The sequence below is a fragment of the Loxodonta africana genome, chromosome 18, assembly GCF_030014295.1.
Source record: "Loxodonta africana isolate mLoxAfr1 chromosome 18, mLoxAfr1.hap2, whole genome shotgun sequence".
NCBI classification, from domain to species: Eukaryota; Metazoa; Chordata; class Mammalia; order Proboscidea; family Elephantidae; genus Loxodonta; species Loxodonta africana.
In genome coordinates, this window is record NC_087359.1 from 35,269,329 (window position 1) to 35,341,417 (window position 72,089).

Below are 72,089 nucleotides of genomic sequence, written 5' to 3' on the forward strand. Positions count from 1 at the left end.
ATAAATTCAGCACCTCTCTCCCCAAAATGAAGCCAAAGGCAGCTTCCACGAATCCCTTTTTAATCTGAATCCCCTGCAGACCACACTCCCTATCCAGTTGTTTGGCCTGGGACATAAATTATATGTTGGTTTGATTAGTTCAGTTAGGAAGGCAACTATAGTTCCTTCACTTCTCAAATTCATAGTGACACCTCACTGTCACATCCAGACTTGTACCTGTAACTACCTCTTTCAAGTATCGGAGGGAAGCCCCCGGGTTCACAATGCATAAGGATGAGGTTCATCATTTTAAAAGTGCAAGGACAATGATACATACGTTCCAGACTCAATGCACGTTCCACCACACTAACTCTTCTAAAATGTAGAATTTTAGTCATTTTTTAAAATGCATCACATGTCTACTCTTTATTATAAGTCCCTTATGATGAAGTTTAAATTAATCATCCAACAGGTGGGTCTCCTACATCACTAATTGAGAGTTCACTGTATTTTGGGTTACAATTATTTCTGATTTCTCTCTCCTTCCAGTAACCTAACTTAGCTGTCTCACTCCTTGGCTCCCTGAGTGTTCTTTTGTTTCCCAGAAGGAAATGTATCCTAAGTACCTCTAAAGAGTTCCAAAAGTCTGATCCTTGCCTCTGTTTTCAAGCGTGTTCTACACCCAATAATCTTGTCTTCACTCCACCCTTGCTTCCCTCCTCATCGTTCTTTTTGTTATTTTACGCCCACTCGGAATGCTGCAGCAATGCAAGACACAGATGGCCTCATTCCATCCCCACCCTCTCCTTCCCTAATGACTGACAGTCTGGCTTCTGTGCACTAAACTGTCCAGAAAATTCTTGCTTCCATGTCTCCAAGGATCTTGTGGCCAATACCATGGGCATTTTTTCCAGACCTCATCCTCCCTGATCTCTCTGCAGAATTTGAAACTTGAGAACTAGAAAAACCTCCTTCTGGAAACTCCTATGGGTGAATCATCCATGCAGCAATCCATGCTGCAATTTCCTGAGACTTTTCTAGCCTACCAGATCACTCCTTATTCACTCCCTTTACTGGATACTTTTCCTCTCTACCTAGCTTAACTTTGAGGGTTTCCTCAATTTTTGGTCTTGGCCTTCTCCCCTTTTCTTTTCTCTCCCATAATATTCAGTTGTTCTCAAGGCTTTAACTCTCACCTCAGTATGGATGTTTCCTGGCCTTTAGCTCTCTCCTAAATTATTATATCAATTTCAGTGTTCCCTTTAATTTGAAACTGTTTCGAGCAAATGGTCATGCTACATTATTCAAAAACTATAAAGACTGAGACTATATATATACTTCAGCTAGTGGTTTTGAGAGAATTCGGGTTCCAAAAGACAACAGTACTAATAGGGTCTACTCAAAATCGAAAACAACCAAATTGGAAAGCTACTCTGCTACTCTTGACATCTCTGTAGACTTTGACACCGCCAGCAACTCCCATCCTCTTGGAATTCTCTTCCTTGGTTTTCTCGAAACTTCTGTCTCCTGGTTCTTTTTTCTTTGAGCATTACCTCTCAAGCTCTTTTGCCTCTCCTTAAATGTTACAGTTCCTTGGTCTTTTATTTTTGGTCCTCATCTCTATCCATTCTCCCTGGGAAATCTCACCCAGTCTCATGGCTGCTCTTTGCGAGTAACTTCTAAAACCACACCTCTAGTTACAATTTCTCTCCTAAATTCCAGACCTACATTTACAACTGCCTATGGCAGTTCTATAATGCCTGTAGGGTCAGTATGAGCCAGAACTGACTAGAAGGCAAAGGGTTTGGTTTGGTTTGGGTATGTAATATCTACACCTGGATGTTCACAGGTACCTCAACCCCAATCTTCCCTAACCTGCATTCATTATCTTTCCTACAAAGCCTGCACCATCACATTTAATGGCATTCTCCCAATTACAAAGTTAGAAATTTCCTATAATCCTAGACTCCTCCCTGTCCATTAATCTGTGGCCAATCAACAGTCAAGTGCCACTATTTCTATTGTCTTTGCTTCTCCTTCTTACTACCCCACTGCTACTTTCTTAAAGTTCTCATTGTCTCTTCCCCTGCCCCCAGACTTTTGCAAATCCTTGTATCTCGTGTTCCTGCCTCTATTTCCCTCCTATCTCCTGAACGAGACTTATTTCTCTCCAATGTATCTAGTACACTACCAAAAAAGTTAGCTCTCTAAAATTAAGATCATGTCCATCCTCTGTTATGAAGCCTTCAATGTTCTACTCCCTGACTAAGGGACCAAGTCCGAATTCCTTAGAAAAGTTTAAAGGCCCTTCCCCATTTGGCCCCAAACTAGTTTTTCAGTCTTATTCCTTGGCACTCACTTTCATAAACTATGCTCCAGCCAAACCAAACTTTTCACGTTCCTCAAATATGTCATGTAAATGTTTGTTGTTGCTGTTGTTAGGTGCAGTCGAGTCAGTTCTGAGTCATAGCAACCCTGTGTACAACAGAATGATCATTGCTACGCTTGAGACCATTGTTGCAGCAATTGCGTCAATCCATCTTTTTGGGGAGCATTCCTCTCTTTTGCTGACCCTCTACTTTACCAAGCATGGTGTTCCTTATTCATTGTCCCGCTTTCACATGTAAATGAGGTAATTGAAAATACCTTGGCTTGGGTCAGATGCACCTTAGTCTTCAAGGTGGCATCTTTGCTTTTTTAACACTTTAAAGAGATCTTTTGCAGCAGATTTGCCCAACGCAATGTGTCTTTTGATTTCTTGGCTGCTGCTTCCATGGACGTTGATTGTGGATCCAAGTAAAATGAAATCCTTGACAACTTCAATCTTTTCTCCATTTATCAGTTCATTTGTGGGAATTTTTGTTTTCCTTATGTTGAGGTATAATTCATATTAAAGGCTGTTGTCTTTGATTTTCATCAATAAGTGCTTCAAGTCCTCTTCGTTTTCAGCAAGCAAGGTTGTGTCCTCTGCACATCACAGGTTGTTAATGAGTCTTTCTCCAGTTCTGATGCCATGTTCTTCATAGAGTCCAGCTTCTCAAATTATTTGCTAGCACACAGACTAAGTATCCTGAAAGGATACAACCCTAATACACACCTTTCCTGATTTTAAACTACACAGTATCCCCTTGTCCTATTGGAACGGTTGTCTCTTGACCTATCTACAGGTTCCTCATGAGCATAACTGAGTGTTCTAGAATTCCTATCATTTGAAAAGTTATTCATGATTTGTTATAACCCACACAGTTGAATGCCTTTGGATACTCAATAAAACACAGGTAAACTTCTGGTGTTCTCTGCTTTCAGCCAAGATCCATCTCACATTAGCAACGATATCTCTTATTCCATGTCCTCTTCTAAATCCACCTTGAATTTCTGGCAGTTCCCCATCAATGTACTGCTGCAACAGTTTTCCATTATCTTCAGCAAAATTTTACTTTTGTATCATATTAATGATATTATTAGATAATTTTGACATTCTGTTGGATCACCTTTCTTTGGAAGGGGCATAAATATGGATCTTTTCCAGTCGGTTGGCTAGGTAGCTGTCTTCCAAATTTCTTGGCATAGATGAGTGAGTACCTCCAGTGCTGCAGTCCTTTGTTGAAACATCTCAATTGGTATTCCATCAACTCCTGGAGTCTTGTTTTTTGCCAATGCCTTTAGTGCAGCTTGGACTTCTTCCTTCAATACCATCGGTTCTTGATCATATCTTACCTCCTGAAATGGTTGAATGTCGACCAATTCTTTTTGGTACAATGACACTGTGTATTCCTTTCATCTTCTTTTGATGCTTCTTGCCTCGTTCAATATTTTGCCTATAGAATCCTTCAATACTGCAGTTCGAGGCTTGAATTTTCTCTTCAGTTCTTTAAGCTTGAGAAATGCCAAGTGTGTTCTGTCCTTTTGGTTTTCTACGTCTAGGCCTTTGCAAGTTTCATTATAAAACTTTGTCTTCTCAAGCTGCCCTTTGAAATCTTCTGATCAGCTCTTTGACTTCATCATTTCTTCTATTTGCTTTACCCAGAACCACCCAGTGCCATCGAGTCTACTCGCTTTAGCTGCTCTATATTCAAAAGCAAGTTTCAGAGTCTCTTCTGACATCCATTTTGATCTTTTCTTTCTTTCCTGTTCTTTTAATTACCTTTTCTTTCCCCATGTATGATGTCATTCCACAAGTCATCTGGTCTTTTGTCATTAATGTTCAATGCATTAAATCTATTCTTGAGATGGTCTCTAAACTCAGGTGGGATATACTCTAGGTTGTATTTTGGCTCTTGTGGACTTGTTTTAATTTTCTTCAGCTTCAACTTGAGCTTGCATATGAGCAGTTGATGGTCTGTTGCACAGTTGGCCCCGGCCTTGCTTTGACTGCTGATTTTGAGCTTCTCCATGGTTGCTTTTCACAGATGGAGTCAGTCTGATTCCTGTGTATTCCATCTGGTGAGGTCAATGTGTATGGTTGCCATTTATGTTGTTGAAAAAAATGTATTTGCAATGAATAAATCATTGTTCTTACAAAATTCTATTATGCAATCTCCAGAGTTGTTTCTATCACCAAGGCCGTATTTTCCAACTACAGATCCTTCTTCTTTGTTTCCAACTTTCACATTCCAAGCACCAGTAATTATCAATGCATCTTAATTGCATGTTTGATCAATTCAGACTGCAGAAGTTGGCAAAAATCTTCATTTTCTTCATCTTTGGCATTAGTGGCTGGTGCATAAATTTGAATAATAGTCATATTAACTGGTCTTTCTTGTAGGCATATGGGTATTATCCTATCACCGACAGCATTGTACTTTAGGATAGCTCTCAAAATGTTCTTTTTGACAACGAATGCCACATCATTCCTCTTCATGTTGTCATTCCTGGCATAGTAGACCATCTGATTCAAAATAGCCAGTATCAGTCCATTTCAGCTCACTAATGCCTAGGATATCGATCTGTATGGGTTCCATTTTATTTTTGACAACTTCCAATTTTCCTAGATTCACACTTCGTACATTCCACATTCCAATTTTTAATGGATGTTTGCAGCTGTTTCTTCTCATGTTGAGTCATGTCACATCAGCAATGGAAGGTTCCAAAAGCTTTATTCTATCCACGTCATTAAGGCTGACTCACTTTAAGGAGGCAGCTCTTCCCCAATCATATTTTGAGTGCCTTCCAACGTTTGGGGCTAAACTTCCAGCACTATATCAGACAAGGTTCCACTGAAATTCATAAGGTTTTCACCAGCTAATTTTTTTCAGAGGTAGACTGCCAGGTCCTTCTCCCTAATCTGTCTTAGTGTGGAAGCTCAGCTGAAACCTGTCCACTATGGGTGACCCTGCTGGTTTTTGAAATACCAGTGTCATAGCTTTCACCATCACAGCAACATGCAAGGTACTCACCTGTCAGTCTGTCGTACCATGGTGGCTTGTGTGTTGCACGTTGCTCCATGTATATTTACACCTCCTATACACATGCAAGTCCCTCTAACTAGAATTTTCTTCCCTACCCAAAGAATTCCCATTCATTCCTTAAAACCCTTTCATGATTGCTGGGATATATGTTTGCCCACCCACTTTTTCCATCTCTCAGGTTCATTGGGAAGCTGTTTTGCCACTAATAGCTGCATACTGCTGCAAAGCAGGGCCTTTATAACTGTTTGAAATTTTAAAAAAATGGATGTGTGCTGCAAATTACTGTTTCTACAGGGTGTTGTGTGAGGTGTGTGTATTTTTGGTAGGAAACAGAAATTTTAATTTTTCTTCAAGACACTATATGTCCCTCTGAACTATAGGGGGCACCTGTGGGCAGGATTAGTGGGACAATGTATGACCCTCAGGACTAGAAGGGTAGGGTTGTTGGTGGGGGCAAAAAATAAAAATCCATACTACCTACCAAAAATTCAACAATACTCAATGATTCAGCAATACTTTCATTAATAAAAATGCATGGTTATCAACAAAAAACTCAAAAGCAGAAAAAAATTGGGTCTTGAAAGGGTTAAGAAGCCATTCATTTGTCATTTCCCTAAGTCCTCCAGTGAGTGGTTTCCTTTTCTTGGTGTTTCATGTTCTTTATATAAACCTGCGTTATCAAATTTTTCATCTTATTTTGTAATTATTTGGTCTTGTCCCCTAGCTTTTCTCCCCTAAGATATGCCTTCCTTGAGGACAAGGACTGGATCTTATATATCTTTATATCCTCAGGGCTCAGTAAAATTTCTGAAATACAATACGCATTATATATACATATGTGACCACTATGTGAAAATGGAGACGTGAGAGCCAAGTGATCCTTCCCTACAGAAGGTGAAGGGGGAAAAAATCTCAGAAACAAACAAAAAAAGAGCCCTCTTTATCTATAATTGAGTTTAAAGTCAAGTTGTAGCCATTGAAAGAACACAGAAAATCTTCTCCCCAAAATTTTTACCACCACAGCACCTGAAATTCACTTGTATAAAAGATGCATTTTTAAAATGTAAATAGCTGCAGTAATACCTTTCCACCCCACCCACCTTTATCAGTAAGTTACACCTTAGACTGAATGAGACTGATGAGATTGTTATCACCCTAGTACCTATTTGGGGTCATTCCTACAGCAGGCTGAGAGGTTTCAGGAGGTAAAGAGGAGGAAGCAGGGATATGGAGCACTTCAAGGGAGGACAAGCTAAACTCAGATTAGGGTACCAGGGAGCAACTTCAGAGCACAGGATAGCTGGGGTGGGAGCATGCTGCAGAGAGGAGGAGGTGAGCAAAACAAAGATCCAAATTCAGTGATAGAAACTTTGAAAGGTACAGGTTCCTCTACTCCTCCCCCAGAGACAAACACCCTCTCTCACACCCTCTTAGCAAGAGCAGCCCCAACTCTGACACAGGCTTGGCTCTTCAGAGGAACCGCTCACCTTCCACTGTTACTTACTCTTGTTACCTCTTGTAACCTAACTATTGTTTCCACCCACTGCCCACATTATCCTGCCTTGCATCTAATGAGAAGCCAAGGAAGAGAAGGGTGAACTGGTTTCTATAGTTCCAAAACGTGAGGCTGCCACAGAGGATTAGATCTCATCTTATTCTTCTACCAGATCCCACGTAAGATGTTCCCTTTCCTCCTACCTCACCTGCAGCAGTGAGCAGGCTTTCTGAGAGGAAGATTGGAAGAAACAAGCCCAGAAAGTTTCTGTAGGGCAAACATAACATGTATCTGGGAGCACTTTCCATCCTGTAAAACCTACAGCAATACACCTTAAAGAAAACTGAAGCCGAGGCCTGTCTATGAGGATGTCCCACCACTGTCTCCAAGAACGTAATTCAGTGCCTGCACTTCTAAAGCACTCTTTCTCCTGACTTCCCTATTCTGCCAACAGACCACCACTCTCCTGGTCACTCAGACAACTCTGATAAGTCGGTCTTGTCCACTTCAATATCCAATCAATAATCAAATAATTATTATTATTCTTTCAATTGGCTTTTTCTTTTTATTTCCACAACTGCATAGCCAGGCACTGTAACATTCTCCTCACTGATTTGCTCTCAGTCTCTCCCCAAACAAATTAGAACACCTTCATCAGGCTAATCTTCCCAAAGCAATGCTTTTCTTAAGGCATGGCCTTACTCAAAAGCAATCAGGAGCTCACACTGCTTACCAGTGGTTCTCAATACATTTTTCTTTCTAACGTGGCTCTAGGATACAAACATTCCCGATAATAACAATGTACCTGCTGGGATCCTTGGGAGAAGTGGATTCCGAATCTCAGGGTGGGAGTGTTAAGTTGTGTGTAATCTGAGAAACTTCCAATGTGATAAGTAGAACAATAGAGGCACATACAGAATGCTATAAACCAAAAACCAAGCCGTCGCTGTCCAGTGGATTCACTCAAATTAAGGTAAGTCAAGGAGAGTTTAATAAAAGGACTATTTACAAAGGTGTGGGTATGGTGTAGGGAAGCCACCAAAGGTGGCTATTATCACCCCTGTGCCCAAAAGGACAAAGGAAGGTAACTTGGATAGAGAAGAAATCATACGAAGAAGGCCACGATGAGACGAACCACGACCTTCAATGAAAGACCACAGCCAAGGTGTAGAGCAGGCCAGGGGAATAAATACCCCAAACTCATTCTTCTTCATCCCTCCAATTTCCTGATAGGGTCTTCAGCAGGCAAGCATAATGGAGGTCAGATGGCAAGGTTATCCTCCGGAAACAGAGAACAGGATAGAGAGGGGTGAAAAGTGAATCCGGAGGGACAAACGGCTTTGTACGATCAGCACTCAGTCTACGTTTGTTGAATTAGATTATTACTGCTACATGTATGCAGACAATTAAATTCTAGGCTCTTATCTCATTTTTTTATCTCATTACATTAGTTCTCAAGTAGCTATCTAATGTTCTCATTGACAGGTTTTCTTGACACAGGCAAGTTTAATTATCTTCTTCCTCTCTGTTACTGAAATATATACACTAATGTTGAAAAAAAAAAGTCCTAAATCTAACTTCCCAATAATCCACATCTCCTCTTGAAACCTTGACTAAAGCTGAGACACCCTCTGTCTTCCCAGGCACTTCTCCCCTCATCATTTGAGGGGTTCTTTAACATATGTGCACCTGTCACCCTCTCCATCCTGTGCACTAAGTATAACAAAATTATGTGCCCTTGGGGCCATGGGGGGCCAACATAGAAAATGAAAAACAATTCCCATGATGTAAGCATGGAGCGCTGCAGACTGAGATGGAGATCACAGCATAAGAGAACGCGGTGTCAGAGCTTCTGCTTGTAGGTATTTTGGATTTGGGGCATAGCCTAGGAGTTAAGGAAGGAAGGACAAGTGGCACAGAGAAAGTCTGAAGGAGAGGTGACCTCCTGAAGTTCAGAAAAGGCACCAGGAAGATGAGGGAAACTCTGAGAAGTGGGCACAGGAACAGGAAGGCTTCTGTGTATAGAGTAAGGAGCGAGTGAAAATAAGAAAATCCATGCCTTCTCTTCAGCCTACTCACCCACATGCACTCTAAAAAGATTAAATCACATTTTTTGGTTAAGCCTGGCCTTTTATATGGGAAAATTGTGATTTCAGTAGACTTCTGTCCAAAATAATTTCTCTCCACCTTCTCACCGAAAACTGAAATTCTTATCCCAAGGAGCAACCTTTCATTTCACAATTAAAGAAAAAAACACAAAAGACAAATTCTTGGGTACCTGGAATTCTTTCACACCATGCAATGAGTAAGGCTATATTTCTATTACACACACACACACACACACACACACACACGAAGGTTAAAAAACAAGAAAGCTCATCGTGTCAGATAAAGGGCAGAGATTCCAAACTACTGTGCTCAACTTTCACAAATGCAAGAAATGGTCAGCAATCTGGAGGTCTGAGTTCCACAAATCAGGACTGAAACAGAGAGGCAGGTCACTGAATACAAACAAGTCCTGGGTGTGAAGAATCACCTGGTGAGTATGACTGGGAAGTACCACCAAGTAATGAAGGGAGAGGCTGGAAAAGTGATGAAATCAGCAATCCACTAAAATTCTAGACCTTCTATGAAATGCTCAGTTCTTAAATTGTGTAAACTTACTCAAACCTAGACTATCATGCCAAATTGCACTTGCCATAAAATGATCTACCATTATGACTGATACATCTCTAACCCAGTCAAATTCATTATCCTCAAAACATCCATATCACAAGGTGTTTTGCAGAACAGCTTTGATGATATATTTTAAATATTAGCTAAACAAAGAAGAACATTCTTCAAACCTTCTTACGTTAAAAATTCCATTTTAGTTCATCTGTGAGTACTATACCAGAAATCCACAGTGAAGAATGGCTAAACTCCCAACTTCAGTTTCTTCATTTCAGCAGCTCTTTATTGGACATTTAGAGTGAGCAGGACATTGTGATAGGCAGTGTAAGGAATATAAAAAACCAAACTCGTTGCCATGGAGTTGATTCTGACTTATAGCAACCCTACAGGACAGAGCAGAACTGTCCCATAGGGCTTCTAAGGAGCAGCTGGTGGATTTGAATTGCCTACCTTTTGGTTAGCAGCCATAGCTCTTAACCACTGTGCCACCAGGGCTCCGTTAGGATTACGTTGTTGTTGTTGCTGTCGGTTCCAACTCCTACAGACCCTATAGGACAGAGTAGAACTGCCCCACAGAGTCTCCAAGGAATGTCTGGTGGATCTGAATTGCCTACCTTTTGGTTAGCAGCCGTATCTCTTAACCACTATGCCACTAGCATTTCCATTAGGGATATAGAGCTGAGTAACACATGGGGTCGCTGTGAGTTGGAATCAGCTCAATGGTAACTAACAACAAAACTAAATATGTAGATAACTCCTTCCCACAGGAAGCTTACAGTCCCGTAAGGGTGAAAGTCTCCACTTCACTCGGTGCAAAATCAAGCCTGAACCAGCAAGGGCATTGAGCAATCAAATATATTTTTGAATTGAGTGATGGCTCAATTTTTTTAAATCCTCTGGAAACCATACTCCTTTTAACAGGTCTCTCCCAGTCACTACTAAAAAGAAAAAGGCGGCTTGTAGGCTAAGAAGGCTAGGCATTTGTAGCCCGTTTGACCTGGATAGGAGAAATGGACTCTTATTGAAGTAGGGGGAAAAAAAAACAACCGGCATTCTTGTTATCCTATGACCCCACTATTAAATTTCACCGTTGGGAACAGTTTTTCCTAATCAAGTGTGGTCACATAATACAGAGTTTCTGGGCTTCTACGAACACTTTTATGTGACAGCATAGCAAAGCCCTTAGCAAAGTGTCAAATTCTGAACTGTCATGTGTCTTCCCTTTTTTAAAAGAGTAAATCAACTCTACCCTCCCTTCCTAACAACCAGATAGCATAGAATCTTTTGCTACAACCCCACAACACAGTGTTAAAAAAACACTTGAAGTAGATAATATCCTTTAGTCTTCAAGTTACAGCACAGTTAAATTCAATTGCCAAGTTCAGCACCACTGGAAACTTTATAAATATTAACTTCCATAACTAAGCTGAATTAAGTGATTCTCGATGAAATGTAAGCCCACCCTAAAACAGAGCCCATTATAATAAAAAGGTTGCACCCTCACCGCTCTAATTTACATTTCAGTGAGAGTCTATGAAACCAGTTTAATTAAACATTTGGCAGTGAAAGATAGTGGTTAAGGGCCTGAGATCTAGAGAGAGACAGACCTGGCTTGAATTCTGGTTCGGCCACTGATTTATTAACTATATCACCCTGTGTACAATACTTAACTACTCTAAGTTTCAGGTTGCTCTTCTGTAAAAAGGGACTAGTAATAGTATTTGCCTCATAAGGCTATTACGTGAATAAGATGAAAAAAATGTATATAAAGCCCTTAAACAATGTTTGGGCAGAGTAAACGCTGAATAAACGTTAGTGGTGATAACGGTGAAAGCTCTCGTTGTCACTCTTGCTGCTCTTATGCTTAGAGATATTTAGCGGCTATCAGTGTGGTGGGTTGTTGCAATATGGTTACCCCAATATAGGTATAGGTTGTAGGGTCTTCATCCTTGGATAGTTTTGCTAAAAAAAAAAAAAAAAAAAGAACAAGAATTCTACTATCTCATATTTAGATCGAAGCATTTATATTCCAAATGTCAAGGAAAAAATAACATACAACATCTTACAGTTCTATGTACCCATTTATTTATATCTAGGCTTTAGGACTAGAAAATTCTAATCCTTGCTCCACATTTTAACTAAATCTATCAGTTTAGATGATTTAGATGATGTGAGAGATGCCAAAAAGTTTCAAAGCTTTGGGAGTCCAGAAGTCGAGAAATTCCAGCGCAGCAGAACCCCTTCAGGTCATAGCTCACTGTGTAATTAACTAGGTATACACCATGCGTTCACCATTGTGCTCTCTAAGACGCAGAGTAAAAGTCTAAAAAAATATAATTAATCTCAAAAATGGGTGTTCATTCAGTCTGGAAAAGCATTATAAAAGAATTAGCACTGCAATTATGCAGGGAGGCTAATTGCTGTGATTTGTTATTTTTAATGACTATTCTGAAGCTGAGGACAATCCTGCTTGAGAGTTAAGAACCTCCAGAAATCCAAGCAAGAGGGACCTTTAAGAAGTTAGGGAAAATCTAGACTGGGTATAGACAGTATCTACAAGTCTGATCTCTTTAAAGGCAGGAACTCTCACCTCATTAATCCATTTTCTTTCCAAATTAATGTATTTTTTCATCACAGATGTAATGGTAATAAGGAAAGTTGGTCCAGTCTAAGGGAACAAAATCCCTTATCTTGTTACTTTTCTAAGTTATAGACTGGGAAATACTATTCCAGTCATTTCAACAGAGTTTTAAGAGTTATTCCTGGTGTTAAAGCAAAAGCTCTGAAGTTAGATGATCTGTGTTCAAATTCCATCTGAGTCATTTTATTGAATCATTTTTAAAATTAATTTCTGAGTGACAATAACACCTACCTCATAAATTTGCTGTTAGGATTTGGTGAGACAAAAATGCAGGTAAAGAGCTTAGCACAGGCCCTGGGACTAGTGAAGTCTCAATAAATCTAAGCTTTAATTATCTGAGGACTGGTTTTGTAAATGTTATTTTAATATTTATTTAATGGGCTTAATCTCGTCTTTGGGCATTACCAATCTTTAGCCTTGTGGAAGGAGGTCCCAGAATGGTTACAGTAAATTTGTTTCCTTTGCTGTTGTGGGTTACTTTTAAATGATTCTTTAATTCTATTCCTCCACCATTCCCACCACCACAAAAAAAAAAAAGATTCAGAAAAAGAGCTACTCACCATTTCCTATAAAACTGACAAGTTGATTTTTTTTAAGTATTTAAAAAAATCTCTAAACAATAAAATTAGGAGTTTAATTTAACTTCATAAGATTTTTTTCTTTAAATGTAATCACATGAAATATATTCATGTCCAGGTGGCTTTGAGGTGATCAATTGTGATAAGCAACAACAAATGGCTCTGAAGACTTTTCTTGAATTTATGAATGCGTAGAAAAATAGCTACTGAATTTTTGGCAACGTTCAATTTCAATATCTTAAGACTGGAGTCTATAGAAATTTGTTTGCTTGTTTGGTACTTCATTTTTACTACTTGCATGAACACTAACAAAGGTATTATGTTTCTGCAGATAATTTGTAGTGAGCTATTTTTCATAGAACGAAGTTAACTTAACCAAAAGAAAAAAACCTACAACACGCTAATGAAATTTAAAAGCTAAGGCATGTTGCATTTTAATCCTGGGCTAGCTAACTAGAAAACCAACTAGAATTGTCAATGTTCCTAACGCAAAAAAAAAGTTCCACTTTTAGAATATAACAACAGATATATTTTAGCAGTTTACTAGTATCAAGAGCATCTCAACAGATCCAAGACCAAAGGAGGGGAACTTTGATGAAAAAGAAAAAGTGAAGACCTAATTTTTTAATATACCTACGTGTGTGTGTTTGTGTGTGTGTGTATAAATTGTATATATCCTAAGATATGTCTTTATTTTCAGATATCTTAAAATTCCTTGGCAGAATATTGGATTTCTTAGCATTTCTTAAATATTCTCAAATCTAGTAGTTCTACGATTCGTTTTAAAGCAACTAGCCTTTATTTAAAATATTAACTTGCACTATTGCCAAAACATATGGGACAAGAATTTAGAAAGCACAATAAAGACAAAGAAAAGAAAGCAGAAAAAGCCAGTGAGGCAATATAAAGCCATTCTGAGAGCAATGAGCATCTACTAGGTACAACAAAAGAATGTAAGGTACCCTCTCTTCTCTAAAGGAACTTAAAAATATTATCTCATTGGGAACAATAAGAAGGCCAGTATATTACATTATAAAATACTAGGTTGTATGGTGAAAGTCTCAAAAAGGAGATGGCATTTAAGCCAGAGCTTGGAGTTGAGGTAGAATTGTTTTAATGAGCAACAAGGTGGAAGAAGGGCATTCCAAGCCAAGAGCAACAAACAAACAATGATCTTGAGACAGCAATAAAGCATAGTGTCTTGGCCAAGAGTAAGAAGACAGAGTAAGGAAATGCTAACACATTTTCATTGGGTCATGGATGCATTATTATCCATATTTTACAGGGTAGTAACTTAGACACAGAAAGGCTGAGTGTCTTGCCCAAGGCTACACAATTACTTTATGAGGATAAAACAGCACTCCTTCTACTCCACCGCTCTTACTTACCATAGGGAGCATGAGGTTGAACAGAGTAAGGCAAGGCTATTGAAAACATTTAATCTATCCACAAGAGAAATCCATTGTAAGTACTTGTATATGTTGATAAAGTGATGACAATGCTGTTTCAAGAAAATTACTATTGCAGCAGTTCATGAATTCAATCTAAGTGACCCAGTGCTGAGCCAAGAAAGCCACTGCAGACGCTAGTGAAGCAATCCACCGGAGAGATGGTGAAAGGCCAGGTTGGGATGGCTGCAGTGGGACCAGACAGAAACAAACACATCAAAGACAAAGTGACAAAATGGGTTACTTGGTGTATGTAGGGGACAAAGAAAAGAATTAAGTTAAACATGAAAACATTTATCATTCCAAAAAAGGAGATGGTACATTTATCACAAAGTTATCAGACTGAATACCCACCCCTACCTCCACTAGCCATTTTCCAACTTCTAATCCTCTCCTTTTATTCATTCATGTTTTTCTGGCCTACTATGACTCTAAGAAAACAGAGCTCACAGTAATACTGACAACAAAAATATTTATTAAGCACTATTCTGCACATGCCAGGCACTTTTCTAAATGCTTTATGTTTATTAACTCACTCAACCACCACTACAACTCGATACGGTAAGCAAATTATTACTTCTATTTTAGAGATTCTCCCACGTGTCTGTCAGTTCGTCATACTGTGGAGGCTTGTGTGCTGCTGTGATGCTGGACACTATGCCACCGGTATTCAGATACCATGAGGGTCACACATGATGGACAGGTTTCAGCTGAGCTTCCAAACTAAGACTAGGAAGAAGGGCCTGGCAGTCTACTTCTAGAAAAAAATGCCCAGTGAAAACCTTATGAATAGCAGCAGAACATTGATATAGTTGCCAGAAGATGAGCCCCTCAGGTTAGAAGGCACTCCAAATGTGGCTGGGAAAGAGATGAGATGAAGAAATTGAGTCTGAGTCACACAGTAAGTAGTGGAACCATGATTAAAATCCAAGCAGTCTGACTCCAGAGCCCACCTAACAACTCTGATACACTCTACTCTAAAGCTTTCAGGGAGTTCCCATACTTTCATGGCTTCCATCAGAGTGCTGTCCCAGAAGTCACAGAAAAACTGTACATAATGGAAGTGTCTTCAGATTTTAGATACCTGAGTTTTAGAAGTTTGTCAATGAGAATACATAGCCTTATCAATGTCTTAAAGAACAAAAAAAAAAAAAAAAAAAACTGCTATTGAGTCAATTCCAACTCATAGCAAACTCATAGGGTCCCCATGAGTCTTAAAATACAGTATTATATTAATTACTCAGACATCCGAAATGAGAGTACCAAATCCACCAAGCAGCTGCACAATTTTGCTTTACTTTGACTCTATGGACAGCAATCACAAATGCACATTCAGCAACTGGCACAAAGTCACAGAACATTTGGTAGAAAATGCCTGACTCCCAAACTTTGTGATAAACAATAGAAATTTCTCAACATTGAGGTCACCAAACTTGTCCTCTTGAGACATAACTTACACTACCAGATTCGTCCTTCTGCAAATACCTAAATCATTTATTATATATCAATTACTCAATCAAAGAAAGAAACTTACAATTAGAATTTTCAGCTAGAAACTCAAAAGAAGATTTTACTTAAAGCAAAATAATAGAAAAGATCCATATCCCAACTGTGAGACAAGTCAAGCTGATAACAAAGCTGAACAAATGTTTCAAGAGTCCCATACAAATTAACCACATGAGAATACCACCTATACCCATCCTAACCATAACTCAATATCCAGAAATAATTAAATAAGAAATTGTTAAACTGGATAAAAGCATGAAAATAAAACACCAGTAGCAAAGGCATCAATTCCAGTATCAGTATACATCATGGATTGTTCCACCACTGCTGTACTAAGCCTGTCCTCCGGAAGGATGTCAATGTTTTCTGTCAGACCAATGGCCTTTCTTCAATATCCTTTGTCCTTGACCTCCAGTGACTACCTCACCTTATCTGGGTTCTCCCCTCCTTTGGCATCCATGATCCTCCCTCCCCTCCCCCAGTCCTAGGTGTCCTCCACTGCTCCTTCTGGGTATTACCCTCTAGCTCCACTTCTTCTTTCCAGCTCCTAAAGTGAATATCCTCAAAGTTCAGGCTTAGACCTTCTGCTCATTTCTCTGTAATCTTTTCCCTTAAGGGTCCTAACCACCCCAAGGCCTGTTGCTTTGACCTCTCTTCTGAACTCTAGTCCTACAACCAATTACCAAAAGGCAGTTTTACACAAAGTTCTAGTATCATCTCAAATTCATATGTCTTAAACCAAACTCAACTTCTCCCCAAAACTTGGCTTTACTATTCTTTTGTGTCCTCATGCCACACACACACACCCTCTCTCTCTCTCTCGACTGAGTTAGAACCCGTCTTGTACTCCCTCATCACTCTGTTCAAGCCTCAAAGGTAGCCCAGATTACCCTATAGTATAATCCCTCTCCAACTAGGTCGTAAACTCCTTGAGGAGCAAGAACCGTATTTTAGTCAGCTCCAGATGGAGCCCTGGTGGCTCAGTGGTTAAAGCAATTGCTTGCTAACTGAAAGGTGGGTGTTTCAAAACCATAAGCAGCTCTGCGGGACAAAGATGTGGCAGTCTGCTTCCACAGACATTTACAGCCTTGGAAACCCTACGGGGTCGCTATGAGTTGGGATGGACTCCACAGCAGTGAGTTTGGTTTGGGTTGGGGCTTGGTGTGCCTCCAGGGCTTACCATATTGCAGGTGCTCTATAATACTTGGTGAAGGGATGAATAAACAAATACTGATGATTTGCTCCAGGCAAACTGGTCCACTTAGAATCTCAACCTGCTTTGCATTTTACAGTCCCCACTTCCCAGAGCAGCCCTCTCTCTGCTGCTTCATGTACGGAAAAAGCCTGCCCATCCTTCCCACAACTCAGCTTAAATTTCACCTGCTTCATGAAACTTTTTCAGGTCTCCCCATTCCAACAGGACCTCTTGCTTGTAAGTCTTGCCATGGCAGTTCAGTGTCAGGAAAACAATATCATCTTTGAAGCTGTATTAAAAACCTGGCTCAAGCATAAACTTGCTGTTACCCTAGATAAGTTTCTAAAACTTGCTAAGCCTCAGTTTTTTTCAGCTATAAAATGCGGTCAATAATACCTGTCTTACAGAACTTGGGAGAGGATGAAAAGAGAGTAAACCGCCTGGAACAGGGCAGATGTTCAGGGAATGTTAACTCCTCTTCCCCCAATCAGTAGCGCTTAAATTGACAGTATGGTATGTCTCCTCAGTTAGATATAATAACTGCAAGGTTCCTAAAGGCAGGGTCTGAATCTCATTCATATGTCTATCTTATAAACATCTACTAATGTGCTTTACATAGAGACACAATAAAAAAATTGGGGAATGTGCTTTACATAGAGACACAATAAAAAATTGAGAACAATGAAATTAGAGTTAGAAGGGATTTTGGCAATGAAGCGTAAATGATGCCAAGACCAGAAGTGGCGATCATAAATTTTCATCCCATTTAGTTGTAGAATTATTACATGGCACATCTGTAACTTCACTCATGTCAAAGGTTGCTTTCAACTGGTGACGGTGCAAATAAAGACAAGTCAATTTCTCTAGTACACAAATTAATAAGCAATCTTTGGTAGTAGCATTAACCAAAAACCCAACCCACACCCACTGCCGTCGAGTCACTTCCGACTCATAGCGACCCTGTAGGACAGAGTAGAACTGCCCCGTAGGGTTTCCAAGGAGCACCTGGCGGATTCAAACTGCCGACTTTTTGGTTAGCAGCCTTAGCACTTAACCACTACGCCACCGGGGTTTCCAGTAGCGTTAAAGGTGACTTCAATGTTACCATAGATATTTGAAGGCCCTCTATATTTTTATTTGTTCCCATGCACTTTTATGCCAAGGTTCCCTTTCTCACATACTTTAATACTACTGTAACAGAGACTTCTTCACACCACTTGTTAACTAAGTAAAACCAGATTGAAAGTTTTGTATCTTCCCCCACTGAGAGAGGGAATAAAAGGCTAACGCTGAAGCAAACTGGTAAGATCAAGAGCCCTACATCTGTGATAATCACAGGTAAAATCTATCAAAAGTCTCTTTTTAATTAAAATTTTTTCTTTCTTTCCAAAAAGCTTTTCATTAATATCAAGGCTTCAACTTCCTCTCTGAACTTACTGGGATCTTTTTTTCATTCCTGATTTATCATAGCGTCCCTTTACTCTGTGTTATCTTCATTGAGGATCAATTCCCATGGTTGGATTTTTTTTTTTTCCAACTACTGTCCCACTTGCATGTGCTAACAAGTTGGAGGAGCTGCAATTTGTTGGGTAGTAACTTCAGCTCTGACAGCCAAGTCCTCATTATGCACTCAACCACATTCCCTTTCCCTGCAGAAACTATTTCTGTAGTTTTCATAAACTAGAATGTGCAGCTATAAATTTAATGTGAAAAAGCAATTAATAATGGAAGAGCATGTGCCGAATATACTATCCTTTCAACATTTTCATGATTCTAAGTTCTTTTTGGTTTGTTTTTTCCCAGGCAAATTCACTGTTACACAGAGCAGAGATTATATGACTAGATGTTGGCAGAGCAGGATAAGAGCCAAAAGCCAGGTTTCTAATCCCAGTTCAACCACTTATTACACATCTTTAGGCAAAATCATAGCCTCTTTCATCTTCAACTTCCTCTTCTATAAACTAGAGATAATGATGACCACCCCCACCTCAGCAGGTTGTTTCAGAGATTCAAAATCATCACATCACAAAAGGTATTATATAACTATACAAAGTGTGTGAATACGGATATAGATATATATATTTTTTGAATAACAGCAATGTCCTAGTCTATAATACAGAAAAGTATTTTATATCATATATTCAAGTTTCAATTAAGTGCTTTAAAAATTTAAATTAAATGCTTAAAATAGCCCATCTGTTTTACCAAATTCTGTGCTCAGTATCTCCAAGGAAATTACCTTTTCTATTGAGAAACAGAATCTGGCCTGGGGACATACAGGCACGGTTTAGGTAGTAATTTTTGGAGCAAACAGCATTCCTTGGTCTGGATTTATATGTTCCCAGGCATATCTTTTACTGGCAATCGTATCTAAAGTCTCCCCTTTTAGTCAATCAGAACTTGGTATAAATAAAGTACTGGAGGTTAGTTCTTCATATCTCACGCCAAGAACTTCTGCATTACGATCTTCACAAATGGCTTTACAAAGTCCCAAAAACTCTAGAATCGTTTCGGGATTGTAGATTTTTTTTAATGTTAAAAATGATGGCATCACTAAATCACAAGATTCCTCCATCATTTCTTCCTCCCAATCTCCTAGGCAAAACATCAATATACTTCGATTTTCCAAAGAAATTAAAAGATTCCCTAACATGTACACACATTTCCTAAATTATGCTTTTATGGCTTAAACTAACTTTTTATATGTTGCACCTTTTGAACACTAATTAAACTGTTTAGAGTATTTTTTATTTTCTTTTAGGATGCTTAGCGTTTTCTACAAAATCCTTATCATACCGTGATTTTGGCACTTTATGCTATTTCCTGCTCCAATCCATTAAAACCATTTGAAGCATGAATTTGAAAAATCTTATTTTAGCTGTAATTTTATAGCTAAAATTTTTTATTGAAATTTTCAAACATTCTAAGCAAACCAAAGTAGTGCTGAGAAAAATGGATTTTAACAGTTGCTCAATGTTCAAGAGGTAAAAAGCACAACGAAAGACATGCTCATCTGAACTCCACCCATTTTCAATTTCAACATAGCAAATCTCTGGTTTGTTCCTAGGGCAAATTCAAAACTGGACGTATTGGGATTGGTTATTAATGAAGATAATTTATGCAACCATAAGCCAAAGATGCTAAGTTGACAAAAAGAAAACCACACCAGTAAGCAAACCCTAATACACCTGGGACACACCTTCTCAGTATATAAGGGCCTGTCACTGTCCTTGGATAGCAGCACTTCCTGAGCTAAACTCAACAGCATCGCCATGTCTGTTCAATACAGCTCAAGCAAGCAGTACTCTTCCTCCCGCTGTGGAGGAAGAAGTGGTGGTGGAGGAGGGTCATCCATCAAAATTTCGAGCAGCAAAGGCTCCATTGGTGGAGGATTTGTCCCAGGGGGGTTCAGCTGTGGCTCTTTTAGCCGGGGGAGCTCTAGTGGGGTGTGCTTTGGGGGTTCATCAGGTGGCTATGGAGGAATAGGAGGAGGTTTGGGTGGAGGTAGCTTTGGTGGAAGCATCTTCAGTGGGGGCTATGGAGGAGGCAGCTTTGGAGGGGGCTATGGAGGAGGTGGCTTTGGAGGAGGAAGCTTTGGTGGGGGCAGCTTTGGAGGATTTGGTGGTGGATTTGGAGAGGGCGGCCTTCTCTCTGGAAATGAAAAGCTAACCATGCAGAATCTGAACGACCGCCTGGCTTCCTACCTGGACAAAGTCCGGGCACTGGAAGAATCAAACTATGAGCTAGAGGGCAAAATCAAAGAGTGGTATGAAAAGCATGGTAATGTAGGCCAGCGAGAGCCTCGTGACTACAGCAAATACTTCCAAATCATCGAAGAACTTAAAAATCAGGTAGGGGGCATTTTTAAACCCAACTTTACGCCTATTCACTAGTCATGTAATTCAGACAGATGAATCTTAAATTAAGCAGAATATGGCTGTTCACTGTGTTTTTCCTATGTTATTTTCTTGCTTCCAAAAATAATCTAGCCTTATCAAAAATGAATTGTGCGGGTATGGCCATGGAAATCTAACATGTGTTGTTTGTCTTATAAAATGGTAGATTACTGTAGATTACTGAAAATGTTTTAGGTTTAACAGGTGCATAATGAGTCCACAGTTAAAGTATACAGATCATTTAGAAATGTAGGAACTGAAAGGATTATTATGAGTCAGAATGAGACATTATTCAGATCGGTAAGTACACTTACTGTGTACCAGTTTGGACTATACTTACTAAAGTATAACAAATCAAACCAAAGACAGGTGTCAGTTAAGTGTTTGCCAAAATACAATGGAAATAACATAGTATAACAAAGGGAGACACAATGGCAGGAGTACATTTATATAATTCCAGTTAGTTATCAGAAAGGGATGACATAGAAATAGAAGGTATAGGAACTTGAAGAGAACAAATGGTTCAAAGTTGAGCGTGTGGGTGAGCTTGTAATATTTTACATTTAAAATAAAACTTTCTCAAAGAATTTATAAAAGAACAATATAAAAACACAGTGAATCTATGGCATTATAAAAGTATTTCTGTATCTGATCTCCTTTTAAATAACTGTGCCTTTCCCTCCAGATCATCAATCTAACAACTGACAATGCCAATATTCTGATCCAGATTGACAATGCCAGGCTGGCAGCTGATGACTTCAGGCTGAAGTAAGCTAACTTAATATGGCACAATATTGTCACAATAGATACATCAGTTGTTTTTCATAATGGCTTTGGATGCCCCACAACATCATTTATATCTTACTGAATTCATTCAAAGTTAAATATTATTGTAATTGCCTGAGAAATTTTCAATTTCAATACTACTTGTTTCACAATATTAAAGAAAATGTATTTAAAGAAACTGCTAAGCTACTTTGCATTAATCCACTAATATTTCTATGTGAATTAGTGTATGATAAATGTTGCCATGATGGAAAATCAACTCTATATTAACTTCTACACAGTCTCTGCCAAGATACACTTTCCTCCATAAATTATACCTACTACTTGTATCTTCTTGTTTCAGGTATGAGAACGAGGTAGCCCTACGCCAGAGCGTGGAGGCCGACATCAATGGCCTGCGCAGGGTGTTGGATGAGCTGACCCTGGCCAGGGCTGACCTGGAGATGCAGATTGAGAGCCTGACTGAAGAGGTGGCCTACCTGAAGAAGAACCATGAACAGGTGATGCAAAAGTTAAACTTCCTCTAGCCAAAAAAGGGCTCATTGTGGTCACCACGAAATCATTAAATCTTTCCTGTCCCTTGAACAGGAAATGAGAGACCTCCAGAATGTATCCACTGGTGACGTGAATGTGGAAATGAATGCTGCCCCAGGTGTTGATCTGACTGAACTTCTGAATAACATGAGAAGCCAATACGAACAACTTGCTGAGCAAAACCGCAGAGACGCTGAAGCCTGGTTTAATGAAAAGGTAAAGTTAATCTTCCTTCAGAGTGAAGCCCAAGGAGGTTTTGTTATCACTTCAGAATTTTCTCATCTTTCTCCCTTTTTTTTTTTTTTAACCCTCCAGAGCAAGGAACTGACTATAGAAATCGACACTAACATTGAACAAATATCCAGCTATCAAACTGAGATTACCGAATTGAGACGCACTGTTCAAGCTTTGGAGATAGAACTACAGTCCCAACTAGCCCTGGTATGTCAATAATTCTTTCTTGAAATGACCTTAACTTTATTACACAAACTGCCATGCTAACATAACAATAGCAACAGTAAGACATATAACACAATAGAAAAATGCAGTTAGGCTAAGAAAGTAGAAATGAAACTGGAGTCGTTTGTTGGGGGGAGGGAGAAGCTTAGAAGGAGTATTGACATTGACCTGAAAGTGCTGAGATGGAAATGCTGTCATTCCACATAAAACACAAATTCTATTCATTTTCTTTATTCGCCCGTTTATTGTTAAATTCAGCTTCACTGTACTCAATTAAACAATGAGACCACTAAGTCACAATATGTTCTCTTCTCAGAAACAATCCCTGGAAGCTTCCTTGGCAGAAACAGAAGGCCGCTACTGTGTGCAGCTCTCACAGATTCAAGCCCAGATTAGCGCTCTGGAGGAACAACTGCAGCAGATTCGAGCTGAAATCGAGTGCCAGAATGCTGAGTACCAACAACTCCTGGATATTAAGATCCGACTGGAGAATGAAATTCAAACCTACCGCAGCCTCCTAGAAGGAGAGGGAAGGTAAATTGTGGGGTGGGGCGGGGGGGAATCCCAAACTGTGCTTTTACCTAAAATCCCAGATAGCAAGTTTTCTCCAAAATCCAGGGAGAACTGGAGTACCAAAAAAGGTGTCCGCAATCACAGTGGTAAATTCTCCGGCTTTGGAGATGTGTAAATAGAACCGTTTATAAGGATGGATTTAATACACATACTTGGCAGGGTTGTTTTTTCTACCACATGCTTTATTTTCTAAAGTAACGGTCATCGGTCCACGGTCGGCCAACGTTTAACTGAACATAACCCTCCTCTCCCGGCAGCACCGGCGTTATCTACTACGGCGGCGGGCGCGGCGGCGGAAGTTCCGGCGGTGGCTACGGCGGAAGTTCCGGCGGCGGTGGCGGCTACACCGGCGGCAGCTCTAGCGGCGGCGGCCAGGGAGGCAGTTCCGGCGGCGTCCAGACCGGAAGTATCAGCTACAAGGTTTCCTCCAGCTCCTCCACGTCTGTTGGAGAGTCCTCATCAAAAGGAGCAAGGTCAGCAGAACCCAGCTGGGGTAATCAGAATCAGTTTTAAATTTCTGCGGTGATTCTGGTGCTTTTTCAGTTGTAGAACTGTTTTAAAAATACAGACGTTTTAGAGAGGGTTTTCAGTTGCTTTTTTTTTTTTTTTAATTACTGGCACCGACCTTGAAGAAAGAATGGCAAAGTTTAAAAGCTATGCCTTAAGCGTTGTTTTTTTTTTTTAAGCAGCGCAAAAAGTTGCATTTTCTTCCTTTTTAATTTAATGTAGGGTTTTTTTTTAAGTATTGTTAAATTAGCAAAGACTCCTGCAAATTGTTTAAATTCCAATTTCTTTTTCATTATTCACTAACAGATACTAACAAGACCAGAGTAATCAAGACGATTATTGAAGAGGTGGCACCTGATGGTAGAGTTCTTTCGTCTATGGTTGAATCAGAAACCAAGAAACACTATTAAGCCGCATCAAGAGGAAAGAGTCTCCCCTCACAAAGGCCATTATATATAAACGCATGGAAAACAAAATCTCCAAGAAAACACCTCGGTCTTAATGGTCTATGGAAACAGGTTCACTTCTTGAAAGTAAGGTGTCTAAAAGGTGTTTCGTGGATTCTGTATTTCTTCTTTTCACTTTACCAGAAAGTGTTCTTTAATTAAAAGAAAAACTTTCTATTCTCCTTTACTGATGAATTTCAATAAACTTTCTTACTGATGCAAACTATCCAATTTGGTCAGAATTGTCTTTGTTTCACTTAGATAATTTTTTTAACATTAAAATTAGTAAGCTATAGCATCTGAAGATTGATTGATCCAAAAATTCTACAGCCTGAATTACTGTAATTATGATTTCTCTGAAGTAAGTTTTTAAATCTTGTGTGCACACACTGTCAGTAAGATCACTGAATAAAAAGTCTGTGAGTCACCACTCATATTCTTTCTTAAAAACACACAACATGTGGAAAGCTCACAGCTCTCTGGCTTTAAACTATTTAGTTCTTAGAAATTTTGAAATATCCAAAATAAGACCCCCAAAATAAAATTAATTGGAAATTTCACATTTTCTAATTACATGATTTCTCACATTTTTCTGCCCTCGTTTTCTTCCCATTACTATATTGCTTCTTAATTGTTGTGACCTTAAGAGATAACTCCTAATACTTAACAACTCAGTAAAATCATATCGCCCCCATCCGAGTTATTTGGTGTCTATCAAGTAAACTTGAGAAGCACTATGAGGACATGGTGATGCCAATATGACCAAAGAAATACCTCTAGGTCCTTGCCTTTCAGTCCTGCCCAGTGGTTAGTACTAAACACCTGATACAGGATCAGCCCAGTCACACATCCCTCAACCAGGAGTAAAATAACCCAGCCTTACCTTACTTAGTACTTCGCTAGTATACTGGGGCGGGATGGGAGGGGGGTAGAGTTATCTATGTTCCTAAGACCATAGCTGTGTTCCTTGGTGAGATCCTGGTTCACCTGTGTCCACTAAGTAGCGCCTTCTTTGGTATCCTTGCTTGAACCCCAGTTTCCCCCAGCACCAGAGCCCTAATCCCCAGGCCGTTTGTGTGGGACTCCTTCTGCTAGGTAGACCCTATTCTCTGTACCCAAAATTGATGAGCCCTATTTCAGTGGGGGTGCACTTCCCTATATCAAGCATCCATAACCTACCTGGCACCAAATATTACCACTTTTTTCCCGCTTCAGTTCATGTGCTTCCTTATCTGTGGAAATCTACCAGCCACACGTCTTGAACAGACACTTCGTATGCAAATAAGCATATGAAAATATGCTCAACATCATTAGTCTTTAGGAAAACACAAAGTAAAACCACAATAAGATACCACCATACAACTATTATTAGAATGACTAAAAGAATTAAACTGACAATCCTAAATGTTGAAGAAGATACAGAGCAATTGGAACTCTCTACATTGCTGATGGGAACGCAAATTTGTGGTTTCATAGTTTCTCATAAACATAGACTTAATGTATGACCCCGCACTCCTAGGTGTTTACCCAAGAGAGATGAAAACATCCGTCCACGCAAAGACCTGTAAAGGAATGTTTAAAAAAAAAAAAAATTAGAGCAGCTTTATTCATTATCACCAAGCCTGGGAACAACCCAAATGCCCATCAACTGTGAGTGATACAGCCATACGGTGAAATACTTCTCAGCAATAAACAAATACACAACATGATTGAATTTCATGTTGTGTATTTCAAGCAGGATTGAATTTCACGTTGTGTATTTCAAGCATTATGCCAAGTGAAAGAAGCCAGATCCAAATGGCTGTATACTGAATCTTATTTTTATGAAATTGTACAAAAGTTTAAATTACAGGACTAGAAAACAGATCAGTGTTGGGGCAAGGGTATGCAGTTGGTGGGGACAGAATACGTCTACAATGGGACATGAGAACTTTTTTGGAATGATGGGAATATTCTGTATTTTGTTTCTGGTGGTACTCATACAACTGAATTTGTATAAAATTTTATTTTATGTATATTATACCTCAACAGGGAGCCCTAGTGGCACAGTGGTTACAGCGTTCAGCTGCTAACCAAAAGGTCAAAGTTCGAACCCACCAGCCACTCCATGGAAGAAAGATGTTGCAGTCTACTTCAGTAAAGATTTACAGCCTTGGGGCAGTTGTACTCTGTCTTACAGGATCACTATGAGTCGAAATTGACTCAACAGCAATGGGTTTGGTTTTGGTTTTTTTATACCTCAACAAATCTGACTTTAAAAAAGAAAAGTGAAAATCAAAAACAGTGACCGACTATTTAGCTTTATATTTTTCTAGTGCGTTGTTGTTGTTGTTGTTGTTAGGTGCCATGGAGTCAGTTCCAACTCATAGAAACCTTATGTGGGACAGAATGAAACACTGCCCGGTTCTGCACCATCCCCATAATCGTTGCTATGCTTGAGCCCATCGTTGCAGTCATTGTGTCAATCCATCTCATTGAAGGTCTTCCTCTTTTTCACTGACCTTCTACCAAGCACAATGCCCTTCTCCAGGGACAGGTCCCTCCTCATAACATGCCCAAAGTACATGAGATGAAGTCTTGCTATCCTCCCTCTAAGGAGCATTCTGGCTGTACTTCTTCCAAGACAGATTTGTTCGTTCTTCTGGCAGCCCACAGTATAGTCACTATTCATTGCCAACACCATAATTCAAAGCTTCAATTCTTCTTCAGTCTTCCTTATTCATTACCCAGCTTTCACATGCATATGAGGCAATTGAAAATACCATGGCTTGGGTCAGGAGCACCTTAGTCCTCAAAGTGACATCTTTGCTTTTAATGCTTTAAAGAGGTCTTTTGCAGCAGATTTTTACAATGCAATACATTTGTTTAATTTCTTGACTGCTGCTTCCATGGGCATTGATAGTGTACTAGATGTGGAATTTTCAGTTTCAAAAAATAAAGCTTGTACTCTGGGGATTGTAGAGCATGAAAATCCCTTTACAACAAAGAATATAGCACATGTAAATAGTTTCCTTGTAATGGATATTTTAATGAATACATTTCAGAAAATACATTCTTAATCTATAGAACCTGGAGATGAATTAAACTGAACCATAGTCTGTCTATAATCACAGAAATTTATACTTGCATAGCTTCTTATTATAAAGAAAAGACAGAAATGTCATAACACACAATCTTTAAAATTTCTCCTCCTGGCTCTCCTGGAATTTTGTTTTGGTAGTTCGTTTGCGAATGTTGATGAGTAATGTTTGAAGGAAGGACTGGGTTGCTTGTCGTGGGAAGAGATAAAAGGAGTTGGTAGGTAGTTGCTACTTGACTGATATCAAGCCAAAAGAAATATAAAGACTTCAGAGTAATTTCTCCTCTCACTTCAGTGTATTCTTCTAAGGCTTCCTGTGTTAAGATCTTTCTCCGGCTTGTCTCACTCAGAAAATAATGAAATAAAACTCTCACTACCACCCATCACTCATTCCTTTTCACCCACTTCTCCCCAAGCCCATCTATCATCATTCTGCTTTTCTAATAACTGGAATTACTATAAATTATCTTCATGCTTAGTGAAGACCATAGCTCACAGTAAGCAGTAAAATATTTATTGGTTGATCATTCAATCAACAGCGTTAGGCACTGTGCCAGGCAATAGGATAAAATACAGAATGAAACACAATCCCTCAAAACGCCTATAAGTAGTAGAAACAGACAACGGAGTGGAAACGACTAGATCGAAGTAGCCCAGGTTGCTATGGGAGCTTTTAAATGCAACGACACTCCCTAAACAACTGAAGTTATTCCCTAGTAACCTGTGCTTTCGGAATTATCTAAGGAGTAGTTACATACACATTCAAATTAAACTTGTTATCATTTCATATTTCTTTCATTTACCCCGTCAGTCAAGTTTATTTCCTTCCTCAAAAGTTGGAGAAAAGGCCAAACTGTCACATCTTGGAAGGGACACCTTGCTTTACAGTGTTTGTGGAAAATATGTTAGGGTGGCATGAAATAAATTAATCACAATGGATTTCCACTCTGTCCTTAGGGTAAAAGCCATTTAGACAGTTACAAGATTCAAATGTTCGTAAAATATCAGAATTTTAAAAATATAAGATACTTAGGCATCAATTTAACAAAAGAGGTACAAAATCTGTACACTAAAAACTAGCAAAACATTGCTGATAACAAATAAAGAAATCTAAATAAATAAAGAGATATACCTTGCTCATGAATTGGATGACTCAGTGTAGTTAAGATGTCAATTTTCTCAAAGTTAATCTACAGCTTTAACACAATCCCAATAACTTTTTTATAGAAATTGACAAGCTGATTCTAAAATTTATATAAAATTGCAAAGGATCTAGAATTACCAAAAGCAATCTTAAAAAACAGAACAAAATCAGAAGCTTTACTTTACCTGATGTCAAGATTTGTCATAAAGTTACAGTGATCAAGACAAGGTAGTATTGGCAACAAGTTAGACACAGAGCAACAGAGTAAAGAGTTCAGAAACAGACCCGCACATAGTTCAGAAACAGACCCGCACATACGAAGTAGACTGATTTTTCAACGAGGTGCCAAAGCAATTGAATGGGGCAAGGAAAATCTTTTCAGCACGTGTTGCTACAACAACTGGATATCATTTTGGGGAAAAAAATCCTAATCTCACATCATGCACAAAAATTAATCCGAAGTATATCACAGGCATAAATATAACATGCAAAACTATAAAACTTACAAAGCAAGCACAGAAGGACATCTTCATGGCCTATACCAAGAAAAAAAACCTGTTGCTGTCGAGTTGGTTCCAACTCGTAGTGACCCTATAGGACAAAGTAGAATTGCCCCACAGGGTTTCCAAGGCTGTAAATCTTCACGGAAGCAGACTGCCACATCTTTCTCCCTCAGAGTGGCTGGTGGGTTCAAATCACTGACCTTTCGGTTAGCAGCTGAGCACTGAACCACTGCACCACCAGGCCTCCTCTTATGGCCTATAAACCAAAAAAAAAAAAAACCATTGCCATTGAGTTAATTCTAACTCTTAACAACCCTATTGGACAGAGTAAAACTGCCCCACAGGGTTTCCAAGGAACAGCTGGTGGATTCAGACTGCCGACCTTTTGGTTAGCAGCCATAGCTCTTAACCACTAACACCACCAGGGTTTCGTGACCTATAGGAGTAGACAAATATCTCTTGTAAATGACACAAAAAATAACACAATAAGTAAAATAATTTTTGACAAAGTAAATGTGGTAGGCAGCTTTTAATATGGCCCCCAAAGATCCCCACCTCCTGGTATTCACTTCCTATAATCTTCTTCTCTTGTGTGTGGGCTGGTCCTAGTGACTTGCTTCAAAAGAACAGAGCATGACAAAAGTGATGAGATGTCACTTCTAGAATTAGGTTACCAATGGCTGCCTTCCATCTTGCTGACACTCTCCCTTTCCTTCTTCCTTACTCTTTCTGATGAAACAAGCTGCCATGTTGTGAGATGCTCTGTGGAGAGGACCCATGTGGCAAGGAACTGAGGGAGGCCTCCAAACAACAGCTCGTAAAGAGCGGAGGCCTCAGTCCAACAACGCAGGAGAAACTGAATCCCACCAACAATCCCCTGAGTGAACTAGGAAGTAGATTCTTCCTAACAGAGCTCTGAGATGACTGAAGCCCTGTGAAAGAACCAGAGCAGGGAACCCAGCATAGCCATGCCAGATTCCTGACCCACAGAAACAGTGAGATAATAAGTTGTTGTTTTAGGCCAATAAATTTTGGGGTAATTTGTTATGACACAATAGATAACAAATACAATAGACTTCATCAAAATAAAAAACTTCTGCTCATCAAATGACACTGTTAAACAAATGAATAGTTAAGCCACAGGCTGGGAGAAAATATTTGCAAAATATATACTTGACAGAAGACTCGCATCCAGAATATAAAAAGAACTCTTAGAATAAGGATAAAAACAATAAAATATTTCAAAAACTCTATTCCATTGTCCACTTCAACCATTAAAATGCCTCAGAAATGCCAGCATTTTGGTAGCCAAACCACATCTACAAGATTTCCTGTTGAATCCAATAAAGAAAAGATAATTTCTCAAACCGTGCATTCCAACTGGAGTTCAGAAAAGACAATCACCATGTACACAGCCCTCCAGTCAACACCTGAGTCCTGAACTCTTCCTAATCATAGCTGTCCTTCTACCCACTATTCGGCATAATAGACAAAACTCCCAATATTGATGTTGTCAACATTAACAAGCCATGACCAATTACCTACGTTCATTAGTAGCACTGGTGAGTTCTCTGCTGCGATGGGCTAATGAATTATTGTTATACAATTATTCACAAATATCTTATTTCATAGTGACATGACATTAAGCTGTGTGATCATTTTTCAATACATTGGCATTATCGTTAATGAATTTGGTAAAGATTCGTCCAACTATCCGCAGTATAAATCACCAGAGTAATCTAAACAAATTTTGAGATCAATTGCCAAACAATTCACTTTAATAAAGGATTGTGCATCTACCATGTGCAGGATGCTAGTAAGTGGCAAGGACTTACCACAGCAAGTCTTCACCTGTTTTATCAAGAAGTGATATGGAAGAATAGTAACACCTTGTATGAGCATAGATCTTTACAATCTTTAATTGATTTACATCTCCATGTGAAAATCATCTCCAGAATGACGCAAGGACATATGTAGGGCTCAGAAAGAGTTAATGACTTGCCCAAGGCCTTACAGATAGCAGGTGGCACAGATAGGTCTTGAATCCAACCAGGCTTTCTAATTCCAGATCTAGAGCCTCTTCCTCTAAAGTAGTGGTTTCTAGACATTTTTTACTGCCGGCTCCTATGGGTAAAAGGTACCCTGGTGGTGCAGTGGTTAAGAGCTTAGGCAGCTAACCAAAAGGTCAGCAGTTTGAATCAATCCATCAGCTGCTCCTTGGAAAACCTGTGGGACAGTTCTGCTCTGTCCTATAGGGTTGCCATGAGTCGGAATCAACTCAACGGCAACAGGTTTTGGTTGGTTTTAGTGGTAAAAATACTTTGAGTGTGCACTCTCAGAATGTGCATAGTTACTTATTTACAGACATTTCATATACATCATTTAAGCACCAACCTCCTTCCCCCAAACAAACAAAAAACCCCGTTGCCATTAAGTCAATTTTGACTCACAGCAACCCAACCCTATACGACAGGGTACAACTGCCTCATAGGGTTTCTAAGGCTATAGTCTTTATGGGAGCAGACTGCCACATCTTTTTCCCGCAGAGCAGCTGGTGGGCTCCAAGCACCGACTTTTGGGTTAGCAACCTAGCACTTAATTACTGCGCCACCAGGGTGCCTTCATTTAAGGACAGAGGACACAAATCCATATTTCAAATAAGCTTCTTGTTAACTTCAAAGTTTATTAGCTGATTTTCTGTGAAACGAAATATGATTATACTGATGATCATATTACATTTTACCTAATAATATGGCTGACAAAAAAATCTTATTAGAAGTGGAAGGGTTTCAGCTCTCTCGTGTTTTATTCATGCATCCTTGCCCTATTCTATTATCTCCCAATTGCTGTTTCTTTGCAGCTGTCTATCCTGGAGGGTTCATGTCATTAAAACCAGCAAATAAAATCTGTAAATACACTTGACTGGACATACGTAAACTTCAGTGTCTCAGTATACTGAAAGCAAGTAACTGAAGATGTCACTTACCTCACTCAGTTCTCACGGTGGCCTACCCACTATTTTCCCAGAGTACCTCTGGAGTTGACTAAGATGAATGACTGACACGAATGAATTCAGAGAACCAGTGTCATTCCTATATTAAGTGTTGAAAAAGCTTAACTTATTTCTTATTTTCTAACATAAAAGTTTTAAATAGAAATTCTGAAGTCTTTTTCCTACAACCCAATGGGTTGTCTTGTACCTCCTAAGGGTCCATACCCTACTTGGACACCAGTGCTTTATAGTACCCAGCTCTTCTCCTACCAATTCTAGGTCAGTAATTCCCAACCTTATCAGACCTAATGCTCTGTATTTTAAAACAAATATTTTTACTCACTCCCTTTACTATCCAGAAATGAAATCCATAGAGAAAATAACTTTTAAACACACAGTTTCCTCACACATCATATATACATATATATATATTTCCTACATATGTATATGTACATACATGTGTGTACACATATGTTTATGTTTATAAATGTAAAAAGACAAACAAAAGGAAAGTTACTTATCATCGAATTGTTTACATTTCAATATGGAAATGTTCAGCTACACGACCATACAAGAAAACATAACCAAGTAGTCAAATGACTGCACCTATATGCAGAATCAACATGAATGCAACAGCCGCAAATGAAGACTAATAAAATATGAGCTTATTGTTGACTAAATACCATGCACAGCAGTGCTGTTAGCAATGGGACTTTTCAAACACCTCTTGATAAAGTTTAGGACAAAATAAAGCGTAGCTTTCTCTTGATTTATACAGTTAGACTCTTGGAAAACCCAATTAAAACCATACAAAAATTACCAGAATTAGTTTCCAGGCTCAGATAATTATAAACAGGTTTTTCACCTTCACAAATATTCCAAAGGAGATTCAAAAGTCATACGAAACACAGGACAACTCGTTGGGCAGGGAATCATGCATTTCAGAACCTCATGCCAGTAATATCTCCTATCATTTTGATGAACAATACACACACACACCCCCACACACACACCTCCAAATGCACCCTAGGGGGCAGTACTGCTTCTACTGAGATTCAGAACTAGGTGCTTGTGTATCACTAATTCCCACAGGAAAAACATTGTCAACATGTGTTCCCCAGGAACCCTTTGGGCAATCCTTTTATAAACTGGACGTAATCCTGGTGAGAAGGGGACCGTGTCTGCCTTACTCATGCCTGTATGCCCAGCCTCTGTCACGGTTTCCAACATACAAATAGCTAAGGCTCAACAGATACATTGGTTAAGCAAATGACCAAAAACTGAGCAACCTAGAAGTGAATGAATGACCTACAAGATCACCAGGTCAAATCCAGTGACTCTAAGGTTAAAAGAATGAGAAAAGGAAAGAGCACTCACACCACTCAGTTCTCCCTTGTGCCAGGCACTTGGCTAGCTCTCCGTCTTCATTATTTCTTTCCTGGTAAATATCAACACTCTGTTACAGGCTGTCCGTGATCTTTGGGAAGGGTGCCCCCACCTAGTAACAGTCACTCATTCTTCAGTAGGTGCATCCCATAACCACAACTCACTCTACGTCTGGTGATTGTAGGGGCATAGGACACTAGATTGTGACTAGTGAGGACACTTCTAAGTGCAAATCTGGGTTGTGCCACTCAAATGCCTTTTGATTCATTCACTGGGGCTACTTGTTCTTCTGTTTCTCAGGGACTAAGAGAGAAGGTAAGGGCTGAATCTGGCAACTCCCTACAGTAAATCGGTAAAAGCTGTAAACACTGTTGCAAAGAGAACCCTCCACGATGATTGTTGTTTTCAGGTGCCCTTGAGTAGATTTAGACTCAAGTGACCCCATGTGACAGAGTAGAACTGCCCCACGGGGTTTTCTAAGCTGTAATCTTTATAGAAGCAGATCAACAGGCCTTTCTCCTGAAGAGCCGCTAGGCAGGCTCGAACTGCCAACCTTTCTGTTAGCAGTCAAGCATTGCGCCACCAGGGCTCCTTCCACCACGATTAGAGCAGAGGAAAGGTGCAGCAGGAGTAGCTGTATCAGAGAGAGGGCGCAGCTACTGAACCACTTCTAAGGCTTGGTGCACAGTTGTGCCCCACCAGGAAAAACTTCTAAGAACAATTATAGGGAGGAGGGGAAGGATTTGGAATCCCTGGGGCTTTAATTGAATGGACCTCATCTTGACTTGATTACATCTACAAAGACTCTATTTCCAAATAAGGTCACATTCATAGGTAGCAGGGTTAGGATTTCAACACATCTTCTTGGAGCACACAGTTCAACCCAAAACAGCTTCCCATTGTGCTTAGGATCAAATTTCAAAATCCCTAACCTAGCCAAATAAGGCTCTTCATGGGCAGCCCCCACCGTTTTCTCTCCCTGCACAGCTGACACCAGCAAACACAGATCTTCTTACAGTCTTTGAAGGCCCCACTGTCTTCCCTCCTCAGGCTCTAGCAATCCCCCACCCCACAGAATGCCCCTCTGCCTGGCAATCACTTTCTCATCTTTCAGGGATCTGCTTAATGTCATTTCCTCAAAAAGATTTCACTCAGTCTAAATTAGGTTCTTCCCATAATCATCCATGTTCCGTCCTTCCTAATATTTAACACACTTTAGAATTTTACAGTTATTTGCTTAAGGCCCACCTCCCACACTAAACAAAAAAAAAAAAAAAAACAATAGGTCCCATAAAAGATGGGAAGGTGTCTATCTTCCTCCCCTCTGCGTTACCAGCTGTCAGCACAGTGCCTAGCTTGCATTAAGTATTTCTTGAATGAACAACAACAAATGAATGATACCTATAGTGATTGCATAGCTACAAAAGTTTTATTATGCTGTTAACTAGAAATTCCAAAATCAATTTTTTAATATATCTGTTATTCATTAAAGGAGTTTTGCATTGTTTGAGTTTTACTTTTCTACCTGATTTTAAGGTAGTTAAATATACCAAAAGAAATGTTGTACTGAGTCAGAAGACCCATCCTGAAACTGACTCACCCAGGTTTGTGCTCTGTGTCTTCAGTTTCCTCATCTTTAAAACAGGCAAAGGAAACCTCTCACTTTCTAACTCCCAGGCTCGTTGTAAGGTTCAGATAAGATAAATAAAGCGCCTTCCAAGTAGATTCAGACTCATGGTGCCCCTATGTGTGTCAGAGTAGAACTGTCATAGGGTCTTCAATGGCTGGTTTTTTTTTCAAAGTTGATCGCCAGATTTTTCTTCCAAGGAGCCTCTGGGCCAACTCAACCTCCAAACTTTCCATTAGCAGCTGAGCGCATTAAACATTTGCACCACCTAGTGGAAGCTATAAAACAGAAACGGAGATTCTAACTCATGGTGACTCTAGGTGTTACAGAACAGAATTTTTGTGTAGGGTTTTCCTGGCTGTAATTTTTACAAAAGCAGTTCTTTCTTCCGTGGAGCTGCTGGGTGGGTTCAATCCGCCAACCTTTAGGTTAGCATCAGATTACAAACCGCTCGTGAGATCCAGGCCCCTAGGAAGATGTAAAAAAAAGCATCATATAAATGTAAGAAAACCTCTTCTTCGTGTTCATCTTGATTTGGGACTTGAGAAAATGTTGCGGTTGCTTCTAAGCACAGGTCTAATAGCTTCCAGCTGAGGGCGCGCAAGTGTCAGACTGAAGTAGAGGACCAGCCCAAGCATGGGAGTGGTGCGACAATGTTCATTTGAAGACAAACGCTGCCACCTGGTGGAAGTGGAAGGTCAGGGGCAAGTGTGGTTAACAACATGGGATCATGAGGGGTGATGACAGGTGCCCGCTGAAGAGAGGAGAATCAACTTTTTTAAATGTATGTTTTTAAAACAAATAACTTGTTTTCTTTTATGTTGTAAAATCTTCTCTTGGAAATAATATTTTTACATATGCAGGATTTAGGCACGTTACACCAATTACCTACTTATCTAACTAGTTACAGTTAATCAGACTCTGAAGACATTTGTAATTCTTTATATATTTTAATATTCTAATTTTTAATATTTAAATATTCCAGATAAAATTAATTTTACAATGCACACAGCATGTTAAGATTACTGATGGGACTCTATAATGTAGATACTTGTATTAGCATGTGTCCTTCAGAGTCATTATTTACATCTAAAGTATGCTCACGGTGCCAGAATCTCAAGGCCATCTTGAACATGCTTGTTTACTCTGAGGAAATTGCTTAACGTTTCTGGGTCTCAGTCACCTCATCTGCCAAACAAAAGGACTGAATTAGGTGGCATCTAAAAAGGTCCTGCAACTTCACCCAGAGAATGCATTTAATTGCCATCCAATGACAGCCATGTTACCAACTAGCCAGGCTTCAGGCTGCTGCCACCAATGCAGTCCTAGAAGGCACCCCTGACTGTGCTGGTGGCAAAACAACTTTATATCTGTCTTCCCCACAGAACCTAAAACGGAGGCCCTCCTATGCTACCATCTTCACCCCCACCCTTCTTGGCTACCACCTCAAAGGGATGCTTCTCAGGTCACTTTCCTTGGCCTTTCCTCCTTTCCTTTCAGTTCCGTCTCCTCCCACATACACCTCTATTTATAACAACAACAATAATAATGGCTGCCATTTATTGCATGCTTTCTGTTTGAGGCACTGTTCTGGTCACGTATTTTTCCCAATTCCGTGTACTTTTTCTAAACATTCACACCTATTCTTCATCTTCATCTGGGACGTTCCACCGGCACCTCAAACCCAGTTGGTCCAAAATTGAACTCAGAACCTTCCCACAGACATTCTTCCACGTGTATTCCCTATTTCAGCTAATCAGTCTTATCATGGTTACCTCAGTGTCTGAAATCAATTACCTAAGTTGCTATTGGTGTTAGAAGTTGGTTCCTGACTCATAGCAACTCTGTGTACAACAGAACAAAACACTGCCTGATCCTGTGCCATCCTCACAACTGTTGCTATACATGAGCCCATTGTTATAGCCACTGTGTCAGTCCATCTCATTGAGGTTCATCCACCTTATCGCTGACTCTCTATTCTACCACGCCTGATGTCCTTCTCCGGGGACTGGTCCCTTCTGATAACATACACAAAGTATATGAGATAAAGTCTCACCATCTTCACTTCTAAAGAGCATTCTGGCTGTACTTCTTCCAAGATAGATTTGTTCATTCTTCTGTCAGTCCATGGTATAGTCAATATTCTTCGCCAACACCATAATTCAAAGGCATCAGTTCTCCAGTCTTCCTGATTCATTGTTCAGCTTTCACATGCATATGAGGTGATTGAAAAATACCCTGGCTTGAATCAGGTGCACCTTAGTCCTCAAAGTGATATCTTTGCTTTTTAACACTTTTTAAAGATGTCTTTTGCAGCAGACTTGCCTAGTGCAATGCACCTTTTGGTTTCTTGGCTACTGCATTGGTTGTGGATCTAAGTAAAATGAAATCCTTGACAACTTCAGTATTTTCTCCATTTATCATGATATTGCTTATTGGTCCATTTGTGAGTATTTTTGTTTTCTTTATGTTGAGGTGTAATCCATACTGAAGGCTGTGGTCCTTGATCTTCATTAGTAAGTGCTTCAAGTCCTCTTCACTTTCAGCAAGCAAGGTTGTGTCATTTGCATAACAAAGGTCATTAATGAGTCTTCCACCAGTCCTGATGCCCAGTTCTTCTTCATATCGTCCAGCTTCTCAGATTGTTTGCTCAGCGTACACATTGAATAGGTATGTTGAAAGGATACAACCCTGACACACAACTTTCCTGATTTTAAACCATGCAGTATCCCTTTGTTCTGTTCGAGCAACTGCCTCTCAGTCTATGTACAAGTTCCACACGAGCACAATTTAGTGTTCTGGAATTCCCATTCTTCACAATGTTATTCATACTTTGTTATGATTCACACAAAACACAAAGACCTAAAAGTCATCCCCAAATCTGTCAACTCCAAGTTCTGTCAACTTTATCCCCACTGCCTTTATTCTTTCCACCTGGACAATTGCTCAAAGGTTATAATTGGCCTTCTAGTTCATTTTAACTTGATCATGTTGCCATCTGCTTTTTTATTGAGTATGCATTCCAAACTCTTTAGACTAGCCCAGAAGCTTAAACACAATCCTGACCATAAACTTCTTAAAGAGAGTAACCATATCTCTTTCATCCCCGCATTTAGTACCACGTCTTCATTTTTGCATTTAGCAGAGAACGCCAGACATAGTAGCCATACACGTTAAATAAAGGAGTGAATCCAATACTTCAGTCGTTGTTCAAAGTAATAAAGAGGGCACTATAACTGGGGTGAGACTGAGGAGTTTACCAGGATCATGTTGCTGTTGTTAGGTGCCGTCGCGTCGATTCTGACTCATAGCGACCATATGTACAACAGAATGAAACACTGCCAGGTCCTGCATCATCCTCACAATTGTTGTTATGCTTGAGCCCATTGTTGCAGCCACTGTGTCAATCCATCTCGTTGGGGTCTTCCTCTTTTTTGCTTACCCTCTACTTTGCCAAGCATGATGTCCTTCTCCAGGGTCTGGTCCCTTCTGATAATGTGTCCAAAATATGAGATAAAATCTCACCATCCTTGCTTCTAAGGAGCATTCTGGTCCTACTTCTTCCAAGATTTGTTCATTCTTTTGGCAGTCCATGATATATCAATATTCTTCGCCAACACCACAATTCAAAGGCATCAATTCTTCTTCCGTCTTCCTTATTCATCCTCCAGTTTTTGCATGCATGTGAGGTGATTGGAAACATCATGGCTTGGGTCAGGCACACCTTAGTTCATGACATCTTTGCTTTTTAACACTTTAAAGAGGTTTTGCAGTAGATTTGCCCAATGCTATGCACCTTTTGATTTCTTGACTGCTGTTTCCATGGGTGTTTATTGTGAATCCAAGTAAAATAAAATCTTTGACAACTTCATTTTTTTTTTCCATTTATCATGATGTTGCTTACTGGTCCAATAGTGAGGATTTTTGTCTTCTTTGTGTTAAGGTGTAATCCATTCTGAAGGCTGTGGTCTTTGATCTTCAGCAGTAAGTGCTTCAAGTCCTCTTCACTTTCAGCAAGCAAGGTTGTGCCATTTGCATAACGGAGGTCGTTAATGAGTCTTTCTCCAATCCTGATGCCCTGTTCTTCTTCATATCCTCCAGCTTCTCAGATTATTTGCTCAGCATACAGTCTGAACAGGTATGGTGAAAGGATACATCCCTGACACATGCCTTTCCTGACTTTAAACCATACAGTATCCCCTTGTTCTGTTCCAACAACTGCCTCTTGATCTATGTACAGGTTCCTGAGCACAATGAAGTGTTCTGGAATTCCCATTCTTGGCAACGTTATCCACAGTTTGTTATGATCCACACAGTCGATCACCAGGATCATAGTTTTTAAAATAATACACTTTTGCTCTAGTGATATAAAATATCTGTTCTGTAGTTTCTGTTGTTAATTTATCTCTGTAGTAAATGAGACCCTACTGTAGGTGACGGTACCCTATCACAATCATGCTTAACTTTTAAAACTTTATAATACCCTGCACCAAATAATGACGGTATATTTCTAGGGTCTAGATGAAAGTAAAGAATTACTCACTCAAAATTAGAGTTAAAATAATGAACTTAATATAGAACTAGCCCTATTATATTTAAGATAACAAATATCCTGAAGCAATACCCAAGGATGTTAGACATTAATTATTTTTTAAAATCCCCCAATTATACATAATTTCATGCTAATCAGAATGATGCCATTTCTCTTTTGGCAGCATCACTCAAATAGGAACACTCCAATAGTTGTGTATAAAAGCCCAAAGAAACCATCAACACACGACATTCTGCCCTCCTTTACATTACAGCTACCCACAGACAAGGCGGACATTTCTCGTAAGACCATGTCTCTCCGATTTTCTAGCAGATCCAAGCATATTTGCTTACGACCTGGAACTGGGTCTGTCAGACCACCCAGTGGAGGTGCTGCTGGAAGTGGTTTTGCCTGTGCCTTGGGAGGGGGCTTGGGCAGTGTTCCTGGTGGGAGCCATGTTGCTGGTGCCCTTGGAAATGCTGCTTGTGTTGGCTTTGCTGGAAATGAAGGCAGACTCCTCTCTGGGAATGAAAAGGTGACCATGCAGAATCTTAATGACCGCCTGGCATCCTACCTGGATAACGTGAGGGCTCTAGAGGAGGCCAATGCTGAACTAGAGAGAAAAATCAAGGGTTGGTATGAAAAATATGGTCCTGGATCTTGCCATGGACTTGATCATGACTATAGCCGATACCACCTAACCATTGAGGATCTTAAGAATAAGGTGAGAAATCACAAATTTGGAACTAATCAAAATATTAAAAACTAAGAATTACCTAGCCAAAGGCACAGAACTGCAACTGAAAATGTTTCTAAACTGTTACTTGTCATTTATATTGTATCATGTTTATTTTTTTGATAGTTCTTCCTTTTAGTTAGGGAACCCTGGTGGTGTAGTGGTTAAGTGCTATGGCTGCTAACCAAAAGGTGGGCAGTTTGAATCCACCAGGCGCTCCTTGGAAACTCTGTGGGGCAGTTCTGCTCTGTCCTTCAGGGTCACTATGAGTCGGAATCGACTCGACGGCAACAGGTTTTTTTGTTTTTTCCTGTTAGTTAAAAATAAGTATTTTGATTTATAAATTTCAATGTATTTAAAATGTTACTAGCTCGGCTGCTAATGAAAAAGTTGGAGGTTCAAGTCCATCCAGAGCCACCTCAGAAGAAAGGCTTGGCAATCTTTCTTCCCAAAAGTCAGCCTTTGAAAACCCTATAGAGCACAGCTCTACCCTGACACACATGGAGTTGCCATGAGTCAGAATCGACTTGATGGCCACTGGTAGAGTAGTTCCATGTTAAATGTGTATTTTGAAGAATATTCATAGATAAGAAAGGACTACATTCTAAGAGGGGCATGAACAATGCAAGAAGAACCGTATCTGTAATTTTTTTAACTTACATTGAAGACATTTTGATTATTACTTAAGGAAGTAAATTTTTTTATACAAAAGGTTACTTGTGCAACCCTTTTTATTTCCTAAAACAATAATTTCATAGAGCAAACTTATGTGTTGCTTTCTCCCTTTTGATTTCTTCTAGATTATCTCTTCCACTACGGCTAACGCTAACGTCCTTCTGCAGATTGACAATGCCAGACTGGCTGCTGATGATTTCCGGCTGAAGTAGGTGGTTGAAAATGATGGTGCTCTGGAAAAAGCATCCTACCTATTTGATTTGTTAAATAAAATTTCAATTGTATCTCAAGCAGAATAAACTATAACATAAAAGATAAAAAGAACAAGGGATTGATGTTATAATATTATAATCCAAGTATACTGAAATTTTCTACGTATTTATTACATCCTTGGGCCAAAATATCACTGCCTTTCTGTGCCTGTCTAGCACAGCGCCAAGCACGAAGTGGATGCTCAGCAAATATTCATTGACTAAGTAAAAATATTAACTACAATAAAATCCTCAAATGGTATGTTTTTATTCTGTTGGGATACACTATTAGAATGTGTGCAACTGAATAACGGCTGATAATCCTGCTCAGAATTGGGCAAGGGGTGGAGGAACATTTTTTGTACACATTTTTATTATATTTAGGTCCTAATTCAATTTCTAATTGTCCGTTTAAAGCAACTGACATTTTATTTTTTGATTCCTTGAGGTAGTCTAACTCGTGCTAAAATTCATTTCATGCCCTGCAAGGTATGAAAACGAGCTCAGCCTTCACCAAACCGTCGATGCAGACATCAACGGGCTCCGGCGAGTCCTGGATGAGCTGACGCTCTGCCGGACCGACCAGGAGCTGCAGTTCGAGTCCCTGAGTGAGGAGATGACATATCTCAAGAACAGCCATGAGGAGGTAGGAGAAGCTTTACTTCTGGTCAAATCGTAATTCTGTACCTCTTAAATGCTTTTGTTTTTATTACAAAAGTAATTTATGCTCATTGTAATAATTCAAACAATACCAGGGCATATAAAGAATTCCATTTTCTCCCACTCTGCCCCCAAGTAATAAATAGTAACAATTTGATCTGTATCCTTCCATGTTTTTAGACTGATGTAATAATCCATCCATTTTAAAATAATACATTATTTTTGCTTTAATACAACCATAAACGCTTTGCCCTTGAGTCCATTATGACTCATAGCAACCCTACAGTAGAGTAGAACTGTTCCAAAGGGTTTCCAAGGAGCAGCTGGTGGATTCCAACTGCCTTTGGTTAGCAGCCATAGCCTTAACCGCTGCACTACCAGGGACCCTTCATACAGCCATCTTTCTTTAAACCAGATTATTTCCTTCCGAGGGCCATCTTGGGGTCAATCTTTTTGCAAAAAAACCTCTCAAACTAGGAAAAAATATCAATGTACCTTCCACTTAAGCACATTGGGTTTATTTTAGTATTTAACTTTGCACAATAATAACCTGATTATTTGACACTTAATACCAGATAGCTTTACACCCCCCCTCAAAAAAATGATTATGCCAAAAGTAACTCCAAAAAGTCTCCAAAACAATGGATGAGAAATTAAAAAAAAAAAAAAACTATGATGTTTATCAGAATTTTATAGAGAGAGAGAACCCTGGTGGAGTAGTGGTTAAGGGCTACAGCTGCTAACAAAAGGTCAGTAGTTCGAATCCACCAGCCACTCCTTGGAAACCCTATGGGGCAGTCCTACTCTGCCCTATAGGGTCACTCTGAGTTGGAATCAATATGACACCAATGGTTTGGGTTTTTGTTATACACACACACACACGAACTATGACAGGAAGTGCCACATCATTGAATGGAGATAACTAAAACATCGTCTCCTTGCTCCAAATGAGAAAATGATGAGAGGGGGAAAGAGAAGGGATATTAAAATGAAAAAAGTTAAAGTACAAGGGAAACAAGGAGAAGGAAGAGAGTCACCAAGCAGAGCTCTGGAAGAGTCAGACCATCAGATAGTAGAAGCAAAAGTGTGAGAAGCAGACCCATGATTTGTAGAGAGGGTGGTGTCAAGAAAAGAAATGGACACCAGGGAAGGAAGAGAAGAAATAGCAACCACAGCAGGTCAGCAAGCTGGGGGCATCATGGAAGCACTAGGATCACACAAGAGAATTCATTGTCCCCTTCAAAGACATACCAGTAGAAAGAGGCTACCTTTGAATGCACCAAGGATAGAGGAAAAGAGTCACTCACATCTCAACATCCCGTGAGGGTATTATATTTTCCACACTCACCGGTGACCAGTGTCCTTAGTGATAACTTTAAGTAGTTGATTTTCTAACTTTTATAGTGACAAGAAATTTTCTTCAAATTGAATCTTACACAAAATTCCAAAACATGGAAATACATTACTCAGTGGTTTCCTTAGGCAACGTAAGTCTTTTTACTTTCAGTGGACACAAGAAAGCCACTGATCTAGATCACAAAAAAATGGCTTAAGAAAGTAAAGTTACCATTGTAAAAATCCATCAAAAACTGTTCAAATGAAAAGGTTAGCGACCTAAAGAACAGAAGTTCAGGTCACTGGTCTGTTCATTTACCCAGAAAGCCATTCTCTGATGAGGTTAGACAGCTTAGTGATTTCACCTGGGACATATCCTAAAATACAGAGGCCATAGAGTGTAATTACTGAGGGAAGATGCTCTGTAGTTAGAGTGTCCTCATTCAAATCCTGGCCCTTCCCAATACTAGGTAATTTAAGCGAGTTACTTTACTTCCGTGTGCCTCTATTTCCGAATCTGTAAAATAAATCTAGTAATACCTACCTCATCCAAAACCAAACCTGCTGCTGTAGAGTCGATTCCGACCCTATAGGGCAGAGTGAACTGCTCCCTAGGGTTTCCAAGGACCACCTGGTGGGTTCAAACTGCCAACCCTTTGGTTAGCAAACAAACTCTTAACTGCTAAGCCACCAAGGTTTCCACCTACCTTGTAAAGACGTTAAAAGTCTTAAACGAGTTAGTGCATGTAAAATACGTGTTAGCTGCCGTCTCTAAGACAAAAGCTCACAGAGGGCTCTATCCCTATCAGCAAGAACTCTACCTGACAGTCAAAAATTGTGTGTTTAATAACTCTCTGGTCTTTGTATCTCATCCTCATTCAAAAGAATAGAGATCTTCTCTTGGGATACTGTGACTGCTTATTGTGGTTTTAATTAACAAAAGAGTAACTAATTAAATAGATGATTGGCATGAATATGGATAGAATAAGTCAATTAAAAATTTGTGTGCCATAAATTGTACACTCGAACCTAAGCCACAAACTTTGAGACATAATGTTTTTAAAAACTCTTCTCAGACTGCATGCAGACATAAGATGCCCCTAAAGATATATTCATGTTCCCCTCCCAGGAAGTGAAGGCTCTGCAGTGCGCCGCTGGAGGCAACGTGAACGTGGAGATGAATGCGGCCCCGGGGGTGGACCTCACCATCCTGCTGAACAACATGCGAGCTGAGTATGAAGACCTTGCAGAGCAGAACCGCAGAGATGCTGGGGCCTGGTTCAACGAAAAGGTGAGACCAGCCCAAACAGCCCTGCCCATGTCCCTATGGTGGTGACAGATCTCATTTAACCTGTGTATGCCTGGCTTCCCAGAGTGCCATTCTGCAGCAGCAGATCTCGGATGATGCTGGCGCAGCCACCTCTGCCAGGAATGAGCTGATAGAAATGAATCGCAGCCTGCAGACCCTGGAGATCCAGCTGCAGTCCCTCCTGGCAACGGTAGGCAAGAGCGTGGCTTGGCTTGGATTTTGTGTTTCTAAAAAGCCTAAGAGGAAACCCTTCCTCCTTTACCTACAAATACTTAACTGAGTGCAGAAGAGAGAAGGAAAAGACAGACACAGAGATGCTCAGTTTAAGACAGTAGAGGTATATGGTAAAAATTCACCACAAATAGTTCAAAAGAAAAGTTTAGCTACATAAAGAACTTAAGTTCAGGTCACTGGTCTGGTTATTTGCCCAGAAAACCATTCTCTGACTAGGTCAGGCAGCTTAATGTTATGACCTGGGACATACCCTAAAACAGAGAGGCCATAGAGTGTAATTACTATGAGAAGATGCTCTATAGCTGGAGTGCCCTCGTTCAAAAAGAGAGACAGACAGAGCATTTTTTTCCTCCCTGAGACCACTGAAGAGTCCCTGGTGGTGTGAATGCACGTCGCCGTTACCCAAAAGTTTGGTGGTTCAAGTCCACCCAGTGGCACCTTGGAAGACAGGCCTAGTGATCCACTTCAGAAAAATCAGCCACTGAAAACGCTATGGAGCACAATTCTACTCTGACCCACAAGGGGTCACCATGAGTTGGAGTTGACCCAACGGCAACTGGGTAACTGGAGATCACTGAGGATGTCTTTCCTGGCCAACACCCAGTCGCTTGGTGCCCATTTCATTCAAATAACCAATGCTTCTTGTGGTTCCTTCCTTGAGCGGTTCCTCCTAGCCCCGCAGAGCAAGCAACACCAGAATTGCTCCCCCTGCAAATTAAGTGGCAGGCCTCCTGCCATGTGGCCACACAGGGCAGAGCCAAGTCTCGAACCAGCATCTCCTAATATTTATGAGGACATATTAAAAGCCATACTGTACTTTCCATCAGGCACCAAAAAAGAGGGTACACATTTGCATCCCAAAAGAATAGCGTCAGCCTCTTCAACCCCAGTGTCTGGGGAGAGGTCCAATCCCCACACACCCCACAGAACCTGGCATTCGCAGGCACCCAGATTACTTCAAAGGTTACCATGGAGACAATTCAAGACTAAAATCAACCTTCCCTTCTGGGGTGTGATGTGGCGGCACCCAAAAGGATTGATTTTGAGGATTACGGCACACTTGTGGATGAAGGGTTCCCTGTCCTCACAAGAGTTTCACACTCCCTGAGGCCACCAGATGGTGACACAAAGAGAACAGGTCTATTACAGAAATGAATGCCGCGAGGCTGGGAGGAAAAGATGACTCAGAACAATGGAAAGATTCTATTCTTACTTAGGCACCATAAAAAGGCTTTCTTACTTCTATACAATATGTAGATGGAAGACTTGGTTTTTACCATTGAATGACTCCAACTTTACCTTCTCACCTTTATCACTACTGCCAGATGGTATTTGAGACCCTCCTGGCCACTTGGAGCTCCAAGAACCCTCCTCTGTTCCCCATTTCCTTCTTTCCTGCAACTCAGATCCTAAGGACACTGTCCCCGCTGCTATGGCCTGAGCACACATCTTCCCTCTTATTTCTTAGCTAGGTTGAAGGAAATAAATTCCTGAGACCCCAGATCAGAACTGTAAGCATTTTCACATGGCGACCCCATGTGTGTCAGAGTAGAACTGTGTTCCATGGAGCTTCCATGGCTGATTTTTCAAAAGTAGTTCGCCAGGCCTTTTTTCTGAGGCGCCTCTGGGTGGACTCAAACTTCCAGCCTTACAGTTAGCAGTCAAATCTGTTAACCATTTGCACCATCCAGGACTCTACAAGAGTGTTAGCAACCATAAAAAGGGATGCCATGTGAGAATACATCATCAGGAAAATTACAGTTTTGAAGTGCCGAGCAGACACCACATGGGCATGCTGTCCTGGGCTTCTCTTACCACTTGTTGCCTCACCTTCCCCACAGGCATCCTGTTTGCCTTCTACATCTATGCCCTGGAGAGCCAGCTGCACCCAGCACCACCCACATAATGTTGAAGTTGGTGGTTCTCAGCCCATTAGACCCAATGTCTGCCCTTTATGATGAATATTATATAATTCCCCTTTCACAATCCTAAAAGAGCCCTGGTGGCGCAGGGGTTAAAGCACTTGTCTGCTAACCAAGAGGTCGGCAGTTTGAACCCACTAGCCACTCCTCAGGAAAAAGATGTGACGGTCTACTCCCATAAAGATTTCAGCCTTGGAAACCCTATGGGGCAGTTCTACTCTGTCCTGAAGACTTGTTATAAGTCAGAATCAACTTGACAGCAGTGGGTTTTTGGTCTACAATCCTAGAATGAAATCAATAGTAATATAAATTAGTAGTACACAAAATTAAAAAAAAAAAAGTAAAATGCCACAACTGCAATAAAAAGAAAGAGTACAAGGGCAGCATTTTAAAACAAAATGTACATAATGTGTAGATAATTGGACCCAACTACTCTAGAACATGTAAAGAAACAGAAGCTTTTACCTTCTTTTAACAAATAAATTTTATTTTAAACTGTTTAAGATCAGGAGTCACTCCACACAAGAAATAAAGGAAAATGAAAGAGTGGAAGCGTGGGTGGACACTAAGATAACAACTAATGTCAACAGAAGTAATAACTGCCCAGACGTATTTATATACGATAAGAGAAAGAGGAAAATTACCTCAATTGAAGTAGGGATAATGCGCCAAGACAAATTACAGACTATGGAAGTAGAAATGAGGATGTCTAATACTCATACGAGTAGTGTCAAAATAAAGACCTGTTTTTGTCTTATGAGATGGAGAATGACAAAGTATCTCAGAAAATATACCTCTTGTCTTGAAATTCCACCCATGTTAAGGCATTCAGGAAACCCTGGTGGCGTAGTGGTTAACTGCTATGGCTGCTAACCAAGAGGTCAGCAGTTCAAATCCACCAGGCACTCCTTGGAAACTCTATGGGGCAGTTCTACTCTGTTCTGTAGAGTCGCTATGAGTTGGAATCGACTCAATGGTAGTGGATTTGGGTTGTTTTTTTTTTGTTTAAGGCATTCATTCAATCTCAAGTGCTTAGTTAAAAGGCCTTTGGTGGACGGCCGAAAATAGAAGACAGATTAGGGGGAAAAAAAAAAAACAGCACAAAAGGCCTTGGAAAAGTGGTGGGGTAGGCCTCTGGACAGTAGAAGAATATGACCAAAAACCAACAGGTAACACAAAATAAGCATATAATTTCAAAATATAAGTTTTCCAGGGTAGATTTCTTATCACGCTACCCCCTAAAATCTTTAATGTATAGGTTGGCAATAATATGACATATTGGCTAAATATCATGATTGTCTAATGGAACAGCCAGGAGTCCCTGGGCAAAAAGGTCACCAGTTCCACCTGACCGGTACATGTCAGGTCATCCAGCATGCCTAGTCCCCACCTAGTAAATGCCAGTCATGTCACCTCCCCTACACACACTTTACTGTGACAAGACTCACAAACCCCAAAGCTCACTTGAGAAACAGGGGTCTACAAAGTCTTCAAAGGCATTTCATCCCTTGCTACGGCATCTTTCCCGTCCACAGAAACACTCCCTGGAGTGCTCCTTGACCGAGACAGAAGGCAACTACTGTGCACAGCTAGCACAGATCCAGGCTCAGATCGGGGCCCTGGAAGAACAGCTGCATCAGGTCAGAACCAAGACGGAGGGTCAGAAACTCGAGTACGAGCAGCTGCTTGACGTCAAGGTCCATCTGGAGAAGGAGATCGAGACCTACTGCCGCCTGATAGATGGAGATGGAAAGTAAGGAAAACCATGTGGATACTCACTTTTTACCTATTTTACACCAGAGCCACATGCTCCCACTCGCTCGCCACACCTCCAAGCCTGTTATTTTTCATTCCCACTGCAGAAAAGCCTGTATCTCTTGCCTAAGCTGTCCTCTCTTCAATATGTTGTACATCACAGTGTCTTCCTCACCTGCCTCAGGTGGCCGCAATAGTCCCTGCAGATGCTCCCACTCATTGTCCATGTTAATTATTGTGGATTTCAAGATTCTCCCCCCAGACTTTACCCTCCTTTCAATTCATTCCTAATATCTCTGCCCCCAGTCCCTGGATGGCACAAACAGTTAAGCACTCAGCTATAAACCAAAAGGTTGGTTTGAAATCACCAAGAGGCGCTTCAGAACAAAGGCCTGGGAACCTTCTCCTGAAAGATCACAGACATTGAAAACCCTATGAAGTAGTTCTACTCTGAAACACATGGGGTCGCCGTGAGTCAGAATCGACTCAACGCCACCTGGCTTGTTTTTGTTTTTATTTATTTATTGACACATACACCCCCAGGCTCCATAAATAAACGCATAAGTATGTATTTAATCTCTTTAAGCTTTAAATTCCTGGGCTCACAAAAATCAAACAGTAACAAGTTTTTTTTTTTTTTTATTCTCTAGTTTTTTTTTTTTTTTTAATTCTCTATTTAGATTATATTTAATTACTTTCAGCTCCTGCACATAAAATTTTGAATATTTTTCTCTATGGAAAACAAAGATCTCTTTTTGGCACACAAAGCTCACTTGAGTTTATATTTATCGATTGACTCAATGACTATTTCTTAAGTGATAGTAAAAAGAAATGTAAAAGATAAACTTCATTTATTTATTTTACAGTTCATGTTCCAAATCAAAGGGCTTTGGATCAGGAAACTCAGGGGATGCATCTAAAGGTAAAAAAAATCTATTTCTATTGTAGAAAATACTTTTTTTTTTAATTGTGCTTTAAGTGAAAGTTTACAAATCAAGTCAGTCTCTCATACAAAAATTTATATACACCTTGCTATATACTCCTAGTTGATCTCCCCCTAATGAGACAGCACACTCCTCCTCTCCACTCTGTATTCCAGGGTCCATTCAGCCAGCTTCTGTCCCCCTCTGCCTTCTCATCTCCCATCCAGACAGGAGCTGCCCACGTAGTCTCGTGTCTACTTGAGCCAAGAAGCTCACTCCTCACCAGTATCATCTTCTATCTTACAGTCCAGTCCAATCCCTGTCTGAAGAATTAGCTTTGAGAATGGTTCCTGTCTTAGGTTAACAGAAGGTCTGGGGACCATGACCTCCAGGGTCCTTCTAGTCTCAGTTAGACCATTAAGTCTGGTCATTTTACTAGAATTTGAGGTCTGCATCCCACTGCTCTCCTGCTCCTTCAGGGGTTCTCTGTTGTGTTCCCTGTCAGGCGGTCATCATTTGTAGCTGGGCACCATCTAGTTCTTCTGGTCTCCGGCTGAATGTAGTCTCTGATTTATGTGGCCCCTTCTGTCCCTTGGGCTCATAATTACCTTGTATCTTTGGTGTTCTTCATTCTCCTTTGCTTCAGGTGGGTTGAGACCGACTGATGTATCTCAGATGGCCACTTCCTAGCATTTAAGACCCCAGATGCCACTTGCCAAAGTGTGTAGAAAATACTTTTATCTTGATGGCAATGATACGCTATATCAGCAATCTATATTTAAGTAATTTTAACTAAAGTGTTCTAACTTAAGCTAATATTTTAAGTGTCTAACTTAAACTAATATTTTAAGTGAGTAAAACTATCCCAAACTATTATCGTAAACCTACATTTTACTCTTTCATCAAAAAAATATATAATCTATTCTATTACCACCAGCAAGGGAATTCTTTGTCATGTAATCTTTTAGGTTGAATTGTGTCTATTCACATATGTTTTATTTCTAGATTTATCCAAAACCACACTGGTAAGGATGGTGGTTGAAGAGATAGATCAACGTGGCAAAGTTCTTTCATCGAGGGTTCAATCTATTGAAGAAATGACATCCAAAATGACCAATGGCAAGAAAGAACAAAGGATTCTGTTCTAGATTTTTTTTAGAGTGAAAAAAAAAAAAAATGGAAGGAAGGATCCTGCACAGCTGCATTCTGACATATATCAAGCAGGACAAAAACACTTTCTGTTCTTAAAGATCAATTACTTAGCAAAAAGTGTCTGTTTTCCTAGTTAATTTTCCAAGATGTTGGGTGTTTGTTTTCGAACAAGTAAAACTGATGTTCACTCATTTCCATTCATTCGTGACTAAATAAATAATACTTTGTAATTTTTTTTCTATGTCTAATTAGCACTCAGCTGCTAACCAAAGGGTTGGTGGTTTGAACCCACCAGCCGCTCTGCAGGAGAAAAAGATCTGGCGATATGCTTCTGTAAAGATTACAGCCTTGGAAACCCTATGGGGCAGTTTGACTCTGTCCTATAGGATCACTATGAGTTGGAATCACCTCGACAGCACACAACAACAACACATTCATAGGGAGAAATTTATGGAACATATCCCTGGTGGTGTAGAGGGTAAGAGCTACTACGGCTGCTAACCAAAAGGTCTAGCAGTTCAAATCCACCAGGCACTCCTTGGAAACTTATGAGGCAGTTCTACTCTCTCTTATAGGGTCGCTATGAGTTGGAATCGACTCAACGGCAGCGGGTTTTGGGTTTTTTTTTTTTTATCTTAATTGCGTTTCACTCTGGTTTCAGTCATAGTCAATTCCACATGGACTATAATGACACTTAAACATCAAACATTCACTACGCGTGATCTTTAAATCACACTGTGTCTGCATGGGAGGAGCCCTGGTGGTGCAGGGGTTAAGAGCTTGGCTGCTAACCAAAAGTTTGGCAGTTTCAGCCTTGGAAACCCTATGGAGCACTTCTGTTCTCTCACATCGAGTCACTATGAGTCAGAATCGACTCTGTGACAACGAGTCTGGGTTTTGCTTTTATGTCTGCATGGGTAAATAATCTGGAAAAGTTCAGAAGTTCTCCTACAACTGAATAGTTCCACCGCTAAATGGCACTTTCCTGGGATTTTTGCCTATGAGCCTATCTCTAACTCTCCTGGGGATCCAGATACTTCCCAGGATACCATTCCCATATAAACGTGATGATCTCTGGAAAGATCCACAACAATGAGCTCATGTTGCAACTAGTCAACTCAGCCATAAACCCAAACCTGTTGCTGTTGATTTTGACGCACGATGACCTTATAGGACAGCGTAGAACTGCCCCATAGAGTTTCCAAGGCTGCAAATCTTTATGGAAATAGACTGCCACATCTTTCTCCCTCGGGGCAGATAGTGGGTTGGAACCAACAACCTTTCAGTTAGCAGCTGAGCACTTAAGCGCTGCACCACCAAAACCCACTGCCATCGAGTTGATAGTGACCTTGTAGAGCAGAGTAGAACTGCCCATAGGGTTTCCAAGGTCATAAATCATTACAGAAGTAGACTGCCACATCTTTCTCCCAAGGAGCAGCTGGTGGGTTAGAACAGCCAACCTTTCGGTTAGCAGCCAAGCCCTTAAGCACTGAGCCACTAGGGCTCCTACCGCACCACCAAAAAAAAAAAAAAAAACCCGCTGGCTTCAAGTCAACTCCAACTCATAGGGACCCCATAGGGCAGAGTAGAACTGCCCCATAGGGTTTCCAAGGAACTGGTGGTGGGTGGATTCGAACTGGTGACCTTTTGGACAGCAGCCGAATGATTAACCGCTGTGCCACTCAAAACGAAAAAAACCAGACCCATTGCCGTCAAGTTATTTCTGACTCATAGTCAAACTGCCGAACTTTTGGTTAGCAGACATAGCTCTTAACCACCACGCCACCAGGGTCTCCTTAACTCAGCCATAGACACTATCTAAATGAATGATCGTGACTGTGTTCCAATAAATTTGAACTGCAAATAATTTTAGGCGTCATGAAATACTAGTCTTCTTTTGATTTTCTTTCATTCAAAAATGTAAATACCATTCTTAGCTCTTAGCTCACGGGCTATACAAATAGAGGTGGCTGACTGGATATGGCCCACCAACCCCTGTTCTAGAACTTAAAATCTCACGAGGTTGATAAGCACTATGGTTATTATGTCTTTCTACCTTTCTGGATCAAAACTTACAGTTGGAATTCCCAACAAATATTAAAGTATGTAAAAGAAGAGTGTTTCATTTATTTCTCATTTATGTGGCCTGATTCCAATGAAAAGCTCCAGTGAGGGAAGGAATTCTAGCCAGCAGTCTTGTGGGAGTTCAAGGAATGTAAAACGATGAGATAATTATAGACACTTGAGCCAAAGTCATCAAATAAACAAATAATACTAATTCATGGGGAAATAACTTCCCAAATGTGCATTGTACAGGAGGAGCTACATAATTTGTGGAGCCCAGTACTGAATGAAAACATGGGGTCCTTTGTTCAAAAATAGAAAAAAGGTTTTGTTAAAGTTACTACAATATAACCTTTTTCTTTTCTTCTGTAGTCACGTTCTTGCATTATGGTGTTCCCTTTATTTGCTATTTAATGCTATTCTAAGTAAGGAAAAATTAAAACTTTAAGTTATTGGCATGAATTTTACCTCTCTTTTTGGTATAATGCAATGCCAGTTTTAAATGCAGGTGTAAGAACATTTAATGTATATACAGAATCATTGAAATTACACAGTTGGTATTTCACAGCTCATCACGCTATTTTTGTGAGCATTTTGTTCTTCCCAAAGCAGTGGAAATGCTACACGAAACAAACTCAGCTGTTTTTAGTTCACTTCTTTACATGCACACTGAAAGGAAAAGGAACTCTAGGTTGCCCTATCTTTCCTTTTCTTTCTACATCACTATTTTCAGCATAGTATTTGGATAATAGCAGGAAATAACACAAGTAAGAGGAGTCCCTGAGTAGTATACATGATTAACACACTCGACCGCTAACTGAAAGATTAGAGGTTCGAGCATGCAGGGGTATCTCAGAAGAAAGCCCTGGAAAATTTACTTCCTAAAGCTCACAGCCATTGAAAACCCTATGGAGCACGGTTCTACTCTGACACACATGGAGTCGCCATGAGTCAGAATTGGTAACTGGTAACACAAGTAAAGAAGTATATGAAGGGCTCCTTGGTCATACATGTTTCTTAGAACACCACTGCCTTCATTGTGCATTCAAAGCAAGTCGTGGTTTGGATGGAAAACGTGACCTCTGCTTTATGATATTCTATTCATGTTTCAAATATGCAATATTTTGGTTATTTCTACAGGTATTAATTATAGGTAGTTTCTTTTTTTTGAAGTGCTCTGCAGCTTCTTTTATTTTCTCTGTTTCCCGAAGTGCTATTTTTTTGTTTCTTTGAGTCTCTGTCTTTCATTTTGGAGTTTTTTTCAATCTATGGTGATCTTTGAAATTCTGTTCCTCTTCAAGAGTAAGGCTTTATTGTACACGAACAGATATATGCACACCCATGTTCACGGCAGCACTGTTTACAATAGCAAAAAGTTGGAAGCAACCAAGGTGCCCATCAATGGATGAATGGATAAACTATGGTATAGTCACACAATGGAATATTACGCATCGATAAAGAATAATGTTGAATCCATGAAACATTTCATAACATGGAGAAATCTGGAAGACATTATGCTGAGTGAAATCAGTCAATTGCAAAAGGACAAATATTGTACAAGACCACTATCATAAGAACTGGAGAAACAGTTTAAGAAGAGAAGAAAATACTCTTTGATGGTTATGAGAGGGGGGAGGGCGGGAGGGAGAGGGGTATTCACTAATTAGATAGTAGATAAGTTTCATTTTAGGTGAAGGGAAAGACAATACACAATAAAGGAGAGGTCAACACAAATGGACTAAACCAAAAACAATGAAGTTTCCTTAAAAAATTGAACACTTCAAAGGCCAGCATAGCAGGGGCGGGGATTTGAGGACCATGGTTTCTGGGGACGTCTAAGTCAATTGGCATAAGAAAATCTATATAAGAAAACATTCTGCATCCCACTTTGGAGACTGCTGTCTGCGGTTTTAAACGTTAACAGGCGGCCATCTAAGATGCACCAATGGATCTCAACCCACCCAACAAGGAAGAATGAAGAACACCAAAGGCACAAAATAATTGTGAGCCTAAGAGACAAAAAGGACCACATAAACCAGAGACTACATCAGCATGAGACCAGAAGAGCTAGATGGTACCTGGCCACAACCGATGACTGCCCTGACAGGGAACTCAACAGAGAAGCCCTGAGGGAGCAGGAGAGCAGTGGGATGCAGACCCCAAATTCTCATAAAAAAGACCAGACTTAATGGTCAGGCTGGGACTGGAAGAACCCTGGAGGCCATGGACCCCAGATCTTGTGTTACCCACAGGCAGGAACCATTCCCAAAGCCAACTCTTCAGACAGGGATTGGACTGGAATAGGGGATAGAAAATGCCACTGGTGAAGAACAAGCTTCTTGGATCAGGTCGACACATGAGACTATGTTGGCATCTCCTGTCTGGATGGGAGACGAGAGGGCAGAGGTGTCCAGAAGCTACCCAAATGGACACGAGGACGGAGAGGCTCTAGAGGGAAGTACTGTGCTATCTCATCAGAGGGAGAGCAATTAGGAGAGTATAGCAAGGTATATGTAAATTTTTGCATGAGAGACTGACCTGATTTATAAACTTCCATTTAAAGCACAATAAAAAAAAATATATATATATACCATTCCCCCCCCCCTGCCCAAAAAAAAGGAATAAGGCTTTAAACTTCTGGAAGCTCTGTGTGGTGGGGTCTATTTCACTCTAGGGTGTGCTGAGCTTCTTTTATGAACAGTACTCAAATAGTCGTATCTGCAGGTCTTTTCTCTATGACTCTCCAGCTTTTCAGGGAAAGACCTCACAATCAAGGCTGGCTATATAATTTGCAGGGCCTGGTGCAAAACTGAAAACACAGGGCCCCTTGTTCAAGAATCAAGAAAAAGCTTAGTTAAAGACACTAAAGCATAAAGCTTTTTCCTTTAAAAATATTTTATTACTGGTACTAGGGGTACAAGTAATAGTAATACATATGTAATGACATAAACTTACAAATAGCGTCATAATTTTATGTAATACAATAAATGATAATACTTTATTAATGTGACTTATTGATTGATCATCAGATTTTTCTGGACTGCTTTTCTACAAATTCATATTTTGTTGTTGTTGCTGTTAGGTGCCGTCACGTTGGTTCTGATGCATAGCGACCCCATGTACAACAGAACGAAACACTTCCCCGTCCTGCGCCATACCCACAATCGTTATGCTTGAGCCCATTGTTGCAGCCACTGTGTCAATCCATCTCATTGAGGGTCCTCCTCTTTTTCGCTAACCTTCTACTTTACCAAGCATGACATCCTTCTCCAGGGACTGCTTTCTCCTGACACATGTCCAAAGTACATAAGACACAGTCTCGCCATCCTTACTTCTAAGGAGCATTCTGGTTGTACTTTTTCCAAGACAGATTTGTTCATTCTTTTGGCAGTCCATGATATATATATTCAATATTCTTCGTCAACACCACAATTCAAAGGCATCAATTATTCTTCTTCCATCTTCCTTATTCATTGTCCAGCTTTTGCATGCATATTATGCAACTGAAAATAGCATGGCTTGGGTCAGGCGCACCTTAGTCTTCAAGGTGACGTCTTTGCTTTTCGACACTTTAAGGAGGTCTTTTGCAGCAGATTTGCCCAATGCAACGCGTCTTTTGATTTCTTGACTGTTGCTTCCATGGGTGTTGATTGTGGGTCCAAGTAAAGTGAAGTCCTTGACAATTTCAATCTTTTCTCCATCTATCATGATGTTGCTTATTGGTTCAATTGTAAGGATTTTTGTTTTGTTTATGTTGAGGTATAATCCATACTGAAGGCTGTGATCTTTTATCTTCATTAGTAAGTGCTTCAAGTCCTCTTCACTTTCAGCAAGCAAGGTTGTGTCATCTGCATAACGCAGGTTGTTAATGAGTCTTCCACCAATCCTGATACCCCATTCTTCTTCTTATGGTCTAGCTTCTCGGATTATTTGCTCAGCATACAGATTGAATAAGCATGGTGAAAGGATACAATCCTGATGCACACTGTTCCTGACTTTAAACCACACAGTATCCCCTTGTTCTGCTTGAACAACTGCCTCTTGATCTATGTACAGGTTCCTCATGAGCACAATTAAGTGTTCTGGAATTCCCATTCTTCGCAATGTTATCCATAATTTGTTATGATCCACACAGTTGAAAGTCTTTGCATAGTCAATAAAACACAGGTAAAAATTTTTCTGGTATTCTCTGCTTTTAGCCAAGATCCATCTGACACCAGCAATGATATTCCTAGTTCCACGTCCTCTTCTGAATCTGGCCTGAATTTCTGGCAGTTCCCTGTCAATATACTGCTGCAGCTGCTTTTGAGTGATCTTCCACAAAATTTTACTTGCATGTGAAAATAACGACATTGTCCGATAATTTCCACACTCAGTTGGATCACCTTTTTTGGGAATAGGAATATGGATCTCTTCCAGTTGGTTGGCCAGGTAGCTGTCTTCAAAATTTCTTGGCATACAGGAATGAGCACTTCCAGTGCCAATTTGTATCAGGTCATAAAAATTTATATTTTTAACAACTTCATTTTCAACCTAATTAAAAGTGATGTCAGTTGTTCTTGGCAAATGCAAGCTCTCAAATAAATCCTGGTAATTTTAATTTTAAGAAGAAAACAAAACAGGTGGAGAGAGCAACATGAACAAAGGCAAAGAGGTGGGCTAGGGGAATAGTAAATAAAGGAATGGACAGGCCTGGTAAGGTAAGACCTATATCAAGGAGAGTTTTAAATGTCATGCAAAGGGGCTTCATCTAGCCTCTAAAAAAAAAAAAAAAAGCTGATGGAAAATCATTGAAGATTTTAAACAGGAGGAGAGTGGAGAAAGAGAAGAGATACTCAGTGACTACATATTACTGACAAGGATAATTGTTTTACACACTTAACTACCATTTAATCCACACAACAACACAAGTAATTTCTCCATCTCAGAAATAAAAAAAACTAAGGCTCAGAGGAAATGAACTTAGCATTGGTTACACAGCTAGAAAGTGTCAGAGCTGGGAGAAGAATGCTAATATATCTGGTTCAAGCGCCCAAGTCCTTTCAGTTATATGAATGGTAGCGTACTTCAAGAAGATTACCTTGGCACCTGACTATTGAGCATGATGGTAAGAAAAAAAACTTAAACCCAGAAATCCAATTAATATCCCAATAAGATCAAGTAAGATTCTAATAATGGAGTTAAAAAATAATGACAAAGGGAATAGAAAGGAGAAAACAGTTTCAGGAGATGCTGCAGACGTAGATTCAATAGAACCTAGTCACTTATTGGATGTGGACCTGATAGAAGATGGCAATAATAAAGGTTTCTTAATAATTCTGAGCATGACTTAGGGTAATTCTACCAACAGCTAATCAAGTGTTGAGTTGGCAGTCACAACAGAACATTCAGATAGAAATTTCTGGTGGGCATAGTAAGATGTGGATCTAGAAACGAAAAGAGGCCAGTGGTAAAGACGTAGACTTAGAAATTATTCACAGAGCAGAAGACATGAGAAGGGATGAGATCACCAAAGGAGAGTATGTAGAAAACAAGAACACCAAACACAAAACTATAAAGAATGACAGGAGCTATTAATGGAAGAGAGAAGAGGATCAACCAGAGAGGTAGAAAAGTACCAAACGTTACCAAGAGGTTGTAGAATAAATATGAAAAGCGATTATACTGAAGATGTGGTATGATTTGTGACCTTTGAGAGATGAATATCAGTAAAGTGGCAGGACCAGGAATTTTTTGTAGAAATCGAAAAAAGAAAATATGTAAAAGAAAGAAATGCAAAAATGAGAAATTTAGAGCTAGAAAGGGAACACAGAGGCCAACTGTTGGAAGTCTATTCTCTTCATTTTACAGATGAAAAAACTGAGGGCCAGAGAGGTTAACCAATCCCCTTCCTGGTTAGCAACCAAGATTAGACAAAAAACCAGTAAAGATGAAATGGTAGCTCCAGAGGGTTAAGGATCAAGGCAAAAATTTCTGTCTCCAAAGAAGATTCCATGTAAGTCATTAATTCCCATTTAGGACCTGGCCTATACTATAGGCCCATGGTCTCAAATTGCTCTCAACATACCTGGAAGAAAGATCATATTATCCATAGCAAACTAAGACTATGATGCTTCACTTGCTGGAGACAATGCAATGTGTTGGCTTGGGCAAAGAAAGGAGAAATTCATTTATTACACTTTCTTATTCTTAGAGGGGTTTTTTATTCCTGAAGCCTGGAAGACAGGAAGAATTACTCATACTAAATTTGACCTGCATCACTATAATAAACTTGATAATACTCCACCCTGTCCCATTCCAGAGATTAAAAAAAAAATAACCCCAAGGTAACTATCCATCTACAGAAATGGACACAGTAGGGTAAAGACAGTCATTACAAAAAAAAAAAAAAAATGTCGCCCAATTATGGATAATTCATGATGAGCTGGCAAACATCATTTTGCTATGGATAGCAAAGTTTGTCCAGAAACACCCTAATAATGTGTATATAAAAGCCAACTAAACTGTTCAAATAGGGCATTCACCATCAGAGCTTCACTCTAGGAACAAACGCTCCAGTCTAGACACCATGTCTGTGCGCTTTTCTTCAGCATCCAGACGGCTGGGCTCGTGTGGAGGAGCTGGCTCTGTGAGGTTCTCCAGTGGAGGAGCTGGCTCTGTGAGGTTCTCCAGTGGAGGAGCTGGCTTTGGGGCTGGAAATGCATGCAGTGTGCCAGGCATTGGAAGTGGCTTCTCTTGTGCCTTTGAGGGCAGCTCATCGGCAGGAGGCTATGGCGGGGGGCTAGTCGGGGGAAGCGCTTCCTGTGCTGCTTACACTGGGAATGAACACGGCCTCCTCTCTGGCAATGAGAAGGTGACCATGCAGAATCTCAATGACCGCTTGGCCTCCTACCTGGAGAACGTGCGAGCACTGGAGGAGGCCAACGCCGACTTGGAACAGAAGATCAAGGGGTGGTATGAGAAATTTGGACCTGGCTCTTGCCGAGGTCTTGATCATGATTACAGCAGATACTTCCCAATAATTGAAGACCTCAGGAACCAGGTAAGAAACATAATGTCATGAGTGTTAACACCCATGAGTGTTTAGCCACACACATACACAAAATGTATACGCTATGGCAAAGAGCAGAGCTTTGCTCTCAACTTATAAGTGTTAGTAATACATTATTAATATTAAAAATAACCTATCTTAAAGCTCTAATCTTTGAATATGGCCTACCGATTATCTGGTATTAGATAAGCATGTTTATGCTTTTAGTAATGTTAAAATATCAAAAACTGCCCAGTGTCTCCAGCTATACATTTATCAGCTTTTCCATAGTTTTTTTTTATGGGCGTGGTGGGGTGTAAAAGAAGCCATATGTAAATGTCCCATTTTCAAAAGAATCAACATATTACTGAAGACAGAATGCCAGAAATATTAGTTTAATTTCAGAAGTGACTTCATTTCAAGGAAATTTGAAATTATTTTTTTTAATATTTCCTTGCTCTTATCTGACTCTTCATTTATCAGATAATTTCTGCAACTACAAGTAATGCCCATGTTGTCCTGCAAAACGATAATGCCAGGCTAACAGCCGATGACTTCAGACTAAAGTAAGTAACGCTGAAAAGAAACAGAAAAAAGCTACCTAAGCATTTCCTTCTTTTATTTAGATTACTTCAACTCGGCTCAGTGCTTTACTTTTGTTTGTTTGTTTTAAACCAAATGCATGTTGGAATGACTAGCTGAATTGCAGGCTGGAGCCTACTAGATTATGTGTTTGGGAAATTCGGGGCTAATGTAGATGAATGCCAAGGTCATACGAAAGAGAATTTTGAGTATTCCATTTCTCTTTCTTCCAAGAAATAAATGGATTGTTTTAAGGGTGCGCTAACTGAAGTTTTAAGTGTATTTTAACAGTTTTTACCTCAAAGCTAAGTTTGAGCTTTACAGTGATCTAAAAAGTGATTTGACTAATGTGACGGACGGAACTTGCAAACATTTTTCTAAGGTTTGAAAACGAACTGGCCCTTCACCAGAGCGTTGAGGCGGATATGAACGGTTTGCGCCGGGTCCTGGATGACCTGACCTTGTGCAGAACTGACCTAGAGATACAGCTGGAGACTCTCAGCGAGGAACTGGCTTACCTCAAGAAGAATCACGAGGAGGTAGAAGCTCTTCTTCCCTCACTTCCACAATCCACCTACCTCCCTACCAAAATTTAAGATTCATTTCAGATGAGAAATGTATCATCTTCAATTAATATTTAAGAAGGACCTTGTCAAATTCTCCATATGGCTTGGATTGTTTGAAATGTTTCTATCCACCCCCCTCAAAACAAACAAAAAAGTTTCTAAGCATATGGATCCTGTCCCTTTTGCTCTTTTAAAAATATTCCAATCCTAATTTGTTTAACCAAAACTCTTCCAGGAAATGAAGGCTCTGCAGTGCGCCGCTGGAGGCAACGTGAACGTGGAGATGAACGCGGCCCCGGGGGTGGACCTCACCGTCCTGCTGAACAACATGCGCGCTGAGTATGAAGACCTTGCAGAGCAGAACCGCAGGGATGCTGAGGCCTGGTTCAACGAAAAGGTAAAGCCACACTACGGCGCACTTACGTGTTACATGGTTAAGCCATTAACACGCCTTATCACACCTCAACACGCCTTAACATACCTTAACACGTTTTCAGAGCGCATCGCTGCAGCAGCAAATTTCCGACGATGCTGGTGCCACCACCTCAGCTCGTAATGAACTTACTGAGATGAAACGTACGCTTCAAACCCTGGAGATCGAACTTCAGTCTCTTTTAGCCATGGTAAGTGAAAATCGCAACAGATTTGCTTTAGAAATTAAAAAAAGAAATTAAAGACAGCTTTCTTCCAAATGACATTTGATTTTAGTTTTTAATCACTACAGTGCTTGAAATAGGATACATTTGCATTCTGCCCACTAGAATCCTCTTTCCCTGAAAATTCCACCTAGATGCTAGTAATTATGAAACGTTAGAAAACAGCAAATACACTTATTTTGGGATACTTGAAAAATAAGTTTTTACCCTGGATCTTCTCTTCCCAGTCCAGTGATCAAAATCTGCAGTCCACGGTGAGCAAAACTTCTTTTGCACCCCTCCTAGCGTCTTCATCTTGCATGCCTCCTGGCCTCCTAATTAAGAGCACTTCCAGGTTCCTTCTTAAGTGGCAGGAACAAGAAGCCAAGTAGAGCCATGAAGGTTGTCTATAAAGCTAAATATGCATAATGATAATAATAACCTTTTTCATTAAAGGTTTACCCAGCACTTTCGCCCACATATGAGCCTCACAATGACCCTGGGGCATGGGCAGGGCAGACATTATAACCCATGTCATTATTTCCTGAAGAAGAATCCGAAATTCAAGAAAGTTAAGTGATTTGCCCAGAGTCCCACAGCTGGATACGAAGGAGGCCAAATTTCTCTCCAAATTTCCTATCTCCAAATTCCGTACTTTTCCCACTAGGACTAGTAAGCCTCCAGAGTTTATCCACAGAAAAGACTGTGAATATGTATGAAATTGGGACTTTATATAAATACCTGTAGATGAAAGAATGAGGCACTCTCATCTCTGTTCCAAGTAAAACTACAGCAAGTGTCCCTCTGTGGATCTACATAAACACATTTGGATTCACAAGCCAATGAATCAAACTATTTAAAACCTTAAAAAGTAATTATTTTCTTTGGGTCATTCCACTTTTGGAAAGTTTATGCAATTTACTATAGGATTTTTTTTATATAGAAGAACTACAATCCTCATGAGACAAGGCCATTATATGATTAGAAATGAGGTAATAAAAGGTGTAGGGGAACTTTCATTCCCAGGGAAAGTAACAAATCCTGCCAGACTTTGAAAGCAAGGCTATGTGAGCAGTGGGGTGGTGTCTTTAGACTGTGCCCTGTGAGGAAACAATTTCATCTTTTCTAACCCACCTGGCCATGTGAGTAACATTCACTACCAACTGTGTCATTCTCAAATAGAAAAATCGTATGACATCTAATAGAATTCTCAAACAGAAAAATCGTATGACAACAATTAATCTTGAACATTGGTATGTTTTGGATGAATGTGGATATTTACAATATGTAAAGATAACTCTTCTAAATATCTCTTAAGTGCATGCCTTGCCATATTCTGAAAACAATATGTGACATTTTCTACTAAACCATGTCTTACAAATCCACAGAAACACTCCCTGGAGTGCTCCTTGACAGAAACCGAAGGCAACTACTGTGCGCAGCTCGCACAAATCCAGGCTCAGATCGGGGCCCTGGAAGAGCAGCTGCATCAGGTCAGAACCGAGACCGAGGGCCAGAAACTCGAGTATGAGCAGCTCCTTGACATCAAGGTCCATCTGGAGAAGGAGATCGAGACCTACTGCCTCCTGATAGATGGAGAGGATGGGTGTGTACTGCTCTCATTGAGAAACAATTTATTTTAAGGTTATTAAAAAAACACTAAGTGCCATGGAGTAGACTCCAACTCATAACAACCTCATGTGTATCAGAGTAGAACTCCGCTTCATAGTGTTTGCAATGGTTGATTTTTGGAGGTAGATTGTTAGGCCTTTCTTCCGAGGCACCTCTGGGTAGGCTCAAACCTCTAACCTTTGTTTAGCAACTGAGTGCTTTTGCACCACTGAGGGACTCCCAAGGTTATTAAAGATTATTTAAAATTAAGCACAAAGTATGTACAGTTTAAGCCAGAACTCGACAGAATTGTCTTGTTTTGTCGGGTCTCGCAGGTTTTACGCCTTTGACAGGGTGTAGTCTTACCACTTTTCTGTCGATCTCTGTTAGTGGAAAATATTTGAGTTTTGCTTCTCTGACAAGTTTCCACGTTACACATGTTCCAGGTTTCACAGGTTTTACTGTATCTATGATCCAGATCATGTGTACATAAAACCCCTTGTAGTGTTATTTCAGAATTTAGTGAGCTCCCATCTTAAGTCATTGTTTTTCAGTTTCCTCAACAAAAGACAGAAAGAAATAATTAATGCAAACTCTATATTTTTACAGCTCTTGTGTTAAATCCAAAAGCTATGGAGGACCAGGAAATCAGACAAAAGGTAAACAAAAGTTGTATTGAACATTCAGGGCTCACTCGTATATGTTTCAAATAATGAGTTAATTATTCCCCATTTATGAATTTGATAAATTCCAATAGCTCATATGTGTCATTCTAGATCCATCTAAAACCACCATGGTTAAGACAGTTGTTGAAGAAATAGACCCCCGTGGCAAAGTTATCTCATCCAGAGTTCACACCATGGAAGAGAAATCCACCAAAGTCATCAATGCCAAGAGTGAACAGAGAGTGCCTTCCTGAACTCCAGCCCCTCCAAAAGAAAAAAAAGAGCAGGTCCCTAAATTAAGCTGCCAAACTGAAACTAGGTTCCTAAATAAGGCCTCTTATTTTTCTGCTTTTCTTTCAATGAATTAAGACAAATGGTTTTTAGAATAGTAACATTTCTTTGATTTTCTCTATGGTGGTGTTTCAATAAAAGTTCTTCCTGTTGCAAGTCATCTTCACTGGTTCTGATTGATCTTTGCATTTTGAATATACCCCCCAATTGAAGCTGAAACTGGTTTTCCAATTCTTCTCTTTAATTCAATGGTCTTCACAAGTCAGGAGTAAATTTAACAGGTAGACTAGTTGGAGTCTTTTTCACATCTCTGTAAAATTTGAAATCTTCCTTCACATGCTAAGCTACAGACAATGAGGATAAAATAGTCAATAAAGTCCGGTCTCTGAGCTCAACACACTCACAGAAGTGGAAATAAGGAATTGAAGAACTGGAAATATCCTAAAAGTAAAGAACACCCATAAATAGTGGAATTTGAAGGTAGAAGGAAGAGAGAGAGTCTAGGGGAGAATGGTAATTGGAGAATTCCAGGAGGGGTCTTAATCACGTCTCCATGGGGGTGGGAATTCACCAGTACTCAGATTTTGCCACCCAAGACTAAAGACCAATGTGTCTCTCTTTCAAGTCAAATGTAACTTTCAGTGAAATAATATTTTGTGTTTACCGTCAATGAGCCTACCTCTCTAACTTGTGGGTCAAGGTTTGGTGAGGATCACAGGGGTGTAAACTCAGCAAAAAATTCTCCATAGGCTTATGTGAGGGTGAGGGAATTGGCTCTTCCATCCCAACCCGGTAACAGGATGACTAATGGCAGATTTTCTCTGTAAACAACACTGTATTACTGAACTCTGCAGAACTGGCTCAGGACAGTTGAGCTGCAATAACTTAAAAGCTGTCTTCCCTCCTCTCTTTCCTACATGTGCTTAATAGCATCCAAGTGACTCTAAGGCAAAACCTTGGTGGTATAGTGGTTAAAAGCTATGGCTGCTAACCAAAAGGTTAGCAGTTCAAATACACCAGGCTTTCCTTGGAATCCTTATGGGACAGTTCTATTCTGTCCTATATAGTTACTATGAGTCAAAATCAATTTGGCATCAATGGGCTTGTTTTTGTTTCTTCACACCATATACCTTCATAAACCTATAAGCAGTTGATCAAAATCATAAGAAAACATCCTATCGCATGGTTCCTTAATTAAAATTTTTGTCAGATTTATTTACTGAGTATTTTGAGATACCTGACCACCAACCAGTCATGCATCAGGGAATAAACTCTTTTAACTAACACAGGAATGAGTGGCTATATTCCGGACTTTTTAAGATAACTTCCAGGAAAGAATCAATAATCATTGATAACCAGCACTTACTATGTTATAGGCACTGTTCTAAGCATTACTTAATCCTCGGAACAATTCTATGAAGTAGGTACTATTTATCACCCTCATTTTGCAGGTAAGGATACTGAGGCAGAGAGTGGTTGAGAAATCTGCTCAAGGTCACCCTGCTGATAACTAGAGGGGATGGAGTGGTAATCCAGCCAGTGTGGTTTAGAGTCTATGTGCATAACCACTACCTAATACCATGCTAATTAGAGCCTTGGAGTCCCTGTGTGGTGCAGATGGTTAACACTCTTGGCAGCTAATTGAAAGGTTGGAAGTTCAAATCCACCCAGAGGTGCGTTGGAAGAAAGCCTGGCTATGTACTTCCAGAAAATCAGTAATTGAAAACCCTATAGAGCACAACTGTACTCTGACACACGGGGGATTACCCTGAGTGAAAGCCAACTCCACAGCAACTGCCACTGTGTCAACTCAAACACTTGTGTGAGGAGAATGCTGTGACGCCAACTTCCTTCTAGCGAGAGACAGGATAAAAACCTAAATCCAGTCAGTCCGACATTAAATAAAATCGCCAGAGTTTCATGCTTTGAAAACAAACCAGGGAAGCCATTTTGTGGGAGGAATTTGCTCACCAGAATCCAATTCTCAGAAGAAACTATGATTCCAGTGACAAAACAAATCTCGTTCACATTCTACGTTTGTAAGCTTGTCTAAACTTAGCTAACAAATGTAAATGTGAATTTTAAACACTGACAAAAGACACTGAAGTCTGTTTGAAATAAAACATTAAATTTGTCAGGGGAAAAGCTAGTATAAGACAATTAGAGTAAGACAATGTAATTAAAAAAAAAAAAACTTTATCCAGAAATGAGGAGATATTAACACTCCATAGCTCCAACTTCAATTCAATTAGTTTGAGCACCTAAAATACGCACATTATACAATGCTCTAACACCTAGTAGATTCTCAAGAAATGATAAACGGCTTTCTCCTCCCTCCCTTTTTTTAGTTGTTGTAAAAATACGTATAACACAACATTTGCCAATTCAACATTTTTCAGGTGTGCTATTTAGCAATTGATCATGCTGTGCAACCGTCACAAAGTGGTACATAAATAGCTGTTTCTTACCATGAAAAATAACTACTCTCAGGAAAGAAATCTATAGAGAGAAGTGGCCCACAGAATGTTAAATCTAGCCCATACTCTAGAAAGGAGTAAACCCCCCGAAAAAAAAAAAAAAAAAAACCGGTTGCCGTCAAGTCAATTCTGACTCATAGTGACCTTAAAAGACAGAATAGAACTGCCCCATACAGTTTCCAAGGAGCCTCTGGTGGCTTCGAACTGCATACCTTTTGGTTAGCAGCCATAGCTCTTAGCAGCTACACCACCAGGGCTTCCAAAAAGGGTAAAGCATACCTAAAATTTTATAGTAAGCATTAGTTTAGAAGAAAGGTATGATTAAGAAAATTCACGAGACTTGCCCTTATGAGTAAACAAGGGACAACATTTCAAGGAGTTAAGTGTCATACATTCCAGTCCTGCTTTAATACAAAAATGCTTTGTGATCTATGTTGTCACTTAGCTTCAGAGCCAGCTCATCTCCAAAATGGTTATAATAATATATGCTTAACTTATTTCACAAAAGATTGTGAGTTAATTAGTATTTGTAAAATACCTAGAGATAAATAGATTATGTTAATAACACTTTGCAATCTCATAATAGCTCTTATTCAAGAAACTCCAGCCTTAGAAGCTATTACACTAACAAGGCACTCTGTTTTTCAGGACTTATTCACAGGAAACATGAACCTGGTCATGACAAAATCAATAACAAGGCTGTGACTGTGAGCCACATGTCTTAACCTATCATGTGTTGTTCTAAATATTTACCAGCAGTCCAAATTACAGTTTCCTGGTAATTATCCTAAAATATTTTTGATCACGTATCTCTATTTGCAGATGACATGATCTTATACACAGAAAACCCTAAAGAAAACTACTGAAACTAATAGAAGAGTTCAGCAGAGTATCAGGATACAAGGTAAACAAGTTGGATTCCTCTACACTAACAAAGAGAATGTCGAAGAGGAAATCGCCAAATCAATACCATTTACAATAGCTCCCAAGAAGATAAAATATTTAGGAATAAATCTAACTAGAGACATAAAAGACCTATACAAAGAAAACTACAAGACACTACTGCAAGAAACCAAAAGATACCTACATGAGTAGAAAAACATACCTTGCTCATGGATAGGAAGGCTCAACATTGCGAAAATGTCTATTCTACCAAAAGCAATCTACAGATACAATGCAATCCTGATCCAAATTCCAATGGCATTTTTTAATGAGATGGAGAAACAAATCACCAACTTCATATGGAAGGGAAAGAGGCTCCGGATAAGTAAACCATTATGGAAAAAGAAGAACAAAGTGGGAGGCCTCGCACTACCTGATTTTAGAACCTATTATACCGCCACAGTAGTCGAAACAGCCTGGTACTGGTACAACAACAGACACATAGACCAATGGAACAGAATTGAGAATCCAGACATAAATCCATCCACATATGAGCAGTTGATATTTGACAAAGGCCCCAAAACAGTTCAATGGGGAAAAGACAGTCCTTTTAACAAATGGTGCTGGCATAACTGGATAACCATCTGAAAAAAAATGAAACAAGCCCCATGCCACACACCATTTACAAAAACTAACTCAAAATGGATCAAAGACCTAAATATAAAATCTAAAATGATAAAGGTCATGGAAGAAAAAATAGGGAAGATAACCAGGAGCTCTTAAAAATCAAACATTTATGCTCATCCAAAGACTTCACCAAAAGAGTAAAAAGACTACCTACAGACTAGAAAAAATTTTTGGCTATGACAAATCCGATCAGCATCTGATCTCTAAAAATCTATATGCTACTGCAAACACTCAACAACAAAAAGACAAATAACCCAATTAAAAAATGGGCAAAGGATCTGAACAGGCACTTCAACAAAGAAGACATTCGGGCGGCTAACAGATACATGAGGAAATGTTCACGATCATTAGCCATTAGAGAAATGCAAATCAAAACTACACTGAGATACCATCTCACTCCAACAAGGCTGGCATTAATCCAAAAAACACAAAATAATAAATGTTGGAGAGGTTGTAGAGAGACCGGAACACTTATACACTTCTGGTGGGAATGTAAAGTGATACAACCACTTTGGAAATCTATTTGGCACTTCCTTTAAAAGCTGGATATAGAGCTACCATACAATCCAGTAATCCCTCTCTTTGAAGTATATCCTAGAGAAATAAGAGCCTTCACACGAATAGATATATGCACCCGCTTGTTCACTGCAGCACTGTTTACAGCAGCAAAAAGATGGAAGCAACCAAGGTGCCCATCAACGGATGAAAGACAAATTACGGTATATTCACACAATGATTAAGAACAATGATGAATCCATGAAACATCTCATAACATGGAGGAACCTGGAAGGTATTATGCTAAGTGAAATTAGTCAATCACAAAAGGACAAATATTGTATTAAACCACTATTATAAGAACTCAAGAAAACATGTAAACACAGCAGAAAATATTCTTTGACGGTTATGAGGGTGGGAAGGTAGGGAGAGGAGTATTCACTAATAGATATAGACAACAACTATTTTTGGTGAAGGGAAAGACAACACACAATACATGGGAGGTCAGCACAACTGGACTAAACCAAAAGCCAAGAAGTTTCCTGAATATAACCAAATGCTTCAAAGACCACAGTAGTAGGGATAGGGGTCTGGGGACCAGGTTTCAGGGAACATCTAGGTCAACTGGCATAACAAAATGTATTAAGAAAACGTTCTGCTTCCCACTTTGGTGAGTGGCATCTGAGGTCTTAAACACTAGCAAGCCACCATCTAAGATGCATCAATTGGTCTCTACCCACCTGGAGCAAAGGAAAATGAAGAACACCAAAGATGCAAGTTAAAGATGAGCCCAAGAGACAGAAAGGGCCACATAAACCAGAGACTATATCAGCCTGAGACTGGAAGAACTAGATGGTGCCCAGCTACCACCAATGACTGCCCTGACGGGGAACACAACAGATAATCCCTGATGAAACAGGAGAACAGTGGGATGCAGACCTCAAATTCTCCTAAAGACCAGACTTAATGGTCTGAATGAGACTGGAGGGACCCCAGATGTCATGACCCCCAGGCCCTCTGTTAGCCCAAGGACTGGAGCCATTTCTGAAGCCAACTCTTCAGATAGGGATTGGGCTGGACTATAAGACAGAAAATGATGCTGAAGAGGAGTGAGCTTCTTGGTTCAAGTAGACACATGAGACTACGTGGGCAGCTCCTGTCTGGAGGCAAGATGAGAAGGCGGAGTGGGACAGGAGCTGGTTGAATGGACACAGGGAATACAGGGCGGAGAGGAGGAGTGTGCTGTCTCATTAGGGGGGAGAGCAGCTAGGGTTACATAGCAAGGTGTGTATAAGTTTTTGTAGGAGAAACGGACTTGATTTGTAAACTTTCACTTAAAAAAAAAAGCACAATAAATAAATTTTTTTTTTTGTCAAAAAATATCCATGCATTCTGGCCCACTAAATATTCCAACAATTAATGTTGAATGTTCTTCAAAGTATTTGATACCCATAACATAGAAAAATTTCATTCAGAAAAAAGTTAATGTTTTAAAACTAAACCTGTAATCAGTTAACCAATCAATTTGTACCATTGTAACTGATAGAGCCCTGATCCTGTCTGACATGTCCACTTTATTATCATAATCTAACTAATTAACATTTACAGAATGTTCGCGCCCTTCAGACTGTTTCATAGTGATTCATTATTAAAGCTGCTCAGCATTCATTTGAGACTGATGGTATTGGTTTCATTTGCTCCAATAAGGAAATGAAGTACAGTGAGACTGGATAACTTCCCCAGCACATTAAGGCTGGAGAATGAAGAGTCTGCTTCCTTATGACAACTAATCTTTTATCTAGGACACTATAATTGGTTCTCTAGGTAGTGATGAAAATACCTCTCTCCTTTATATATTTTACTGTCTACTCATCAACACGAAGCTCCCTTCTCAAAATAATTCACAATGCCTGAAATACGTAAGTTTAAACTAAAAGGCAGTTAATAATATTTTTGATATAGGGAAGTGAACAATTTGGAGACGCAAAAGTTAGTTGAATGGACATTCTGCTCATGGACTAAACCAAGAAATCTCAACACAGATAATTCTCTATCAACACCATATGTTTATTAATTTTAGTGAAATTGATAAACAAGGCGCTGCAGGACCGCTATTATCTCAGTTTAAAAATCAATTAAAAATTCCCACTACCAAAGGATCACTAGATTATTGACAGTGTCTGATTTTCACAAGGAAGAAAACACTCGATAAAATGGACATAGTAGAGATGCTCCATAAGCATTTGCAGGACAAAACTAGTAGCCATTTGTCATTTGAATTATTAATTCTCTGTTATGTGGAGCGAAAAACTGGAATCTATTCCAGAGGTTAAAAAGATGTGCATTTACTTATGGAGTCCCCGAGTTATGAACATTTCATTTCCAGACAACTCGTACTTGTCTTTTAATGATATGTAAATTTGCCCCCACTTTGAAAGGATTGAACCAACCCCAACCCCTGCTCACAACAAATTCTTCATTGCAATCGCCTTCACTTGCTGCTTGTGTGGCTTTTAAATCATTGAGAAGGCTTTGAGCCTTTTCTTGAACAAAAGGCTAAAAAAGGAACATACGCACCTGTTTGGACTTAGCTACAAGTTCTACTTAAAGATATACTTAGGAGCCGATGTTAGTCGTAACCTGGGGATTTCCTGTGTTTAATTTTGACCTCTGAGACTATGATTTAGTATTACTCCACCTGGCAGCTTTTTAATACATAAAATTTATCCTTGGGGCATCTTTCCACCTACAGACTGGATACTCTTAGAAATCGTCCAATTAAGAAAAACAGCAATTAGAGTACTAGTAATATTTTATTACAGATGGACATAACTAAGACTGAAATGATCTCCTGAATCCTATAAAAGGCCAAATGGAGCTAACCTCTAGAGTGGATGGTATACTGTGCCTTTGCTCCTCTCTGGGAAAGGGTCGCTCACCCGTCCTATCACCATGTCTTTTCGACTTTCGTGTGGATCCAGACGAATCTGCTCCCCAGCTGACTCTGTTGGACTGTCAGGTGGAAGACTGGGCTGTGGGGCTGGAAATATGTGTGGTGGGTCAGGAGCAGGAAGCAGCTTTTCCTGCACTATTGGGGGCATTTCTTCTGGAAGAGGCTTCTGTAACGGTAGTGGAGGCTTGGGAAGTGGGGTCTGCACTGGGTTTCTTGGAAATGAGCACGGCCTCCTCTGTGGGAATGAGAAGTTAACCATGCAGAACCTCAACGACCGCCTGGCATCCTACTTGGACCACGTGCGAGCTCTAGAGGAAGCAAATGCAGATCTAGATCAGAAGATCAAGGGTTGGTACGAGAAATACGGCCCTGGTTCTTGCCGGGGACTCGATCATGAGTATAGCAGATATTCCTCAGTCATTGAAGACCTTAAAAGGGAGGTAAGAAATATGAGTTGGTGCATTTACATAATGTATATTTATACTTTATAAAATAAAACAGTATAAAATATACAATTTATACTATATATTTACATATTTGCATATATATATGCAAATATATATCTAAAAAAGAACATATAAAATGTGGTCAACAAATTTGCATGATGTAGAATTTATTCACTCTATGATCCCAGTGCCTGGCAATAAATATTTATAAAGTTAATTAATGAGAGAGAAATAGTTTTAAAGTGGCCATATTGTCATTTCTGTATTTGTCTCATGCCTTATGATTAAAAAATAATAAAAAGTTTAATTGTAAAAGCTTACGCTTTAGCTCGTAAGCTCTGGACACTTACTATATAAAGAAAATCCA

The 72,089-nt window shown here is 39.8% G+C and overlaps 4 protein-coding genes across 4 annotated transcripts in view; all 4 read left to right on the forward strand.

Annotated features, from left to right (window-relative positions):
* Positions 1–20,184: 20,184 nt before the first annotated feature.
* Positions 20,185–24,808, forward strand: KRT10 (keratin 10). Its single transcript, XM_064270319.1, has 8 exons — positions 20,185–20,774; positions 21,505–21,587; positions 21,949–22,105; positions 22,194–22,355; positions 22,455–22,580; positions 22,915–23,132; positions 23,429–23,664; positions 23,985–24,808. Exons 1-8 carry the CDS (start codon positions 20,196–20,198, stop codon positions 24,086–24,088), a joined length of 1,665 nt encoding a protein of 554 aa, XP_064126389.1. The 5' UTR covers positions 20,185–20,195; the 3' UTR covers positions 24,089–24,808.
* Positions 24,809–39,678: 14,870 nt separating this feature from the next.
* KRT28 (keratin 28) lies at positions 39,679–50,334 on the forward strand. The gene is made up of 8 exons (XM_003414440.3): positions 39,679–40,110; positions 40,923–41,005; positions 41,538–41,694; positions 44,173–44,334; positions 44,417–44,542; positions 48,044–48,261; positions 49,130–49,185; positions 50,192–50,334. The coding sequence occupies exons 1-8, from the start codon at positions 39,697–39,699 to the stop codon at positions 50,332–50,334; spliced, it is 1,359 nt and encodes a 452-aa protein (XP_003414488.1). The 5' UTR covers positions 39,679–39,696.
* An 8,636-nt stretch (positions 50,335–58,970) lies between these two features.
* On the forward strand, positions 58,971–63,775 carry KRT27 (keratin 27). Its single transcript, XM_003414718.3, has 9 exons — positions 58,971–59,035; positions 59,066–59,444; positions 59,916–59,998; positions 60,397–60,553; positions 60,816–60,977; positions 61,078–61,203; positions 62,604–62,821; positions 63,436–63,485; positions 63,603–63,775. Exons 1-9 carry the CDS (start codon positions 58,971–58,973, stop codon positions 63,743–63,745), a joined length of 1,383 nt encoding a protein of 460 aa, XP_003414766.1. The 3' UTR covers positions 63,746–63,775.
* Positions 63,776–71,010: 7,235 nt separating this feature from the next.
* LOC100668556 (keratin, type I cytoskeletal 26) overlaps positions 71,011–72,089 on the forward strand; it is a 5,590-nt gene continuing 4,511 nt past the window's right edge. Inside the window, exon 1 of the mRNA XM_003414717.3 lies at positions 71,011–71,716. Coding sequence (XP_003414765.1) covers positions 71,276–71,716 — 441 coding nt within the window. The 5' untranslated portion in view covers positions 71,011–71,275. The remainder of the gene's footprint in view (positions 71,717–72,089) is intronic.

Excerpts from the sequence above, each read along its gene's own strand:
- KRT10 (XM_064270319.1), top strand. The coding sequence starts at position 20,196 with ATGTCTGTTCAATACAGCTCAAGCAAGCAGTACTCTTCCTCCCGCTGT. Across the intron at positions 22,106-22,193 it reads TGAAGAAGAACCATGAACAG|GAAATGAGAGACCTCCAGAA; the intron begins GTGATGCAAAAG and ends TCCCTTGAACAG. Across the intron at positions 23,665-23,984 it reads GTCAGCAGAACCCAGCTGGG|ATACTAACAAGACCAGAGTA; the intron begins GTAATCAGAATC and ends ATTCACTAACAG.
- KRT28 (XM_003414440.3), top strand. The coding sequence starts at position 39,697 with ATGTCTCTCCGATTTTCTAGCAGATCCAAGCATATTTGCTTACGACCT. Across the intron at positions 41,695-44,172 it reads TCAAGAACAGCCATGAGGAG|GAAGTGAAGGCTCTGCAGTG; the intron begins GTAGGAGAAGCT and ends TTCCCCTCCCAG. Across the intron at positions 49,186-50,191 it reads CTCAGGGGATGCATCTAAAG|ATTTATCCAAAACCACACTG; the intron begins GTAAAAAAAATC and ends TTTTATTTCTAG.
- KRT27 (XM_003414718.3), top strand. The coding sequence starts at position 58,971 with ATGTCTGTGCGCTTTTCTTCAGCATCCAGACGGCTGGGCTCGTGTGGA. Across the intron at positions 60,978-61,077 it reads AGGCCTGGTTCAACGAAAAG|AGCGCATCGCTGCAGCAGCA; the intron begins GTAAAGCCACAC and ends ACACGTTTTCAG. Across the intron at positions 63,486-63,602 it reads ACCAGGAAATCAGACAAAAG|ATCCATCTAAAACCACCATG; the intron begins GTAAACAAAAGT and ends GTGTCATTCTAG.